This window comes from Gossypium arboreum, chromosome 1, assembly GCF_025698485.1.
Source record: "Gossypium arboreum isolate Shixiya-1 chromosome 1, ASM2569848v2, whole genome shotgun sequence".
Lineage (NCBI taxonomy): Eukaryota > Viridiplantae > Streptophyta > Magnoliopsida > Malvales > Malvaceae > Gossypium > Gossypium arboreum.
In genome coordinates, this window is record NC_069070.1 from 5242591 (window position 1) to 5314337 (window position 71747).

The 71747-nt window shown below is 31.4% G+C and overlaps 6 protein-coding genes and 1 pseudogene across 9 annotated transcripts; 3 read left to right on the forward strand and 4 right to left on the reverse strand.

Annotated features, from left to right (window-relative positions):
* Window positions 1–2796: 2796 nt before the first annotated feature.
* Window positions 2797–4822, reverse strand: LOC108480368 (xyloglucan endotransglucosylase/hydrolase protein 31-like). Its single transcript, XM_017783347.2, has 4 exons — window positions 4369–4822; window positions 3989–4089; window positions 3683–3900; window positions 2797–3390 (listed from the first exon to the last, which is right to left on the reverse strand). The coding sequence occupies exons 1-4, from the start codon at window positions 4607–4609 to the stop codon at window positions 3030–3032; spliced, it is 921 nt and encodes a 306-aa protein (XP_017638836.1). The 5' UTR covers window positions 4610–4822; the 3' UTR covers window positions 2797–3029.
* Window positions 4823–24739: 19917 nt separating this feature from the next.
* On the forward strand, window positions 24740–26634 carry LOC108480758 (uncharacterized). Its single transcript, XM_017783851.2, has 2 exons — window positions 24740–25056; window positions 26370–26634. Exons 1-2 carry the CDS (start codon window positions 24889–24891, stop codon window positions 26415–26417), a joined length of 216 nt encoding a protein of 71 aa, XP_017639340.1. The 5' UTR covers window positions 24740–24888; the 3' UTR covers window positions 26418–26634.
* Window positions 26635–29380: 2746 nt separating this feature from the next.
* On the forward strand, window positions 29381–31800 carry LOC108480890 (vacuolar protein sorting-associated protein 24 homolog 1). Of its 3 annotated transcripts, none has more exons than XM_053026525.1 (6): window positions 29381–29680; window positions 29769–29850; window positions 30404–30506; window positions 30714–30835; window positions 31136–31324; window positions 31428–31800. In XM_053026525.1, the coding sequence occupies exons 1-6, from the start codon at window positions 29652–29654 to the stop codon at window positions 31506–31508; spliced, it is 606 nt and encodes a 201-aa protein (XP_052882485.1). In that variant the 5' UTR covers window positions 29381–29651; the 3' UTR covers window positions 31509–31800. The 3 variants fall into 3 exon arrangements, with proteins under 3 accessions (XP_052882485.1, XP_017639507.1, XP_052882487.1); XM_017784018.2 differs by having other exon boundaries at window positions 29774–29850; XM_053026527.1 differs by lacking the exons at window positions 29381–29680; window positions 29769–29850 and adding an exon at window positions 30297–30314.
* Window positions 31801–33892: 2092 nt separating this feature from the next.
* Window positions 33893–36614, forward strand: LOC108480837 (serine carboxypeptidase-like). Its single transcript, XM_017783959.2, has 8 exons — window positions 33893–34469; window positions 34769–34937; window positions 35032–35295; window positions 35375–35525; window positions 35608–35696; window positions 35787–36045; window positions 36130–36263; window positions 36351–36614. The coding sequence occupies exons 1-8, from the start codon at window positions 34144–34146 to the stop codon at window positions 36471–36473; spliced, it is 1515 nt and encodes a 504-aa protein (XP_017639448.1). The 5' UTR covers window positions 33893–34143; the 3' UTR covers window positions 36474–36614.
* LOC108480838 (lactoylglutathione lyase-like) lies at window positions 36602–38286 on the reverse strand (annotated as a pseudogene).
* A 2623-nt stretch (window positions 38287–40909) lies between these two features.
* On the reverse strand, window positions 40910–43111 carry LOC108482110 (lactoylglutathione lyase-like). Of its 2 annotated transcripts, none has more exons than XM_017785217.2 (8): window positions 42852–43111; window positions 42708–42769; window positions 42412–42472; window positions 42181–42260; window positions 41699–41769; window positions 41408–41497; window positions 41184–41294; window positions 40910–41106 (listed from the first exon to the last, which is right to left on the reverse strand). In XM_017785217.2, the coding sequence occupies exons 1-7, from the start codon at window positions 42945–42947 to the stop codon at window positions 41206–41208; spliced, it is 549 nt and encodes a 182-aa protein (XP_017640706.1). In that variant the 5' UTR covers window positions 42948–43111; the 3' UTR covers window positions 40910–41106; window positions 41184–41205. The 2 variants fall into 2 exon arrangements, with proteins under 2 accessions (XP_017640706.1, XP_017640707.1); XM_017785218.2 differs by having other exon boundaries at window positions 41206–41294; window positions 42852–43056.
* A 1643-nt stretch (window positions 43112–44754) lies between these two features.
* LOC108480817 (lactoylglutathione lyase-like) lies at window positions 44755–46954 on the reverse strand. Its single transcript, XM_017783927.2, has 8 exons — window positions 46762–46954; window positions 46618–46679; window positions 46276–46336; window positions 46046–46125; window positions 45687–45757; window positions 45318–45407; window positions 45094–45204; window positions 44755–45022 (listed from the first exon to the last, which is right to left on the reverse strand). Exons 1-7 carry the CDS (start codon window positions 46855–46857, stop codon window positions 45116–45118), a joined length of 549 nt encoding a protein of 182 aa, XP_017639416.1. The 5' UTR covers window positions 46858–46954; the 3' UTR covers window positions 44755–45022; window positions 45094–45115.
* Window positions 46955–71747: the final 24793 nt, after the last annotated feature.

Genomic DNA, 71747 nt, shown 5'->3' on the forward strand with positions numbered 1-71747 from the left:
TTTATATATTATTTAAAAATTAAGAGAAATTATCATTATCAATGATAGGTAATACAACAATTAAAAATACGTTATTTGAAAATTAATTTAAATTTAAACACATAAAAGCTCATGCAACATACGTTATAGCTTATAGGCAATGTTGTGGGGTGTTCATTGAACAAAAAAAAAATTATGAGATGTTCGGGAGAGTTTGCGGTTGGCCAAGGACTTAAGGGTAGCACGACTGATTAACAAGTTGGATGCGTTATGGGTAGCTCAACTGCTGTCTTGGTCTTACGAAAATTTACGAAAATGAACATATGTTGAGTACGATATGTTGGAGATTGTTTAGCATTTATACAAAAGGGATGGATGGTGGAGGTTCGCCGCATTCTTCGGGAAGGCAACCGATGTGCTGACCACATCGCTAACTTGCCTCATGAAGGTATGGATGGCCTCGTCCGCTTGCATAGTTCGCCGAATAGCCTTCTACCTTTGCTGCATGTTGATGCCCACGAGCATGGGAGAGCTAGATTTTAATTTTCTGTGTTTGTCATCTTTTGTACAAAAAAGAAAAAAGAAAAAGAAAGAAAGTATAATTTATCAAAAATTAAAGTATAAAAGTTTAGATTTAAAATTTAATATAATAAAATAAAAATATGATGCAAATTCTAAATGTAGTAAAGTTTATAGCTTAATTAAAATTAATGTAGGTGCAATAGTAAGACACATCCTACTCCAAAAGAGAGAATATAGATTCAAATCTTAAAAATAATATAGTTGGAAGGGGTAGCCATGAATCCCCAATAGGGACTATAACTTGTTTGAGTTTTAAAAGTTTAGGATTATTTTAATTATGTTATATTATTTTAGGGTTTAAATTGTTATTTTTTTGGGTCATTTTGGGTTTTTTAACTCAAGTTTAGCACTCAATGTCTAGTCATTTTGAGTTATGTATTTGAATAATTTCAAATTGAGATTATTTCGATTTTCGGTTGAACATGTTTAAATTATTAATTTTTTATGATCAAATTAAATTGAACTGAATTTTAAATCAAATTAAATCAAATATCAAAATTGATAAATTTAAGATAAAGTAAATCATTCAAATCGATAAAATATTTTGAATTTAAATCGTTCGGGATAAGTTTGACATTTATAAACATAGTGGCGGCCATGCCTACCTGCCTGCCTGCCTAGGAACCAAAACATTACAAGATATAGCTTGCACAAATATACAGCCACGTGAAGTTAAGGCACCCAAAACCAAATCATTTTTGTGGTCCAAAATTCAATCCAAACATCACATGGTCTTCGCATGCCATAGTCAAGAGAGACCATCGAGGTTTCAGTTCATAAATGAAACCCCTTTGTTTAATGGTGGCAAAGTAAATACAATACAATCGTTAATTCAAAGCCCTTTTCTTTTTAAAAAAAATTAAATGTTTTAAGGAATATTTTAAATTGGGTTGGAACAAATTTAAGAAAGTTAAGTAATAATTAAGGGTTAAGGCTCTCTAGGCTACTCTCTTTTGTTTGATAGCATGGCGTCTATGGAAATATGAGAATTTATTTGTCTTCCAAGACTTATTATGGAGTTTAACAAAAACCATTAAAATATCAGTATGCTAGGCAAAGCAGTACAACGTTATTCATAAGTGAGATCCATCCAAAAAACCAAATGTGGAGTTTGAGCAATTAGTAGGATAAGTTGATAGTTATTGTATTTTTATGATTATTTAGTTTTGCTAGGTTTTTTTCACCAAAAAAGATTTTAGGTGAGAGAAGGTCATTTGTGTTGATATTATGAGTGATATCGGCTCAGTTTGGTTAGATTTTTGAATCATTCATTATAATTTGGTTCATTTCTCGGTTTTTCATATTAATTTTTTGTTTTGAATGTTTAGACTTATTTTGACTAACTAATTTATGTTTTATGACTTTTGAATATTATTTGACAAAATTTTAAAGTCTTTTTATTAATATTTATAAAAAAATGAATTATTTCCACTATTTTAAATATTATAAATTATTAAAATTAATTATATATTAAATAAAAATAAAAATCAATTTAGTTTCGGGTAATTGCAGTTTTTAAACACGCACTCCATAAACGGTCCAAACATCTCAATTTGGATTGATTTTTTATTTTCTTGCTAAACCCTGATTAGAACATATCATCAAAATTATAGAAAGCTGAACTTGAAATATATAGATCAATAATCAAATGAGATTATTAGGGTGGGTTTGGATGGGCAATTGGGAGTGGTGCAATTCGTTTAGCTTACTTTTTATCTCACGTTACACTGTCTATCCAAACCCACCCTTAATAATACTCAGATCTTGATGATTGTTAGGGTGCTAACAAATTTTCATCAGGGTTAAATTGAATTAATTTGTGTGGTGGTTTGTCTTCTTGATATCCAAAAGTCAAAGTAACTCTTATGAACTTATCTTCGTTTATAATGTTAATTTATCAGATATCTTTAAAATAATAAATTAAATTTTAAATTGATCTCTAAACTTTAAAATATTTTTAATTGTATCCTTAGATTAAAGTATCATTTCAGTCATGTTTTTTCATTGATCTAGCTATCAACTTTGATGTTAAAAGCCAGCTTGAAATTGACATATTTAAAAATATTTATTAATCCATACATGGTTTTTTTTAGACCCAAGATAGCATTTAATGTCAAAATTAATAACCAGATTGATGAAAGAACTCAATTAGAATGTTACTTTAGTTTGAGGATTCAATTGGAATGCGTTGAAATTTAGAGGCTAATTTAACTTTTGACCCATAGTTTAGAGATATTTGATATAATTAACCCTTTTTTATTAAAAAAATAACTCTTGTAATAAATTATTCCAAAGAAAACATCAAAGCAAAACACTCAAAAGCAACAAAACAATAGAAATAAAAGATGCAAATCTTAGAGGGTTTTGGACGCTTAACCACTCTTCAAGGGCCCATCTCAAAAAACCGCCTTTTGATCAACAATTATTACATTTTCTTTTTTGTAAAGTTTTAAATGACTCAAATTTAATTAGCACTCGGGTATCTGAGTATGATCCCTCTTAGGGTCATGGCAATAGTCATACACCAAATAGTTCTTTTGGACCCAATTCATGGCCAAAGCTTGCTGTCGGCTAAGGCTGCTGGACCCAGACGGAGAGGCGGAAGGCGGGCGGCAAGAGGCGGGATTGTTGGCGGTGCAGCCGCTTACTTTGAAATTCGTGTACTGGCCTACAAAGGGTTGGTAGTTATAATCAGCCTTGTACCTACCATTCTCGGTAGCCCAAGATGATGCATCCCATATTGATCCGTACACCCACATTGGTCTAATGGGGAATGTGGCGTCGCTCTTCCTTGGATACCTTCTGATCGGCACATCATCTACGAAAAATCTGTTGAATTTAAAATCATAAAAACATGAAAAAAAGGGGAGTTTAGTTACATTTTTGGTCCCTTTGATATACTCAAATTTAGAATTTAGTCCTTAATTTGACATAATTTAATCACTCTACTTTTATAATATCGTTAGTTAGTTAACGGTTAAATGTTGTAGTTAATGTGACATTAGAAAATCCACGTCAATCATATTACCTGTTTGGATTAACTAACAATTTTATAAAAGTAGAGGGACCAAAATCAAATTTTGATAAAAAAAATTGAAGGAAATGGTGATAGGATACTTGCATGATTTCACTAGGGTTCCACAGTATAGCATAGTTATGGTAATCTTTTGTAGGGTCAAACCATAGATGAAACTTCATTTCCCTTCCAATTATGTTCCCATCCCCGCTTCCTCTAATGTACACATTGGTCTGCAATGTGTAGGGTTTATCCGGCGTTGTTCCAAGGAACTCGATGTCGATTTCGTCATGGTTTCCGGGGTGTTCTTCATTGTTTGAAAGCTGTTAAAGTGCAGAACATAAAAAATCAGACGTTTTTTTTTCATTACCTCAATGGTTTGTGTGTGTGTGTGTGTTTTAAGGTTCTTACATAGAAAGATGTAATCACTCCTGCTGTATAACCAGGTTGGAGTTTCATTGCAGCACCAAAGTAACCTGACTGGTACGAACGAAGTGACTTGAAACCACTCCCTGTGTTTCACCATGAATATACAAAAATTAAGCACATTAAAAAAATCCTAATTATGGAAAAATTTTAATCTCTCTATCTTGATTTGGCATAATTTGGCTCCTCTACTTTTTATAATGTTATTAGTAGTTCTAAACCGATAACATTGTAAACTTTTGCTGTTAACATAGTTTAGTCCCGGCAGCATTTAACGGGACTAAATTTAAAAAAGGTAGAGGTAAAGGGACTAAAACCCTAATTAGAGCAAAAAACAATGGGATGAGGTGGTGCAGGAATTGAACCTGAGCTTTTATCGAGCCAGACTGTTAATGAGCCCTGGTCTAGTTTTTGGTGCTGAGGACCCCAGAGGTTTCGAAACCCTTTATCAAAAGCCACAGTGCTCACTCTGGAGCTTGGGGAGAATCCAGGGGAAGGTGGACCTTGAGCATTGCTTAATGGAAAAATGAGAGTTAAAGCAAGAAACGAAGAGAAAATTGGAGCCATAAAGGGAAGACAGAAAAGGGAAGGCATAGATAGTACCATATACTAAAGGGTTTAATTGCAGATTGGGACCTAAAAAGTTTGAAGGGTTTTGAGAGTAGATTTGTGTGTGTTGAAGAGTGTGGCAATACCATTGGTATAAATAAGGAGATTCATGGCCCCACTATGATGGTAAGTTGATAAGTTGGTTGATGGGGGAAGTTATGTTTGGAATAATTTTTAATAAAAAAAGAAAATTTAAATGATAATCTTAGTAACTATTATATCTATTAACATCATTTTATAGCATCTTTTCAACGATTTCGTTTTTAATGTTCAAATCTTTTGGGAGTGTAATATGTTTTATTATTATACTCAACACTTATTTTTTAAAACTACTAATTAATTTGATGAAAACGTGTCAATTTTTTTAAAATTTTCTTCTTTTTCTTTTAACTTATGCATGTTAACAAATAGTACAACCAACGATTCAACTTGTTGTATATTGGGGATCGCGTGCAATGCAATCTTTCTTTGCACAAGTATTTATCATAAAAAGACGAGTATTGTCTCAAAAAAATGATATGGGTTGCCTAGTAACAAAATGTGTCATTAAGTGTTTTGGGTTTATTTAAAATTTTAAAAAGTTTTAAGAGTCTAATTAATTTTTTTTTAAAAAATAGGAGCTTAAAAAGATTTTACAAAAAAATTTGGGTTTAATTAATTTAAGAAAATTGGAGTTTTAATTGAATTTTTTAAAAATTTTGAGAAGAGTAATGAAAAATTTCAAAAAATTTGAAGGGTTTAATTAAAAATTTTGAAAACTGAATTTCTTTAGATTTTGGGAAAGGTAAGGCTCCCTCTGACTTTAAAAATGTTCCGTCAATCTTTTTACCTAAACTTTAAATCCCAAACACACCTATTCCAGCAATCAAAATTACAATAATTTAACTACATATATTCTCTAATGTTATTTATTTCACCATTTTCAACCTCAAATTTATAAGAATTACAATACCATTAATGTATAAATTAGGTTGCTTGTACCGTATTGTGTGATCAGTTTGTTCAAATATTTATTATATCCACACAATTTGTAGTTTTTAAACCAACAAAAGTATAATAAAATAAAAGGAGGCAGATAAGCTAGGGTCAAATAAAGCCAGAAAGATTAATATATTAAAAATCTAAAAGAGTGATACCATAAACAAATAATGCATAATAAGTAGCTACTACTTAATTAATTATATATTCATGCTGGTATGAAGTTGACATCATCAACTTTATATGGTCCACTAGAGAACACCAAATCTTTTCTGTACCTAACATGGGGACTTTGAAATATGCAGCAACCTTTCTATTTTGGTTTAAGATTAAACTAAATACTGCAAATTTAATTGATTTCACATTAATGGAAATAGCGAATAAGAAAATAGAAAAGATCAAATATATAAATATTTATATGGAGAATAAAAATCACGGATAAAAAGATTTTAATTTTCACTAAAAAACAAACAAACAAAAATATATTATAAAAAATAAACTTAAATTTACTAAACGTACAAATTCAAACCCTAAAAACAAAGCTTTAACTCTCGTAGAGTTCTCTCAAATTAAATTAGTTAAAAGAAATGATAGGAAATTGTATAATATGATTGGTAGTCCAAAATGTTATTCCTCTTTTAAATTTTAATTTCAAAGTTAATTATATTTTAAAATAGTATTTTCAAGACCGAATTGTGACAATCCACATGGGAATACCAAAACTTTGCTTTGTGTTCTGATAAATAGTCAACATTTTATTGCAAAGTTTGCATGTGTTTAGATGCAATTCAAATCAGCTATAGCCATAATCTAACAGGTTGGCTAATTCTTTTATCTTTTAGAAGGTTTCTATATTTAAAATTGTATGAGTCACGGGTCCACGTAATCCTCTATTCCTCTTTAATTATTTAATGATATTTTAGTAATTTTTTATATGTTATTGATCTTGGTAACTTTTAACTTAAACTTTAGCTTTTTGGTTTAGAATTTCAGATTTAGGATTTAAAGTTTAAAGTTTAAGTTTAAAAATTATCAAAATTATGCATTAATAACATAAAATTTATTAAAATATTATTAAATAATTAAAAATAATATATGACAATGTAACGCCCTTATTTTATACAATCTTTTCTCGTATAATCAAATTGATGAGTTTACTTATTGAGTTGAAGTCATAGACTCATAGGGGGGACAATGGGGGGCAAAGCAGTTATCAAAAATTGGATTCAAATTACGAGAATTCAAACTTGTTGAACTACTCGTGAGTGAATAGGCAGTGTTGATTGTTTGAGTAAATATTTTTATATAACTTTATTCATACTTGCTCTCGTCGTCGGTAGGCCTACCCAACAATTAAATCCTAATTTTCGTTCCTTATTTCTCTTATTAATATATATATGTAAAGTCTTAATTTCATCAAATATCTTTAAATTATTGTTTATGTTTTAAATTAGTTTCTAAAGATTAAAATATTTTACTTGAGTTCTCAAAGTATTAATATTGCATCAATAAATCATTTTATTTATCTAGTCATTAGCGTAGGTGATAAATGCATGTTCAACTATGACATGAAGAATATGTAAAACACATAGAATACATTTGTTGAAGGATTTTTACCTGCTCGTTCCATGTTCTGTTAGAACAAGACAACTTTTCTACTTGGGCTATGTGAGAGGTTTCAGCCTCAAGGACGATTTTTGCTTTCGGCCTTTGTAGTGACATGTTTAACAAGACAATAGTTGAAATTCAACTAGAACTCTTTAAGTTCTTTAACTAATCATAATGAGAAGTTTAAAGTAAATAAAATATTTATCCTTATCTATTGAGAGAGTTTTGGAGATTGGTTTATGAAGGTTGTAATGTGATAAATACTTAAGATAATTAATTAGATAATTTCAGGTTTTAAATAAGAGTTTAAAGCTTATCAAAATTTTGTTAGAGGAACTCTTGTATCAGTCTATAAATAGGTTGTTTGTGGCGTGTAGTTTTTGAGTGTTTTTGTCGACAGTTTTATTATATTTTTGTGGTTATTTTGTCACACTGTAGGTATTATTTAGAAATGTTTAGTGGTTATATTGTGAGTAATTTAGGTGAGTAATTTGATACAATTGGGATCGGTATTAAAGTTAAATTACTTTTTATATAAGGATAGCTTGAATTTTAAGTCAATAAATAAACCAATGACTGTTAAATAAAATTATTCACTAAAATAAACACATTAAGTGATTAATAAAATAATGATGGAAATTGATGTAACCCCAAAAAGTAAAACACAATGGTTGCTTGGAAGCATCAACATAAGATATAATCAGAGGTCATCTATTTATATAATTATCACTACTTTAACAGTTAAATGACAGTCTAATCATGTATATATATATATATATGCAATTTCTTCAAGGAGTAAATAATTGTCTAGGATTTCCTTTTACATCATTTCAAAATAAATGAAAGTTACATGCAGTGATAAGCAAATTTCAATAACCTGACATATAATAAGTTCTGATATCTTCAAATATTAGGTCAAGGGAAAAGGTTCATTATATATAAAACTTTGGTCTAATTCTGTAAGTGGTACTTGTATTTTACGAGTTTTTGAAATTAAATCCTTGTAATTTCTACTAATTTTGGCTGCTTCTTTGACCCTCCTATGTCAGCCTCTCAAACATAAAATTAGCACTTCCAATAATATTTTTAAATTAGTATAAGGATTCAGTGTTTATAAATTGTAGCACAGTAATTAAATTTCAAAATAAATTAAGGACAGGGACCACTAGCAAAATTAGACATTTTAAGTTCTATATAAGGAAAGTTTAGACAGGGTTTGAAGGAAGACACCTACCTTCTTTAGGACGTAGTAAAAAAATAAAATACATGATAATATTTAAACTCTGCAATGATTAATACTTTAGTGTTTGATTTATATTTGTTTTTCAATAATTTTCCAGGGACATATTCTAAACACGTATATGACTGCATGAGAATGCCTCTTAGACTATAATAGCATGAAAATTTTGACAAGAAAAATAGCTATGTGATGTCAATGCATGTTATGGGACCTCTTTAATCACCGACGAACAAAAAAAGAAAAAGAAAAAACTTAAAAGTCAACGGAAAATCACCTCTGCTAACAGAGATTTGTCCGACAACCAATCAAAGTCGTATTAAATGTATCAATATTTTTACCGTGCATATCATGATTCTTTTTATAATACAACACCGAAGTTCCTAATACGATCCGATCTCGTCACGTAAGATAGAACATCATTCCCTAAAAAACTCATGTCAAGCCTTCATCCCCTAATAAAAAGTACCATCAAAATATAAAGATGGGCATTTCAAGAAAATTCAGAGCTGTCCAAAGTTCCATAAATCTATCCTTTCTTGAAAGATAATCTCTTTTGTAGCTCTAGGCACTTAGGCTTAGTTTAGATGTTTGGACGGGTGGTGTGCTTACCTCTAGTGAGGTTAAAAATAGCGGTAGCGGTGAGATTAGTTATTGTAGCGGTGAGATTGAATATTGTAGCGGTGAGATTAGAAACAATAGTGGAGTGTGTGTTTAGATTCAAACGCAGCTGTAGCGGTGAGGTGAAAATAAAAAATGACTATTAAGGACATCAAATTAGAATTGATATATAATAAAAGTTTTTAAATTATTTTACTTATATAAAATTATTAAAATATGTGAGTTTATAAATTCATTTAATAAAATATTAAAATTTATCTTCCAATATTTTATTATAAATATTTTAATGAATTATATAATCAATTTAAATTATTTATTAGATAAAATGATAATTATTTTTAATTTTTATAGTTAAATATTCTTTTATAACAATGATAAATATTATTTTCGCAAATAGTAACATTATACTTGGATCAAATTTTGAAGTATCTAAACAAATGATTTTTAATAAAAAATATAGTAACATAAGACATAACAAGTTTCATTATTACTAGAAATTAGGTTATGATACAAAATTGTTTTTACAAATATTGATTCATTAAACTATTTGCAATGGTTTCCTTTAACGTTGCAATTTCAAGGTCACTTTCACTGTTAGAAGAACTCGATTCACCTCTATCAAAATGGCCTGAAGAGATTGGCATATCGGGTATATTCTCAAATTGTCAAAAATCCTCATCATTTGACCAAGCATGTCTTCAAATGTAATTACGCAAAACCATTGTTGCAATAACTATTAAAACTTGCTTGTCGAATGAATAGCTTGGAATATTTCTTAATATTGGCCTTTTTTTTTTCCACACTCCAAATGTTCGTTCAATCACAGAGCGTAACAAAGAATGGGCATGATTAAAGATTTCTTTTTTTTCATATGCTCGATGATTACCTCGACGAAAGTCAGGTAAATGATATCGTTTCCCCCTATATGGACCTAGAAAACCTGCCATTTGTGGATATCCTAAATCCACAAGATAACATTTTCCTACAAAAAAGTAAAACATAATATCAAGTTTAAAAATAAATTAAAAATTTTAATATTGTTTTTATGTAAAGATAATTAAAAAATTAAAGTTCAACCTGGTAGAGGGTGTGGAAACTTTAACTCTTGTTTTCTAAGTGCTTGCAAAAAAATTCTACTGTCATGTATTGTTCCTTCCCAACCAGGAAATGCAAAAATAAAGCATATGTTGAAGTCACAAACTGCCATAATATTTTGAGTTGGTTCACCTTTCTGTCTAATATAAGGTATTTGACAAGAAGGCGAAATGCATGCTTTTATGTGTGTTCCATCTATGGCCCCAATACAATCCTTTAAAATAAATACAAGTAATGAGATAAAAGTTAGAAGTAATTTATATTTTAAAAATATAAAGATTGTGTAAATTTTACCTTAAAGTGAGGCCAATATCTTGTATCATGTCGAATATGGTTCGGTACTTCCTCGAATTGACCTTCAGTGGGTTTAATCGTGTCTATTCCCATTCGAGCAAATATATGCAACATATCAGTAAAAATTCGACTAACAATTTCCCCAGATCGTTGAAATCTCTCTGCTGCATTTGAGTTTGATTCTCTATTTCCATGAATATACAATGATAATGCTAACTTCTCCATCGCAGATACCTTCCCATGCTTTAAGCCATAATTTGTTTGCAAATCATGCAACAAGTTGTAAAATATATTTTTTGGCATCCTAAAACTATTCATGCAACAATCACCATGCCCATTTAATACTTCGTCCACCCACATTTGACCTGTATAGTTTGAATCCATACACGGTTGCATAGTGAAATAAGTTTCATGGTGTACCAATACACTGCTTAACACTTGTTCTTCCTCTTCGTGATAATTATTATGCTCAACTTGTATAACAATTGTGGCTATTCTTCGTTGAGCTTCTTCACTTAATTCAGGGGTATCATAATTAATATAAAAACTATTATACATATTGTTAAATTCATTCATAACCTAAAAAAGTAATCAAATGAAAATAAATTAATAACTTGTGACATTCTATACAACACAAAAAATTGAATAAAAGCATAGCATAAAAATACCAAACATAAAAAATATCATACATTAGTTTTATATATAAAAAAGTAGTATAGTTATATTACAATAATAATTCTAAGGAGCTTATGGTGGAGGTGGTGGATGGTACGGTTAGAAGGGAAATGAGGATGTTGCTACCAAGGATGAAAATGATGCAATTGGATTTTGTTCAGCATACTCACGTCGAAGCAACCAAACCCTAACATCTTGATCTAAGTTCAAAAACACTTCTCGTTTCACCAGTATTTGAAACATTTTGATGGCAAAATAGTACAGTTTATCTTTTTTTGGAATTTCATCTCCCAAATCACGCAAAGCATCCATTTCATTATATTGAGAGTGAGGAAAAATAATTTCATTCACTGACTTCCTTGGACTAGCCATACTCTCACACAATTTCTCAATATGAGTAGCTAATGAATTTCTTGATGATTTTCTACTTGAACTTGATTTTTTTCCTTTACCGTGTACAACCCCAAGTGTTTCCGTTCTTCGATTAGGAGTTTCATGAGAAGGGTTTGATGGTACCTCATTAGGAGGCATATCTTCATTCTTGTTGTAGGCTAATTTTGGCCTGTTTACAATCAAACCCGAATGGCCCAATAACCAAATGACCCATTTAAATTGCCCGGGCCCTAATACAAATACCCAAAACCCAGTTACAACCAGACCCACTACCCAAACCTTAACCCATCAAACCCATTTAAACCTATTTATATCAAAACCCAAACTAATCTAAACACTTAAAACCCAACACTAGCCCAAACCCACTTGAAACCTCAAACCCAAAACATAAAATACCTAACCCTAGCCACTTGCACTGACTGTGGCGCTGAACCTACCCCCACTTGTCCCTGACACCAGCCACCAGCACCATTCCCTGCACCACCAGTCACCTCCACCGCCCGTGCCTATCCCCTGCAATCAGTAAGGAAGACAAGACAGAAACAATAGAAAAATAGATGAAAAAGGGGTACAAAAACCCGAATCAAAATTGTAAAAGGGTTGGATTTTCATCAATACAAGGATTAGATTTCAATATAACATAAACAGATCGAAAATATATAGAAAGAAATACAAGAATAATACCAATTCAGCAGCCAAAATACCGACATCAAAGCCTTAAGGTGAATTTTTCTATTTTATTTTCCGTTTTATTTTCTATTTCTCCTGTTTAAAAAATGGGCCGGGCCTCGTGTAAGGTATTTTTAGCCCAGGCCCGGCCCGAATCACTAAAGGACAAAAAAAATCTGCATATTTTTTTTATTTTTGAATGTTATTTTCTTATTGTTTTCTCCTATTTTGCTACCATTTTACTATTATGTTGCTATTATTTTGTTGTTATTGTTTGGATATTGTATAAAATTTATTTTATTGTTAATTTTCTTATTATTTTAAAGGCATTTGTTAATTTTTTATTATTTTAGAAGCATTTGCTTGTTAAGTTGCATTTATCTTAGTGTTATTTAAGTCTACATATTTTTAAAATTTATTTTTAATTTGTTGGGAAATATTTATTTTGATATTTTTATATTTTTGATGTATTATATATATTTAAAATAATATAAAATTAATCTGGTGGGGCGGGCGGGCGTCTTAGTTTTAGTATTTTTATTCGGGTCGGGTTGGACAAAATTTTAGGCCCATCTTTTGGGCCCGGCCCGAACCCGACCCAGCCCGGCCCATGAACACCTTTAGACAGAGGCATCGATATTGAATTACATGTAAGACCACGTCCGGGACGTCGGCATTATACTTGTTTATGAGCATCTGTATCGTTTCTGACTCGACTGATGATAGTGTATGAAATCTGAGATTGAGTATATGAAATAAATAATCTATGCAGTACGTTTGTATCGTACTAAATTTTTGAATATGAAAACTCGTCTCTATGAAATATATATATATATATATATATATATATATATATATATATATATATATATATGGAATTGGAAATGAAGCATGACATTTATGCAAATAAAGGTGCATGGTTAAGTATGAATTATCCAATGAAATGGTTATGAATCTTTATGATTGAATTGTACTTATATGCTTTAGTAATTAAACAAATTGTATTTGGCTTACTAAGTTCTTTGTAGCTTACTCTGTGTGTTTACTGTCTGTTTTACAGTTGTCGTAGCTACCTAAGGATCGGGGATAGTCGAGGATCGTCACCACACTATTGATCTCATTTTGGTACTTTTGAAAGTGTAAATATTTTTTAAGTATGGCATGTATAGGCTAGAAGGACAATGTTTATAAATTTTGATGTGTATATGTTATGCCATGGGAGTTGGCTAGCAGATAAAATGTTGTATATAGTTTTGGTATTTGGTTAATGGTACCAAATGATGCATGGTTGTAGTGTTTTATGAGCTAATATGTTTGAGCATGAAATTGGTTAGAAAGTATGGTATAAATGTTGTATATCATTGCTTGTAGATTTGGCCCAAAGAGAAGTGGCAAATTGGCTTAAACCAAACCTGCATTGTGCCACACGGTCATAGGACACGGGCGTGTCTTGTGGCCATGTAAGAAAAGTAGTATTCTCCCAAAAATCACACGGCCTTGACATGGGCGTGTCATATGGCCGTGGGCTAAAGTCAGTAGCTAGCTAAGTACCACACAGCCATAGTACATGGGCGTGCCTAATGGCCGTGTGAAAAAGTCAATATAGGACCTATTTTTGGCAAGGTTGGTTCACATGGGCGTGTCTAGTGCCCGTGCGTACCACACGCCCTAGTCACACGGGCGTGTGACTTTATCAGTTTAAAAGAATTGGTTAAGTTCTAAAAATTCTGAATAAGTTCGATTTAGTTCCGACCTTTCCTTAAATGTATGTTTTAGGTCTCGTAGACCACATTGATGAATGCATTGACGAAGAATGCTTCTATATTAATGATGAATAATATCTGTGATTCTGAATTGGTCCAAAATGTTCTGTCTGTCTGATAATGCCTCGTAACCTTAATCCGATGTCGGTTACGGGTTAGGGGTGTTACATTTACTTAAAGGCATAAGCCATAGGGGGAAAGCAGATTAGGAGACAAGGGGGGTTTGGTACCTATACAAGTAGAAATCTCAATGTTAAATACAGACCCATACAAGTAGAAATCTCAGCTTGCAACCCATACAAGTAGAAATCTCAATGTTAGGTATAGACCCCCAACATTCCAGTAGGAATAAAAACATGAAAAAGGGTAAAGAAATGAAAGGATGAAAAGAAATGACGCACAGAAAGCATCAAGAAGAAACCAAAGGGATAAATTTCAGCTTAACACTTATAAATTTCAGCTTAACACTTACAATCACAGGTTTATCGGTCGTCGATTGAGGAGGAGTTGACACAACTTGCAGCAGAGGTATTTCTTCCCCGTTATCAGCAGAATTTGGCTGCCAAATCTGAAAAAAATAAGATTGATAAAGAAACTTTCAAGGATAAAATGGTAAATTAATAAATAAAACTAATACCTTTGCTGCACCAGTGAACTTACTATTGCTTTCAGCTCCAGTTGGTTTTTGGGATATCAGTGTGGTGAAAATTGATTTTGGTTGCACTGAAATGCTCAACCAAACAGGTTGCCAGTGAGGTTGGTAGCCCAACTGCACCTCACTGGTGTTAAACAGTGAACCAAAGGCAGCCTTAATTTATTATTTGAACCATCTTCAAAATACCTTGAAACTACTATAAACAAATCGATTGAAATCTACCTCGAACAATTAAATTTGTATGTTATAATAAATACAAGTTTTAGGTTTAGGTTGATTAATTAAGTTAACCCTTTTTTCACATTTAAACTCATCCTTGTTAAAAGTCAAAACTCAATTTTATTAAAAAGTATGGAAAAATTCACGTTGAAGGTTAAATTCCAGTTTTGGTTCCTCTATTATATTTAAATTTGAGATTTAATCTTTGTACTTCATTTTGGCATGAGTCGATCTCTTGATAACTAATGTCGATATTATGAGTTAAAAGGGTGGTTAATAATGTTATCTATTTGACTAAACTAATGACATTATAAAAGTAAAAGGAACGGGTTTAAGAAAAAGTAAAAGAAATAAATTATGATCAAATTAAAATATAAAGACTAAATCACAAATTTAAGCATAATACTAGGACCCAAAACCAGAATTTGACGAAATTTATATACAGTGTGTGTATAAATAAATTATGCCATTTCATTTATGATGTATTCAAACATTTTCTACGTGAAAGGAATAAATTTCAAAAATTTGAAGGCTAGCATGTGGAATGTCTAAATCCCATATGTATAATTTTTATATATAAAAAAATCAAACAAAAAGTCTTCAATAAATAGGATAGAAAATTGCTTATTATTTTTAAAGGAATTTTTTTAGATAAAGTACAGCTTAAAGGGAAAATTAAATAATACACTAGTTTCTAAAAGAATATAATCCGTCACAATTAAGTTTCTAACGAATTGTGGAGTTAAACCAATGAATATTTATGCAATTTGTCGTCATACACTTGATACAGTTTCGACTCAACAAACGATGAACAAAATTTTTATTAGTAAATTATTTCCTTATTTGAATATTTAGATTGGTTTTCAATGGTTTCTTTAAAATAGGTATACTGATTATTAGATATATATCATTTTATCAAAAATATAAGACGTATCACGTGTTCCATCTTCATTTATTAATATTGTTTTCGTGATAAAATATAATAAAATTAATTATTTAAATACCACTTTTAATTAAAAAATTTTGAAAACTAACTTTAAAAATAATTTAAAATTTTGAAATATAGTTGAGTCTATTTGGTAAAAATATTACGCTTTGTCTTTAAAATATTTAAAGAAAATGAAGGGGTCATGTGCCCTACCCACTTTTGGACAATAACAAAAAAGTAAGCTTTGAAATCTCAAAAATATGATTTAAATTTTAAATATTTAATTAAGTTTTCGAACTATCGGACGTATACTTAAAATATATAAAACAAATTTTAAAAACATATAAGCTTATCACACGAACAACTCATATCTAACATATTTAGAAAAATAATCTCGATAAATTTTAATGGCACTATTCAATTTCTTAGCATACGTTGAATTCAAGCTATCTATATAGTAAGTATACATGTTTTGAATATGTTTTATGTCAGAATCATATTGACATTTAATGCTCAAGTTAATAGTTAGGCTAATAGAAAGACGGAATTGATTTGATATTGACATTTTAAAGTTTTAATTAGAACATTTTAAAATTGAATACTAATTTAAATCTTGATTATAATTTTGAGACGTCTAATGCAATATAATTTATTTATGAAAGTCTTTTAAACGAACGATTAATTAATAAAGCCAAAATATATGGAGTTTAAAGGACAAGATAAGGAAGTTTAGGTAGATGACATACACACTTAATTATTGGGTATATACGTGTTGGTTTGTTTTTATTCATTTAGATTTTTTTTTAATTTCAAAATTTGTATTAAAAACACACAACATGATGATCATGGATGAAGTAATGGGTTTGCTTGCCTATCTTTTGGAAATGCAAATTTAGTTGGGAAATGTTAAACCAATTCCTAGCAATGTTTAAATTAATGAATGATATATATATATATATATATATATATATATATATATATATATTTTATATCGAGTTGTGGCACACCCATAATGTAGGTGAAGAACAAAATTATATAATAAATATATTTATAAAATTGATATAAATGATAAATGAAGTTTGGTGGTAAAAATATAAATGTTGAAAATTATATGGGTTAGAGTTCAAATTTTGTTATGCGTATATTTTTCTATATAAAAATATAAAATGAAAAAAACACACACACCCTTCAAAATAATACAACTTACCTTATAAAATTAGTCAAGTGCTTAATATATAGTATAGATATATAAGTATATATATATAAGAGTAATGGGTAGAGGTTGTCCAGATATCAAACTTAGAATTTGTGTCAATTGAACACTTAAACACAAATATTTTGCCGCTCCACCAGTGATTCAGTCGACATATACATATGCAATGAAAGACGTTAACGGTTCGAGTTGATGGGACTGTAGTTTGATTTTAAAAGACCTGACCTATCCAAATAATTGATTTTAGTATTTATATATTGTAAATTTCACAAATATTTAATTTCGTTAGACTTTTGTTATTAAGTTAATGATAAGAATGGCTAAAATATTAGGCCTATTTTATTGTAAATTTCACAAATATTTTGTTATTGACAAGAATTTTAGGCCTGTTTTTAGTTCAGGCCAAGCTTGAACCTAAAATACGGGTCTAAATTTTTGTACCGACTCGAAATCGGTCCAACTTGACCGATGATCAGGTCTAGTATATACTCATTCAATGATAGGGATTATAAACACAAAATTTCTAGGTATTTATGGAATTAGCTTTTAGATACATGTCTAGTACTTTGCTTTGCATCATTATTTTTTATAATTATTGTGAGTATTTTATATACTTTTATAAATTCCAATATAATTTTTTTAAAAATTTCATGTATTTTTAATTTTTAATTTTAGAATCATGATTAAATTGGTATAATATGTAAATATTAAGGATTAAATTTATTGTTATTTTTTAAAAATAAAGATTAAATTAATAAAATGGGTAAACATTAAGCACAATTTTGTTATTATACCGACCATGTCATCGTTCCATCTAGTGATCAAACCCATTTTAACGGTAGAATAATTAAAATTGATAATTTATTTAACAAGTGTGATTAAAATAACAAATTTTTGAAATGGATTACCAAAATAAGAACATGAATAAATCGGATGACTGAATAGGTAGCTTACCCAAGGAAAACGAACTGGCCATGAACAAGTCACTGATAAACAAGTCAACAGTCCATGAACTTGGGTTTATTCTGGGCCGAAAAATAGAAGCCTATTAATCTTTGGATTAAAAAGCTTGTTGGGTCTACGATATACTGTATTCTCACACTTTTTGGGGGGTCGATTTGTTTTATGTGACTGAGTTAGAAACCTAAATAAATTGTTTGGAAGTCACTCAAGAATTAGATTTTGACTTTCAGAAAAAAAAAAAAAAAAGAGTTTGGGGGTGATTATTAGATTTATTTATGTGTCGGGTCATTCGGTCTATTTAAAAAGTTAGAGAATTTAAGATAAAAATATAGGTCAAAAAATGGTATTGGATAAAAAAATAAGACCCGTTTAAATAAATTTTTTTTACTTGGGTCAGCCTAAACTGAATTAAAAAAAATTTGATGTTGGTTTTTACTGTTTTGTCACTTTTTTTCATTATTTTGCTATAATTTCACTATTATATTGTTATTATTTTATTATTATTTGAATATTGTATAACTATTGTTTGATTATTAAATTTTTTCTATTTATTGAGAACATTTATTTTAATGTTTTTAGTATATTTGATGTATTATATTTTTTAAATTTATTTTATATAAAAATAATATAAAAATTTTAATGTAAGCGGGTTAGGCTGAACTCGTGTTTTTTTATTTTTTCTCCAAACAAATTTAGACAAAATATTAGGCCCATTTTTAAGCTGAGCTGAACTTAGACCTAAAAAATGAGTCTAAATTTTTTACTCGGCTTAATCCAGTCTATTGACACTCTAGTAATTATTGAAATTTATTGTATTAAGTATAATTTGAAGCACTTCAATTCATATAAGAAACGAGAATGAGGGAATTATACGGCTAATTAGTCATAATGATTTTAAAACTTCACGGTGAATTACATGTATAGTCATTAAACTACTGTTAAATTTATATTTTGGTTACTAAACTTTAAAAAATTATAAAACAATCACTTAATTATTTGAAAATTACAAAATAGTGATCGGGATGTTATCTATTTAAAACCTAATTTTCTTTTTCAGTTTCTTTTCCCTGTAGTAGGGCTTATTCAGAAAAGCTCACTGTAATAGGGAGATTTCATGATGAACAAATCAAACCAAATTCAATAACAAATAAAAACTTAACAGTGAGTTGATGCCCAAAATTAATCCATTAATAAAAATAACATTGTTACTTTCTTTACTGTTTTTAAAGGTTGGCTGCTCTCTTCTTTGAAGCCCATCTTTCTTCATACACAACACTTCACACTGATTGATTGCTGCCTACATGAAGGAATTTTCCACAATCTCACTAAATCCACACAAAAATTCTTCCCCAAATCCTAAAGAAAATTTTCTTTTCCCTGGAAATTTTAAACTTCCGTTCATAGAGCAAACTTAAAGAAAATTTCAACTTTAAGTCCTTTAATCAATAAACACACACACAACAGTTTTTTTAAACCACGTGGAAATTACGTGGCCAAAATATATTATTTTATATATGAATTAGCGATACTTTAACAACCATATAAGCCTGTCGTTAAATTTTAACACTTCAATAATTATTTTATAATTTTTAGTTTTCAATTAGTTAAGTAATTATTTTATAGTCTTTTAAAATTGAACGATGGAAGTATAAACAATTGGGTTAGAAAAAATAAACATTTTAATTTTTAATTTTCTAACCATCCAAACTAACTTTCAAATTTGGTCCAAGTAAAAGGGATTTGTAACATATTTCATCAAGCAAAGGTGTTTATGAGACTCAAATTTCATCTAAGTCTATCCTAAGTAATTAATCCAAGCCCGTTTTAGGCTTATACATATTTAGTAAAAATAATTTATGCAAATTTTAATTTAATAATTAATAATGTTATATGTTTTTTTATTATTAAACTTTTAAATATAGACAACATATACTAATATACCTATCACATGCGTATATGTGTGGAAACTACGTATACAGAGGTATGTTTAAAAATAACACATAAACTCAATTGGCATAGGCATTGTTGTCAATGCAGGAGGATGTAGGTTCAAGTAATGCGCATTATTCTCCTGTTTATGGGTTGAGGAAGGGCTATGTATAGTTTTAGACGTTGGGTCAAAAAAGAACAGATATGTTTAGAACTTATAATAAGATTGTTAAAAAAAAAAAGCAAAACACAATAAATAATGAAATATATTGTTTAATTCCGGAAGGACATTTTCATAAATTTCCTAATAGAGTTGGTGCCCGATTGATCATAACACCAACTTCGTCAAGAACTTAATTAATGTGGGTTGAGTGGTAAAATGAAGATTTTATGAGTTCAATTAACATGGGTTTACATTCAACCACATGCAATTTTTTTATTATTTTTTAAATAAATAGAGTAAAATGCCTTTGAAAAATATAACTTATTTTAATAATGTCCTTAACTGAGTTGGTGCCAGTTAACTCGCGGCACAACTCACTCAACCCACATTAGTTGGATTAGTAAAACCTTAAGTTTACCATTCAACTAAAGCTTCCTTTTGATATATTTTATGCATTTTTATTTTAATATGCACACAGAGGCGAAGCCAGAAAATTTTTTTAGGGGGGCCGAATGAAATTTTAATTTTTTATAGTTTATATTTTTATAAATTGTAAAGGATTAAATTTAATTTTTATAATTTTAGGGGGGGCCAAAGTGCAATTTTACCTTTACTAATTTAAAATTTTTAAAAAATTTAAGGGCCTAAAATAAAATTTTCCATTTTAGGGGGAGCCGGGGCCCATGCCAGCCCCTTGGCTACGCCCCTGTATGCATAATTTATTATCTCCATCAGTTGTATATCTATATTATTATTTAAGCTCCTGACTCACAATCGATGACAAAATCGTGATAAAAATAATTGTAGTGCATTTAGTATTGTTTATCTAATGTATTTGTAACTCCCCCTAACCCTATACCGTCATCGGAACAGGGTTACGAGACATTACCAGTCAGTACAGTCCAATTTCGGTCATTAATTAAAATAAATATTTACACACATCCTAGTTTTAAGATATCGTCCCTTTAATGGGCCCTCGCGGTCCAATATGAACAGTAAATTCAATTCGGGACTAATTTACAATCACTACGAATTTTTAGTAAATTTCAAAATTCATACTACATACCGTTGCCAACCATAATTTACTCATTTCATGAGTACATCTACAACCTAAATGACTCTCATAAAACATCCTAGGTACATGCCATTACCAATAATTAACACACTTTACCTTAATGAATTCGGGATCGAATCGGGATCTTGATTCAACGTTCTATCTTTACTAAACTGCATGACGAAACAAACCGTCGCTGAGTATGGTATACTCAGTGGTATTTCCATAATCCGAACACTTAATAATATAACAATTAAACTTAAAATCACAATAACAATTTTAAGTATTCATTTATTTGTTTTATAGATAAAATTTCAATTACTTACCATATAAATTCTATATAAGTCATATAACAAACACAATAACATATTTGTTCAATTCTTTTCATTTACTTACCGTATAAATTCTATACAATATATTCACAATTCACTTGTTTTCACACTTTACTTCTTAACAATATACCATTTTAATTCATTCTAACATCAATCATCATCCATTTGAACTTCACTCATTTCATGAACCTTTTGGTTCATGTTTTCAATCTCATATCTCAATTTCAATTCTCAATTCAATTTCTCATTTCATTCCAATAGCTCAATCAATCAAATTCACTCGACTTATCTTTTCACTTATTTACCCTATTAACAAGACTCGGACCTTGGCGGATACGGATCCAACCAAACACACCAATATGGCACCCAGTGCCTCATCGGATAGTTCGAAGCAATATTTGACACCCAGTGTCTCATCGGCCTAGCCGAAGTAAAGTTGGTACCCAGTACCTCATCGAATCTATCCGAAGAAATACAAGGACACCCAGTGTCTCATCGACTCGAGGTCGAAGAATCCTGAACACTTCCAATCCTATGGCACGCCAACTATATCCGACTCAGCCCGATACTGTTAATAGGGTATTCAATTCACTTTCAATTTTTTTCAATCAATACACATTTTAATTAATCACATAAATTCATAATTCAATACAATTCAATTCACTTTTCAATAACAAATATCCAAATATCACAAATCTCATATTTAAAATTTTCAAACAATTTATATTTCAATTCAATTCAAATAATCAATATATATTCAATATTCAATATATATATCTATATATATATCGCCAATTCAATCAATATAAATTCAATAAATTCATCACATACTATATCAATCCATTTCATTTGCAAAACACAATAATTCTTACTTCAAAACACTTAATATACATATTAAGAAATAAATTCAACAATTAAGTATTAGGTTCGGATTATAGAAATACAAACCGTAATTTTCGAGCTAACTCCGTTGACTTTGTCTTGTCCTTTCTTAGCCGAGATTTACGGTACCACATTGACTACGAAATTAATACAATTCATAATCATTAATACATTACTAATTCATATCTTGAGTTATAGAATTCTAAATTAAGATCCGCTAATTTTTCCTGAAACTAGACTCACAAATCTTCTTACAATAAAATTTTCAGAATTTTGGTTTAGCCATTAAGTACAGTTTATTCTTTAAATTTACCCCTATTCTGCTGTCTGACAGTTTCGTCCCTTCTTCACTAAAAATTAATTATCTCACAGTACAGAACTCGGATAACATTCTCGTTGATTTCTAATGAAAATAGACTCATTAGGGATTCTAAACATATAACTTTAAGCCTCTAATTATTTTTATTCAATTTTGGTGATTTTCCAAAGTCAGAACAGGGAACCCGAATTCATTCTGACCTTGTCTCACAAAATTCATTATATCTTATAATTTACAATTCAATTGCTTATATCGTTTCTTCTATAAGAAACTAGACTCAATAATATTTAATTTCATATTTTATTCATCCTCTAATTAAATTTATACAATTTTTGGTGATTTTACAAACTTAGACTACTGCTGCTGTCCAAAATAGTCTTAGTACAAAATGTTGATTTACTTTAATTTCAATTTAATTCTAACTAAATTCACTTACTTTTCTATCTTAATTCATACTTTATTTCTATTCAAATTTCATCCATACTCTCATTTAAATATTAAATTTCCAGCATACTTTCCTAATTTCAAAATTTCATCAATTTAGTCCCTACAACATAAAACTTATAACTTACTTTACAATTTGATCCTATTATCAATTCTAGCTTGAAATTTACTCAATTAAACCCTTAATTCACTATTTTATTCAACATGAACTATACTTGAAAATCTATAAACTCTCAAAATATCAACTTAATTTCATCAAAGTCTTGTTCCAAAGCTTCTAAAACATCAAAATTTAAGAAGAAATGACTTAATTGACTTACCAAATTAAACTTTGAGCCTTGAAACCCAAATTTTTCTTTTTCTTTTTCTTTCTTTCTTTCTCCCCTGTTTCTTCTCTGTTTCGTTTGCTTTCATTCTGTTTCTTATGTTTCTTTACTTATTTATATAATATAATATATAATATAATATACTATAATATAATAATAATTTAATATATATTTTAACACATAGCAGATTTTTATGTTTATGCCGCCTCACTTAGGACAAATGGCATAATTGCCATTTTGGTCCTCTTCATTTTCTTTTAATCTACAATTCAACTTTCATCCTTTATTCAATTTAGTCATTTTTCCTAATTACTCTTAATTAAACTAAATTTACTTAATTAAACTCTAATTAACCACTCAATTGACTTCGTAAATATTTTTAATAAATATTTACGAATCCATTCAAAACGGAGACCGAAAATACACTTTTTGATAGCGGTAAAATTCGGTTAAATACGAAGATTTGTGTTTAAATTTCATTTAACTCATAATTTAATCTAATCTTTCTATTTTAATATAGTATACATTTCATGTGTTATAATTAATTTATTTTAATATAGTATACATTTCATGTGTTATAATTAATTAGCTTCAAACTATTGTTTCATTATTTATTGTACGTTATTCTAAAACACACATCTATTTTCTAAATTCGTGGTTTCCACATGCATACGCGTGTGATAGAATTTATATCGCAAGTAAACTCTACACTAACACACAATTGATGACAACACCATTTCATTATATATTTTGATATCGTATATATTTTATGTGCTATTATGATTAATTAGTTTCGAATCATACATTTCATTAATTATTATATGTTACTTTTAAACACATATTTGTGTTCTAAATTTGGGGTTTTGCTAATGTATACACATGTGATAGGATTTCTAGTTTATATTATGATATTTATATTACATTTGATTGTATCGGATATCCCCAAATTATGACCCTCAATCTAAGTTGGGCCCAAACTTCAAAATGTTCTAATTACACCCTCAAATTATCGATATTAAAACAATCAGGAGCTTCCATTATTGAAGTAATTAATTTAACCATTAAATGCATATAAAATCTTATGTGATATAATTTAAAAATAAAAATTTAAAAGAAAAGTAAAATGTTATTGCATAAGTTTTAAAATTAAAAATAAAAATAAAATAAAATTGAAAAAATGGTGAATGTTAATTTCAGTAAAATTTTGAAAATCTTAAAATTAATATTTTATAACATCTATTTTCACAGTAATTATTTTTTTAAAATTTTTATTTTAAATTATATGATTTAACAGTTAAATTAATAGTTACAAAAGAATCTTGATTTTGTTCCACTCTCTCGAATATCCGATCAAATCGTCGGTTTGGAGGGATAACTTTTTGTCGAATAGGATAAAGAATGCAGCCAAACAGGCTATTGTAAACACTGAGTCCACAACATAAATAACATCTAAGGTCCAGTAGAAAAGAGAAAGCTTAAGGATACTACAGCGGAAAGGAAGGGAAAGGAATCAAAGATGGGGGGAGGAATGGAGGCAAACAAGAACAGGTTCATTGAAGATTGGAGCAGTGCGAGAGAGAATCTGGAGCATAACTTTCGCTGGACTCGCCGCAACTTAGCTCTCGTCGGCATATTCGGCATCGCTATCCCCGTCCTTGTCTACAAGGGCATTGTTCGAGAATTTGTATTCTCCCTTTTTCCCCATCTCTCTTTAATTTTATACCTTAGTCTTGATTTTATCGATTTTTAGACTTCGGTTTCTTTTTTGCGATCATAATTTGTTTATTTTAATTGCATTTTTAAATTGGTTGAATGGGAGATTTTGGGGTGTTGTTTGATTAATCGATTTGGGTCTGCACGATTCTTTGTCGAGATTGACTGCCTGATTTCGACTATTGTTGTTTTAGTTGATTTCTGTTTATTGAGTTCTTATTGATTTCCTTAGGGTTTCCTAGTTTGAAAAAGGGTTTTGAAAATAAATTGTTGGTCTCACTTCTGAAACATTTTGTGGTGTAAATCCTTAGGTTGGCTTGATTTTAGCTAACATTCTTATACCGTGATGTATATTGCTGTGGTATCAAAATTGGTGGTGCACAATAATGCAAAAAAAAGTTTCCTTTTTGTTACCTGCACCATGTTTCTTCATACCTGTGGTAGATCATATATTATAAATTTGATTTGGAGCTATAAGATTCTTGTTGAGATTGACTGCCTGACCATGATAATTGATGTTTTAGTCGAGTTCTATTTTTTGGGTTCTGATTAGTTTCCTTAGTGTTTTGTAGTTTTAAAAAGGGATTTGAAAATCAGATTTTTTTCTGAATGAAATTTTTTGTGGAATAAATCTTCGGGTTGGTTTGATATTAACAACTACTATGCTAAATTTTTTATGCCGAGATGTATTGCTTTGGCAACAAAATTGGTAATGCACTACACTTACCTTTTTTCAAGTCCTTGTAACATAGGTCTAACCAGCCCTAGAAAAATCAACATTCATATAACGAACGAATGTTGCGAGGCAAGAATATAACAAAAATGCACATATTAGTGGTAATTAAGAGCAAAGTTCTTTCAATAGGACATATTTCATACATCTATATTCATGTTCTTTTGTTTAACACATGCGAAGGACAAAATGTAAGAACTTTTATTCTATTATTGCCTATAGTAGTCTTCCCATGAAAGTTATCAATATGAAACTAAAGCGAGCTATTCTCTGGCATTCACTAGTCAGCAATAAAACAGGTTAAAAGTTGACAAAGCAAGGAATAGAAAAAACCCTCCTTTGAAACTCTTAATTTCTTTTTAATTTGGAGGATTTGATTTAACAATTTCAGCTGTTGATTCCCATTTTTTTGTTGCAAGTTCTTGTTTGATTTCTGTCCTGTGTTGTTTGCAAGAACATTGTGCAATAGAGATAGTACTCTTTCCAATTTTATTTCCCTTTGTACATTTCTCAAATTGAATTGCTGAGTGATTTGGTAATTTTTCCAACAGCATATGCAGGATGAAGATAATGGTAGGCCATACAGGAAGTTCTTGTGAGTTTTTCTCCGCAAAGCTGGATAATAAATGTTGACGAGTACAACTGGGTTTTATCTTGGACAACAATTTCTGTAATTTACTTGGTTTTGGAACTTGTCATGTTATTATTTGCTCGGTTTAGAAACAAATTCTGTGCTCTGCTTCTTTTAAGTTTCTGGTGTAGCTTTTGAATATTTGGTTCATATTACATGTTCAAATAATCTGGGTTTCTGCTGCATATTTCACTCCACTATTTACCACTTCAAATTGTATTAAGGTTGAATTCCTCCCTGCCCCCCTTTTTTTAGGTTGTCTTATTTTTACGGTGGGGTTGGGGGTTAAATCCCAATTGATAGAACTAACCTTTGACTAAAACAGCAGTGTTATAAACTTGAGGATCAATTATACGTGAATTGAGCGGATCCTACTGGTTTTAAATTAGATCAAATTGACTTTGGATTTTAAAATTCTTGAGTCATTTGTGTTGAAGTCAATTTCGGCTTTGGGAAACTTTTTGGGTTTGGGTTGATTTTAGGTTCGGGTTCAAGTTGTGTTTTTGGCTCAAGGCATTTTGGATTTTGTATCATCTAGGTTTAAGGTTTGGGTTTTCGAGTTGGGTCATTAAGAGTTTAAATCATGGATACTTTATGTTTGAGTCATTTTTGGTTATCTATTTGAGTTATTTTGGGTTTTTGGTTGATTCGAGTTTAGGTAATTTCAAGTTCATGTTAACGAGGGTTCATGGCAACTTGGGTTTATGTTAGAGGTTTGGATAATTGAGTTAGGTTGGGTCTTGATTCATGTCAATTTCAAATTTATGTTAGTTTGGGTTCGTGTTAATTTTGTTTAGGTTGGGTCAAGATTTAGTTTAGTTTATTGGTCAGATTTTCGACTTTGGATGACAATCCCTAGTTCAGTAAGTTTTGATTGATTATGTGCACTATCAATATGAATAAAATACAAACACATTATTATAAATTTAAGGGTGTGTTGGTACACCGTAATTATTTGTAATTATATTGACTTGGATTAAAATTCATAACATGCAACTATTTATAGTTATTAGAATAATTACTTTCAATTTCCTAAAAGATTAGAGTATATTTATTTATATTCAATCTCGTGGGATTTACTAATTATAGTAGTCAATTAAACATGCAATGAAACTAATCATAAAACATGCAATGATACGTTCCAGTTCTGGTTCAAATGGTAAGATATTGTTACCAGTTCGAGTCATATAACACTTATTACACGCACAACAGATTGAAGAAAATTAATCAATATTTGAACAAAATAGAAACAAATAGAAAATAAAGTCATATTTATAAATCTTACTTTGGCTGCTTATCTCTATCCAAAAATATACACTAAAAATTATTCAATCTTATATCGTTTTCCTCGACAATGGCGCTAACAACTTGACCAACTGCGTGTGTGCGCATTAAAACAACGATTTAGATAACAATTTTAAAAGCTCGGTTTTAGTGCTAGCTTACAGTGTCGGTTGTAATATTTATAGTTCCGATGAAACACAAAGTATTCCAAGTGGTCGAACCCAAAAAAAGAGGCGATTGGGCAATAACTAGTCTACACAATTCATAACAACATCAGGTTGCAAGAAATTAGATATTCTATTCTAGGGACTAAATTGCAAAGAATGTAAAAATAAAAGGGCCTATCTAATAATTAACTAATGGGAGTTGGTTGACTTCGATATGGTTCACCGAACCTCAGACTAGGGACATACATCGTGTATATTTTTACTTATTTAACCAAAAATAACGAAAAACTACACTAAATACACTATTTTCTTCAAGAAAAAGCTCCTTACGTATGTTGGAAAAGCATAATTTTCCAAGTGAATATATTGCAGTAGCAACAACTGTTAATCAAGCCATTTGGCTAAAGAAATTATTGATGGATTTGAATCTGATTTAAGGAGAAGCAATAGAGATATTTTGTGACAATTAATCTACAGTTGCAATTGCAAAGAACCCTGTCTTCTATGTCAACACAAAGCACTTTAAGATCAAATATCATTTTATGAGAGAAGTGGAACAAATAAATGAAGTAAAGCTGATTTATTGCAGTTTTGAGGAACAACTTGCTGATATGCTGACAAAGCCCCTTTTAGCTATCAAATTAGAGAGCTTAAGGGACACTGTTGGTGTTTGCAGCAGAGGCCAAGGAGTGTTGTATGATGGCCAACTGTGCAGTTGGATGTATTTTGGTGCATGCTAGTTCAGTTTAGTACAAATGTAATTCATTTTGTAAAGATTGAACTTTGGTCAGTTTATGCACTGATGTGTTAGGTGCTTATTGATATGTTTAGTTTATGTAGAAGTTATGTCTTGTAATTTTCAAGATAGTTAGTGGTAATAGTTAGCATTTGGTTTGTATTTGGTAGTTGATTGACTTTAAAAGATGTAATAATTGATGAAATGAAGTGTGAGATCAATTTGCATTAATTTCTTCTAGTTATTTTGTTCTAGTTTTATGTTTCCTTTTCTCACTTTGAATACTAACGTTTTCTAAAGAGTTCCTTACGATTGTTCATAATCAGTTTAATTTTCATTTTATTGGTAAAATAATTCTGAACTTTAAAGTTCATCAGAGTCAATTAGAGTCCAGATTGATTTTAGTCCAAAAAAAAAAAATAATTCGTAATGATCTTAACTTGAGATTGATATAAATATGATATAAAACTAAATAAAATTACTAATATTATTAATTATTTCGATTAAAATACTAACAACTTTTTATAAAAGAATTTCCAATTTTATTTCATCATGTCAACATGGAAATTATCTGTTTATCATATAGAAAGGAGTGCTTTCAAGAAAAGTCATGTATCACTTTTAACTAATTATAAAAATAGGATTTAATTATGTGAAATTAAAGAATAGGGACTAAATTGAAATTTAAGTCCAGTAAAAGAACCAAAACTAGAATTTGACCAATATAAGGAAAAAAGGAATCTAGGAATTACAAAACAAAAGAAATTGACCGGTTAACGATCTTTTCCGGTCATGAAATAATAATCTTTCCGATCTGAAAAGAACGAAAAAGATAATTCTTTTGGATAAATTTTCCCCCTAAAAAATTCCCAAAGTCCCAGATTTTTTTTTCTGAGAAGTTTGATATCACGATCTGATTGGAAGGGGAGAAAATGGAGAAGGTGATGAATATGATAAAGCCAAAACCGAATCCACAACAGCTATTAAGAGATTGGCAGCGTCGCCTTCGCCAGGAATGCCGAAACATCGAGCGCCAAATCAGAGGCAAGTTTCTTCTTTTTTTATGGATCGTGGATTTCACGATTTTGGATTGACGGTTAGGGTTAATATTAGGTAAATTCTTTTATTATAGTTCAGATATTCAAAGAGAAGAGAAAAATGTACAAAAAGCTATTAAAGATGCTGCCAAGAGAAATGACATGGTTTCTGCTAAGGTACTTCATTTAGTTTTTCTTTTTTCTAATTTTCTTTTGATAAATTGTAATCCTGTTTTCGAATTAAATTTGGTTGCTAAAATTCAAGATTGAAGTTCTTTGCTAGTATTCTTTTACTGCATTAATTGTGTATGTCTGTGTATACATGTATGCATAAATCATAATTTCCATCAAAATTTACCTGCCCTTATATGAGGACAACCTAAACATTTCAAGTAGGCAAATTTTGACGGAATATGCTGATAATATTAATGATTAGACTAGTATTTTTAAATCGAAAAAGTGAAAGAATTAATTTCTAACTCTTTTAAGTGCAGGGACTAATTATCGAACTGTGTCAAAGTACATGGACTAGGAGCATATTTTGACCTAAATTTATCAGAAGTATTATCCGTACTCAACTATAATTGTTTTCATCCTTGAATGTTTGCAAACTGTAAACAATTATGCTCATTAGTAGCAAAGTTGGTTCTCGGATTTAGTTCTTAGTATTGATTCAAAAGTTCAACAATCATTTTTGTCTTATAGTTTTCATTTCTTTTGTTTATTTCAGTCACTCGCCATGGAAATTGTGAGATCCAGAAGAACAGTCAATCGTCTATATGAAAATAAGGCACAATTGAATTCAATATCAATGCACCTTGGGGAAAGTGTAGGTATGATGTTTTACATATTTGAGCTTACCTTTCTGTTCTGCTTATATGCACTTTTAATCATGGTGAAGAATGGTATTATCATCATGTGTCACTTGTTTTGCTTTTTATATTCTTGAATCTTGACAGTAGTGTTCTAATTTTTGGATGAACTACTTGTTTCTTAGATTGATTCTCATTATTTTTTTTGTATTTTCGAAAATGTTGCAGCAATTGCCCGTACAGTTGGGCATTTGTCCAAGAGTGCTGAGGTTATGAAGCTTGTCAATAACCTTATGAAGGCTCCAGAAGTGGCTGTCACAATGCAAGAGTTCAGCAAAGAGATGACCAAGGTTTCTTTACTACTTTTAAGTACCAAGGAAAATATCGATAAATGATTACCTTTTTCCGTATATTTTTAATGCGAATGGTATCCAACCTTTTATATTATATTGCCCTTGACTACAACTTGTGTTAGTCTGAGCTTTTGTTCTCCATTCTGGCCTTGTTGGTTACATGGGGTTTCCGTTGCTTATTATAACATAAAAGTTAGGGGATTCTCTAATAGCTTAAACCTTCTCTTTTATACGGTGATTTAATATGCTGGCTATATGGAACAAGACAACAGATAGTTACTTTTTATTAATATGTAGGCAGGTGTTATCGAGGAGTCTGTCAATGATGCTCTTGACAATGCGCTGGATTCCGAGGATATAGAGGAGGAGACGGAAGAAGAAGTTGACAAGGTCTTGACAGCAATTGCTGGTGAGACAGCTGCACAGCTTCCGGAGGCAGTCCGGAAGGAGAAGATGAAGCAGCCAGCTCAAGCTGCAGCGCAGGAGGTACGTGTGGCACAGGTGCTTTGTAACATAGCTCTAGCTAATCTTTTCTCATTAAACCTAAAGAGTTTGATTTGTTTCCCCCCTTTTCTTTAATGCTTTACAGGAAGAAGCTATAGCCGAAGGAGTTGATGACGAGGAAGAACTAGAAGAAATAAGGGCTCGTCTTGCAAAAGTTAGGTCATAACTTTTAATTCAAGCCTTCTGCCTTTGCCTTGAAATGGTGATCAGACTGATTAATGAGCTGCCTCTGGGTTCGGACTGAAATTTAACACTTTGATAAAGTAACCTTTGTAGCGTATTACAAACAGGATATCTATTGATCAGCACATTGAAGCTATCATTGTGTAACGCTTGTTATTTAGTACTTATTCCTATGTGCAAGGTCTGTATTATACAAGGAGCATTTATGTGTTGAAACTCCTTATACATGCATACATACCATATACATTGATCAATAATAAACCATTTCGGGTAAACCCTTGTAGTAATATGTTGTATTTATCTTGAAAAATCGAGTTACAGAAAGCATTTTATGGTTTGTTCCCTCAGAAAAAAATATATGTAATTGTGTTGAAAGCTTTTTTCTGCACTTGTTAAACGTGGGCTGGCAAAGACTCTTCATTTTGCAATTCTTGAAGAACTTTTAGTATCATGAGGCTTTGGTCTTTCTTACATGAGGCGTGCAGGACATGGTGTGCAAAGAAACAAGAAATTAATGATTCAAAAATGGCTTGAAAATGTCTGGTGAAACAGCTGAGTGAAGTAAGCTTATAAGTACAGGTGGTCCGGTTTGTTGAGTACTTATTACCGTTTTGATGATAGCCAAGATTCGGATTTCGCCAGTAATCTCATTTGTCAAAATTGGAAAGGACACATGGTTCTAAAGGGTTGTTGCAAGTTGCATGTTGGGAAAGAGAAAAAACAGAACATTTCTCAGCAGAAATTAATATCAGGTTCCTTCATTGTTTTTGCTGTGAAACATTTTCATATAAATCTTCCGCAAAGTACCTTTCCAATTCTTTCCTGATTTAGGTGTCCTTCCATATATTACAGTCATTACCTGCATCACCTTTTTTGGCCTCTTATTGACCAAAACAGCAAAGTTGATTATCTTTCTAGACATATTGCCTGTAATACACATACATGTAAAGTTGGTTTGAGGTTTCTTAGTATCCAGTAGTCACAATGAGCTTCAGTTAAATTCAAACTCGAGCGGAGTTGAACCTGACCCTTAAATAGAGAACAAACTCTTTTACTGTGGTCTTTTTTATCCATTGGACTCAAACTTGAGACTTTATTTAAGGGATATTTAGCTCTTTACTATTTAATTTAACAAGTATTTGTACTAGAAACAAATGTATATGTTAGACGTTAGGTTTAGTTAAAATTTTGCTAATAAAACTTAGATTGAATTATTAGTTTTCGGAGACAAAAATACAATTAACCATAGGATTCAAGACTGTGCTAATGTTCTATCATGGCATTCTTGAGTACAAAAGCTTAGTGTGAATGTTAATGATATAACTTCTCTTATCAAGACAGGTCAAGTTTGATGCTTAAGATTTTGATTTTGAATTGATGGGAGAGATTTTTTTTTGTTTAATAATTTAATCACTTCTTTCTTCTTTTCTCATGCAAACCCAAAATTAGTGAAGCTAAACCCATTTTGTCAAAAGTAAAGTATGGGTTATTATTGACAAGGTGAGGTAGGGCAGATATAAGCTGGGACCCAGTAAATGCCTTTAGGAAAGATCACCCATGTTCCTTTCCTTTCATTGTTGGATTCAAACATTGAGTGGAGTCAAATGTTGTCATGTTTTGGGTAGCTCTTCTTATTTATTATGTTTTTGATGTCTTGTAAGCAACATTGTTGTTCTAGCCTTGTCTTCAAAGCCCAAGTTTCATTATTGAATGCCAAAAAGAAAAAAAAGTAAATTAAAGAAAGGTAAAACTTTTTAGTTAGGTTAGGTTCATGAAAAGAAAAAAAGGGGAAAGCTTTATAGTTAGTTAGATTCATGAAAAAATGAATCTTGTGGACAATACTTGACAATTACAAGGCAAAGAACATAAACTTATTTACACACCCTATTGTTATTTTGGGTGAAAATATTGTATTTTGGTCCTTCTACTTTTAAAATGACTATAAAAATTCTTATACCTTAGAAAAAGAATAAAAGGATCATTTTGTAATAGTTGCTAAAATGCTAATTTTGTGAGGTAAACTAATTAAATCATATGATATGTAGCAAATAGAACCCAAATTCTTGATGGACCAGTTTTTCATTTCATTAATATAGTTTATTTGCTATTTAAAAAAATAAAATTCATGATTGTAAGGATTAAAGTAGAAATCTTTGAATCCTATTATTGTAGTCAATGGAGAAAAAGTGGGGTTAGTGGAGGGTGTAAGGTGGTTATGTATAGGAGTTATTATAGTTACCTTTGCTTGTTAATGAGAAAATATCAATACAAATTATTAAGTCACTGTTTATGTAAAATATTAATTTCATACTATTCATAATCATAGCCTTATATTAAATATATGATAAATTCTTCAAGACTAAAAATAGATCCAAAGATTTGAGATATTCTTCAATTTCCTCACAACATTTAATGCTATATAGACTTCTAAAGTAAACAAAAAAAAAAAAAAAAACCAATAATGTAAATCACATGGAGATTATTCAAGACTTAAGCATGCAAAATCAATGGACTTTGTCCCCTAGTGGAGGTGGTTCCATCAAACTCTATATAAACTAAACAAGATTTTGCAGCTATCTCCAAAAAGGATTCAGACCCCACAAAAAAAGAGAAAAAAAATGGCCTCAACTTTCTTTGAAAAACTCATTTTGCTTTCACTTTTTTTGCTGGTTTCACCATTGTTGGCCAAGGCTGTTTCACCATGGAAAACCCAACTTCACTCATCTCCCACTGCAAAAATACAAGCAGAAAAGCTCATACGAGGGCTTAATTTGTTCCCAAGACATGCTGCTAATGAAGGAGTCAATGAAGACCTTACAAATGAGCCTTCAAAGATTGTTGAAAAGCAATTCAAATTCCCAGTTATTGATGCTCCTGGTCCTTCTATTCAAAATTTTGCTCATCATGCTGGATACTATAAGCTTCCACATTCTAAATCTGCAAGGTAAGCCAACAGCTCTTAGTGTTATATATATGTATGCTTTAGTAAGCATTTATATCTTTCAGTTGATAGTAAATTGTGGCACAAACATGCCCTGCAATGATCTCATTTCACAATTCAACTTATATATGCAATGAACATTGAATATGTATGTCATGGTTCTTATATGTTGCTTCCAAAGTGGTACCTTGGCATATACAAGTTTTGAAAATGATGGACATATCAGTGTATGGTAAACAGGTCTTAGTTCTTTGCATAAAACTGGTTTCGGATTATTGATCTTGTTCTTCAAAAACTTGCAGGATGTTTTACTTTTTCTTCGAATCTCGGAACAGCGAGAAGGACCCTGTGGTGATTTGGCTGACCGGAGGTCCAGGATGCAGCAGTGAATTGGCATTGTTTTATGAAAATGGTCCTTTCCATCTAGCTAAAAACTTGTCACTTTTATGGAATGACTATGGCTGGGACAAGGTATCTGATAGAATTCCATGAGTTTCTTTGATACTCTTTATGATATTTATCCTTTCCCTTCTTATGGATCCACATATTTGTCGTCCCTTGGCAGGCATCGAACATTCTGTTTGTAGATCAGCCGATTGGAACCGGTTTCAGTTACACTTCAGATGATACCGACATTCGTCATGATGAAAACGGTGTCAGCAACGATTTGTACGACTTTTTGCAGGCCTTTTTCAAGCAGCATCCTCAGTATGTTAAGAATGACTTTTACATAACCGGAGAATCGTATGCCGGGCATTATATTCCGGCTTTTGCCGTTCGAGTTCACCAAGGAAACAAAGCAAAGCAGGGAATTCATATCAACCTTAAGGTACACATCACTTGAAACTTCATCTATGCAATTTGAATATGGACTTCTCATTACAGTTAACTTTAAATGGTTGAAACAGGGTTTCGCCATCGGTAATGGCCTAACGAACCCCGAAATTCAGTATCAAGCATACCCAGATTTTGCTTTGAACTCAAGTCTGATTTCACAATCTGATTATGTCAATATCAAGAAGTTGGTTCCATCATGTGTGCAGGCAATCAAAAGCTGTGGTACTTTCTCTTAGCTTTAATATTGATATCCATACCTTTTCCTTTTGCGAATCGATATTCATGTTCTCAACTACCATTCCAGGCTCCGATGGTGGAGATGCTTGTGTGGATTCATACGAAATCTGCAACAATGTCTTCAATCAGATATTGAGGATAGCTGGTACTGTAAATGTAAGATAGCACAAACTTTTATCCTTTGTTATTATATATTGCATAAGCTGTTCAAGATTTTACAATTCTCACTTACTTCGATGTTTTCAGTACTATGACATTAGAAAGCAGTGTGAAGGAGACATGTGTTACGATTTCTCGGACGTCGAGACATTCCTGAACCTGAAATCAGTTAGAGAAGCACTCGGGGTCGGAGACATCGATTTTGTCTCATGCAGCAGCGTGGTCTACGAAGCTATGCTTATGGACTGGATGAGAAACTTCGAAGTTGGTATCCCTTCTCTCCTTGAAGATGGCATAAAGGTCCTCATATATGCTGGAGAGTATGACCTTATATGTAACTGGCTTGGTGAGACACTCTTCCCTTTAGAAATGTTTAGTTGATGCAAATCGTACTCTTTCTAAACTCATGGTTTTTTCGGACTCGGGTTAGGGAATTCAAAGTGGGTTCATGCAATGACATGGTCCGGGCAGAAAGGTTTCGGTTCATCCCCTATTGTTCCGTTTGTTGTTGATGGTGTAGAAGCCGGGAAACTTAAAACCCATGGTCCTCTCACTTTCCTCAAGGTCTGCAACTCTGAAACAACCCTTTCTCCATGTGCTTTTCTAATGTTTCTTAATTGCTCCCCATGAAAATGATGATGGCCATTGCAGGTCCATGATGCTGGTCACATGGTTCCAATGGATCAACCAAAGGCTTCATTACAGATGTTGCAGAAATGGATGCATGGGGAAATAGCCTCCTCTGAAACAGCTGAGAGGATTGCTCCTAAATAGTGAACCCCACAAGTTATTCACACAGTTCCTTCATCATTGTGGATTAAATGCACTGTTACAGCTTGTGTCATTGTTCTTCACAGTCCACTCCACTGTGGCATACATAACATTAACAAAGAAAGTTTGCATTGACTGATCAAACTTGCCTCTTCTCATTTAATTATTCATAAACATAATTGAACCCATTTACAACATTATAAAAGTAGAGAAATCAAATTACACCAAATTTCGAACATGATTAAATTGTAGAAATCAAAAAAGTATTATATCCATGATTCAATGGTTGAAAGTTTCTACCATCACATAGATGATACATATCAGACATACAGAAAACGTAGACACACTGGAATGAAATGTGGTTCAATTAAGATTTCATGGAGGTGGGGCTGAGTTCTTCCCTCAATGAGTTCCGGAAACAGAAGAAATGATGTATAGGAATACATACCGCCACACTGAAACCGAAATGGCAAATGAAATCTGCAACATATGCCATTGTTGTTTCCTGCATCAACGGTATGGATCAGATAGATTTGCAATGATCTACAGACAATTTCCTAAGTGCTTCACAAAGCTGAGATAGATTTGCAAATAAATACTAAAAAAGCTACCTGAGGCTTGTGAAGCAGTTAGACTAATTACCTAACTACTTATCCAATAGTAGTCATATCACAGATTTCGGTCCGGTAACCATTGGGATCCTTGATGAATGCATACCGTACAATGAGATTGATAAACTAGGCATGAACAAAAGCACTTTTAGAAAATATTTGCATGCTCTAGTCTTAAATAATCTCCATGTGATTTACATAATTGTTTTTTGCTGAACTCTACTCCAAGGCGTTGGAATCTCTCACATGCCTTGATTGTATCATCCAGGGTGATGCCAATATGTCCTGAAAAAGGCAAAAGGACATTTTTAGTACCTAAGAAATCCCAAAAACCCCTTCAATACAAAATCCACATATTACAAGAGGCAAAAGCTATTCATACCAGAGCCTAAGGTTCTGAATTCCCGGTTTGGTATCCTTTGAACTCCTGGTCACTTTCAGTATCCCAATTACTGTATAGGAAACATTCAAGTGTTAAACACACTGCAAGGCAGAGGAATGATGATTAACTGTTCTATCAACTGGATCACTTGAATCTAATGAAACATCCTACATCCAAGGAAAACATGCATTTTGAACCAAACATCATTGTTATTACCAAAATGGGGACACCTAAACCAACAACTGAAAGATGCGACTAGCTAGCACAATGAGCCACTAAGAAATGAGACTAATCAAGTATTTGACCTCATAGCTCATAAAATACAAGGTGAACTTCAATTCAGGAACATCCACTCTCTTAAGCAACCTGAAAACGAGCTTTCATAGAATCCATTAACCATCAAATCAAAAAAGGTTGAAAGTAGTACTTGCATTTGTATAAACACTTCAGATATTTAGACACAACCTCTAAACAGCCAACAAAGAAGTCAAATTAGATAAAAACGAGCCGACTACCACTAGACTTTGCTAAATTAGGGAAAAAAACCCATAAAAAAGAGAAAAATGAAGTACTACAACTTATGACATGCCCAATATACGAGGGTAAAAATCAAGACTGATTTTTGGATCCTTAATTTGAAACATCTGCAACCCAACAGAAAATGAAAACAAAAGGCATTACACAAATTCCTTAAAAAACATAACCAAAAAAAGAGAGAGAAACTTACAGTTTGCAGCACCAAGTAGCCTTTGTTGGTTTCGTAAGGGGAAGTATGAAGGCCAGGGTTATTGGCAGCTAATTCTTTCGAGGCTATGGATGCCATTGAGTAGAACCCAAACTGGGTTTGATCCTACAAAGATCCAAACTTTAGTTTTGAGAGTTGTGACTGAAATGACTGAAAATGAAAGAATTTGCTTTAAAAACGGAGGTACTTTTGTTGATAAGGGGGCTTTGAGATGTAAGAAAATGAGAGTGAAGAAGGTGATGTGCAGGGTTTCTTAATTATTGAGTTACTGTTTATGCAACTCTGTCCCCAACTAGGGTGGGGTGGAGCTCCATCAAACTGTGTATAAACCAAACAGGATTTGCTGCAATCTCCCAAAAGATCATGAACACTCCCACAAAAAGAAATGTCCTCAACTTTCCTTCAAAAGTTCATTTTGAAAAATGATCTCGTTTCAGAATTCAGCTTACATATATATATGCAGTGAACATTGAGTATAATATGTCATGGTTCTTCTATGTTGCTTCCAAAGTAGTACTTTTTTCCAAGGAAATTGATGAACATATCAATGTATGCTAAAAAGGTTCTTAAATTCTTTTGGTGAACTGATTTAAATTTGCAGTATGTTTTTACTTCTTCAAATCTGGGAACAGCAAAAGGGAGCATGTAATGATTTGGCTGACTGGACATCCCAAATGCAGCATTGTTTTATGAAATTGGTCCTTTCCATCTAGCTAAAAACTTGTCACTTCTGGAATGACTATGGTTGGGACAAGGTATCTAATAGAATTCCATGATTTTCTTTGATACATTTGAATGTCCCTTCACAGGAATCCAACATTCAGTTAGTAGAGCAGCCGATCGGAACCAGTTTCGATTATACTTCAGATGATAAATATTTGAATGCTTTAGAAATGAAGAGTTTATATAATATGATAATATTTGATGCTTGAGTTAAAATTTTACAAGATAAGCCAATCTTAGTTATTTTGGCAACAAATGTAGTGTGTTATATTTGGACCTGACTATAGTCAGGCATGAGGTGCTACATATTGTAATTGAAGTCAATTTGATATAATTTAATTATCTATTATTATAATGTTATTAGTAGGTTCAAATTGATAACACTTTTAATTGTTACTTTTGAAGTGTTAATAGTATCAACTGTTAATTTATGATAGTATTAATATTGTTACCAGACTCATAAAAAAGTGCTCAAGTTTCGCCGCCTTGCTAATTAAGGTTTAAGTCATAATTTGACTCTTGAACCATACCATTTTTTCATTTTGGTGTCTAAATTTTTTTTTCTCATTTTGATATTTGAAGTATCAGTTTTGTCTTATTGAGAATGTGTAACTTCACATGTTCTTAATGAGAATTTTTTTGTTTTATGGTAAATTAAGATTAAAATTATGATTTAGCTATCAAAGTGAAAAAGGATTAAATACCAAAGCGAAAAATGAATATAATTCAAGGGCTATGTTATGACTTAAGCAATTAGATTTGTTCATGAGTTGAGTTATTTGTTCAATCTTGAAGGGCCACCAAAAATTTGGGAGGGTTTGAGGAAAAAAATTAAATTTGTTTAAAATATGAGCTGTACTTCATCTTGAGTATTTAACGCCCGAGCCCAACTATGCTTGACCCATTTTTTAAGTTTGTAAATATTTTATATTCTGTTATTTTCATGTATTATGTAATTTATAACACATAAAATTTAAAGCTAAGATAATTATATATATAATTTTAATAAAAAATGTAAAATTATTACATATTAAATTTAAAGTAATATAAATATATATTTTAATTTTTTTAAAAACAATATGGATGAGCCTGAAATGTAATTGGGTTAACCATTTAAAAATATAAAGAGCTTAAGTATAATTTTAGACCCATATTTGTGTAAGATTAATCTTTCAATACTTTCACGCTGGTCTCTCTCATTCGGTAACTATTATTCTTTTCTTTTCAAGTTTTATTGAATCTAAAAAACTAGAATTGTGACTTTTTTATGATAGATTAAGATTTTTGTGTAAGATTTTTTTTATTTATTGAATAATTTCGGGATATTAATTTATATGAGATTACTAACACCTTGATTGAGTAAAAATTTAGAGGTTGATTAATACAAATCCTTTAAGAAATTAGGATTGATTTGTATTTATATAATCTTGAATTTCTTGAATATTGGTTAGCAATTTAGTATTATTATTTAGAAATTATTAATGCTAGTTTGATTATTTTGAATCTTGTGTTATAAAATTGACATATTACATTCTCGTGACACCAAAACATACATAATTAATTTCTATTTTATGAAAAAATTACTAGTTATAAATTTGCTTCATGAAGACTTTTATGCATTTAAGTTTTAAATTTATTTATTCTGAATATTTAATACGAATGAATAAATATTTAAAATAAAAATTTACTAGTGAAGTAGAAGATGGACGACAAGAAAAAATAGTCAATAAGTCAAAATAAGATACAATTCGAGAAAATTAACGAAGTTAAGTTTAGCCCACATACATTGACTTATAATATTATGCATTTTTATATTACTTTTATAAATATTTTAATTTTAAAAATATTTGCCCCAATGATTCAACCATATGAAGTTTTACTTTTTACTTCATTCTTGACTTCGTAAAGCAAATACATGATATATTGGCATACAAATTTTATGTAATTTATATATAATTTAATAAATTTTAATATTCAATTTTCTCTTACAAAATACTTTATTTTCACTTTGTTTATTATACATATTACACATGGAGAAAACATAGACACAACTGAAATGAAATGTGCTTCAATTAAGATTTCACTTGAATTTGTCCCTCGATAAGTTTTAAAAAACATGATTTAGTGTACGGAAGTAGACTCTGGAATCTGCGACATATGCCATATCATTGTTTCCTGCATCGACATTGACATTGATATGTATTAGATTGATTTGCAATGATGTACAAAGATGATAAGCAATAAAAAGCTACCTGAACTTGGTGAAGTACTAACTCAAGCTAAAGTATTAACTATTTGTCTAATTCCGTTCAAATCAAAGATTTCGATCCAATAACCATCAGGATCCTTGATGAATGCAAAACCTACAAATCGGATTGACAAATAAGACATGAATTGATGCATTTTTTAAAACAAAAATCCGAAAGTAAATATTTCAAACATAACATTAGTCGCTAATATAGGTGAGATAACTTACCATCACTTGGTTTTTTGACAAATTCCACTCCAAGACTTTCAAATCTCTCGCATGCCTTGTACATGTCATCCACGGTAATGCCAATGTGCCCTAAAAAGGAATATATTTGAAGATGAATATCAGATACAGCTATTAATACATATGATTATTTTCCCCTATCACAATCACTATTGGAGTTCAATAAGGCAAAACAAAAGAATGGTATATGCCATTAAAATGTCTCAACTTCTAATTTATAAACGTAAACACTTGGAAGAATAACATCATAAAAGAGGCAAAAACTATGCATACCAAATCCAATAGGTTCCGAATTCCCATCGTGATATCCTTTGAACTCGGGATCGTTTTCGGTACCCCAAAAGCTGTAGGAAACATTAAACTATTAATTCAATATTGTAAAAATCGAAAATATAATTAAATCAGTTAAATCATTGGTTATTGATTTAATTAGTTCAACGATTACAAGATAAAAAAACTAAAAAACCAAAAAAAAAAATTGGTAGAAAAAGAGAAAGATCAATTACAAAATAGCATCAAAACCGTAAAGCAAAAAGTTAGACATTTAAACCAGATTAAATTCAATTTAAAACAATCTTTTAATAATTTTAATAATTTTTTTACTCGATTCGATCAATATGTTATCGGTATAATCGACCGATTTGATTCGATTTTGATAACCATGTATTAAGGAAGCCATAAGATAGAAGAATGATAACTTTATCGAACCAAAAGGTGGGTTAATTTTTCATTTTGAAAAAACAATGTAATCGTACTGTGTTAGTTCCATAGTAGCTGGTCTTCCAAATGTCCAAATAGTTTTCTCAACTGGGTCGCTTGGTGCTGATGAAACATCCTACATCCAAGGAAACATATGCATTTAGAATCAAACATAATTAAATTTACCCAAATGGTGGCACCCAAAATCAATAAGTGAAAGATGGTAGCACAATGAAATGAGACCAATAAGAAGACAATTTCTTGCAATATAATTATATCAGTTTTACCTCATATCCCATCATATACAATGTCATTTTCATATATGGAACATCCACTTTGTTAAGCAGCCTGAAAAAGGATGTGTTCATATATTCCATTAACAATCAAATCAAATACAAGTGTTTGATTTTAGAAATAATCAATTTTGAAAATAGATTTTATAATAAAAGTGTTTATAAACAAGCTTAGAAGAGATAAATACGAAAAGAAAAAAATAGATAAGGTAACTTTTGACTTCAAAAGATATTTATTTAACTTCATGATGCAAAAAGGCTTAAATTAAGAGAAAAAAAATATAACTTACGTCATGCCCAAAACACGACTATAAAATTCAAGAGTTCGTTTTGGATCCTTAATACGAAACATCTGCAAAAAGAAAAACATTACATAAATTCCCTTGAAAGGCATAGCAATGTACATATTGTAAACACCCAAAACAGGAACTTACGGTTTGCTGCATGATGTAGCCCTTGGTGGCTTCGTCAGGGGGAAACTGAAGGCCTGGGTTATTGGCAGGTGATTCTTTTGAATCCAATGACGCCATTGTTTGCAATATGGAATCTGGAGAGTTGGGGTTTAGAGTTTAAGAGTGAAATGAGGGAAAGTTAGTGAAGTTGTGTTAAAAGTGAAGGACAGCTTATGCTTATATAGAGGCTTTGAAGATGTGAAAAAAAAGTGTGATTAAGCTGATGGTGGGAGAGAGAGAGAGGACTAAAACAAAAGATTTGATCACATTTTCGTAAATTTTATAACGCTTGTGTTTGAATATTTGAATATAGTTTTATTAAACAGGTATTAAAATTTTAAATTAATAAAGGAGAAGATTAAATTTATTAATGTAACGTGGGAAACAATTAGTTTATTAATGTTTATAAAATACAATTTATTTAATGAAATTGTTGTTTTCTGTCAGCCTCCAACTTTGAACTATAATAAAAAGAATTCAGTCAATTATGGCTTGCTCTCATTTTGTCATATTTTATATATTTTACAAACTTACTTGTTTGGGAGCTTTTCTTGTTAGTATTCTGAATTTTAGAATAGGAAAGTTTAAGCTTTAGAAATTATATTTTATTTAGTTATTTTTATTTTTTTAAAATATCGTTGTCTTACTTCAATAAAATGTCCGACTTTTGTTTTTTTTTTAAAAAAAAAAAAACTTGTTTCGTTGTTTTTGTTCTTTGAATGTTTCAATGGTGATATTTTAGGGATTTTTATTTTATTTCATTAAATTACTGCTTCTCCCACTCTCTATAAATGCATTAAACAAATTGATTATTCATAGTAGTCACATCATACTCTACTATATGAATTTTAATCTCTCTATATTAATTGTTGTAATCATGCTGTATAAAATAACAAACACATTTCTCGGATTGAGTCTTAACTTAATTGGTATCGACATTAATAATGTAAGAGGATATAAGTTTGAATACGTTGAAACGTATTATCCTCCTATTAATGACTTGGGAAGGAATTAAGGATAGTTCTATATTATTCATAAAAATAACAATAATAATATTATACATTAAAATTTTTAATTAATTTAATTTTTAAATAATATAAACTATCAATTTGTATATTGCATGGATATACAAACTAATTAAAATATCAAATTAAACATCAAATTCGAGACTGAAATCATAATCTAACCTGAGTTTTCAATTTGATGAGTGATTATCTAACAAAAATAGATTTTGAAGAGTTGTTTTTTATAATTCCACTTTGCCAAAGGCTGAAAATCAGGAGTCATTCTCTTATTAGAAAGAGATAGGGATAATAGTTTTATACAATCCTTCCTCATGGGGTGTAGGCGAGGGCAAAGAGTAGACCAATTTCTATGGTGAAGTTTTCATATGTTTTCGTTTTATGATCTAATTCCAGTTTTAGTCCACTTAACTATTTAAAATTTGAAATTTAATCCTTTACTTTAATTTAATTTAATATAATTATTTACTTTTTATAATGTTATTAGTAGGTCTAAATTGATGACGTTTTTAATGGTAACTTTTAAAGTATTAATAGTATTGACCATTGATAGATGATAGCACTAAGATTCGATGATAGTACTAATATTGTTAACAAATTCATAAAAAGCGCTCAAGTTTCTCCACCTTACTAATTAAGGTTTAAGTCATAATATAATTCTTGAATTATATTATTTTCTCACTTTGGTATTTGAACATTTTTTTTTCTCGTTTTGATACATGAAGTGTCATTTTTATCTTATTTTACACCAAAAATTGCCGACATCCAATAAGAAGGTGTAAGGTCTTGTATTTCTATTCAAGAGTATAATTTCAAAGAAAATACTTTTGCTTTGCCCCATTCAATGATTCAACTATCGGAAGTTTTTGCATTTTCATCACTTATTTTTCTACTTCATTCATGACTTTGTAAAGCACGTACATGATACATTGGCATACAAATTTATATGTAATTTAAATAGAATTTAGTAAATTTCAAGGTTGAATTTTCTCTTACAAAACTCTTTATTTTCACCTTACTTGTTATACACATCAAACATAAAGAAAACATAAACATAACTAGAATGAAATGTGCTTCAATTAAGATTTCACTTGAGTTTATCAGATCAATTTCCTGCCATATCATTATTTCCTGCATCAATATCGAAATGTGTCAGATCAATTTACAATGATGTACAAAGATGATAAGCAATAAAAAGTTACCTGAACTTGGTGAAGCATTAACTTAAGCTAAACTGTTAACTATTTGTCTAATTCCTTTCAAATCAAAGATTTCGATCCAATAACCATCAGGATCCTTGATGAATGCAAAACCTACAAATCATATTGACAAATAAGGCATGAATTGATGCATTTTAAAAAACAAAAATCCAAAAGGAAATATCTCAGACATAACTTTGGTTGCTAATATAGATGAGATGATTTACCATCGCTTGGTTTTTTGACAAATTCTACTCCAAGACTTTCAAATCTCTCGCATGCCTTGTACATGTCATCCACAGTGATGCCAATGTGCCCTGGAAAGGAATACAGTAATTCGAAGGTGAATATCAGATACAACCATGTATGTGGCATGATTATACTTGTTTTTTTTTTTTCCTAAAGTTTTCTCATATATTTTAAGGACGGCTATTAATACATATATTATAAATATTTTCTCCTATTGCAATCACTTTTGGAGTTCAATAAGGCAAAACAAAAGAATGGTATATGCCATCAAAATGTCTCAACTTCTAATTTATAAACGTAAACACTTGGAAGAATAACATTGCAAAAGAGGCAAAAACTATGCATACCAAAGCCAATAGGTTCTGAATTCCCATCGTGGTATCCTTTGAATTCAGGATCGTTTTCGGTACCCCAAAAGCTGTAGCAAACATTAAACTATTAAATTAATGTTGTAAAAATGGGTTCCTGATTTAACTAGTTCAACCATTACAAGATAATAAAAAAAACCAAAAAATTAAATATTTAAACCAACTTAAATTCTATTTAAAATGATCTTTCAATAACTCTTTTACTCGGTCAATCGATATTTTATCAATAGAATCGATTGAACCGATTCGATTTTAACAATCATGTACAGAAAAATGATAACTTTGCCAAATCAAAAGGTGGCTTAATTTTTCATTTTCTAAAAATAATGTATTCTTACTGTGTTAGTTCCATAGTAGCTGGTCTTCCAAATGTCCAAATAGTTTTCTCAACTGGGTCATTTGGTGCTGATGAAACATCCTACATCCAAGGAAACACATGCATTTAGAATCAAACATAATTAAATTTACCCAAATGGTGGCACCCAAAACCAATAAGTAAAGATGATAGCACAATGAAATGAGACCAATAAGAAGACAATTTCTTACAATATAATTAAATCAGTTTTACCTCATATCCCATCATATACAATGTCATTTTCATATATGGAACATCCACTTTGTTAAGCAACCTGAAAAAGGATGTATTCATGGATTCCATTAACAATCAAATCAAATACAAGCGTTTTATTTTAGAAATAATCAATTTTGAAAATAAATTCTATAATAAAAGTGTTTATAAATAAGCTTAGAAGAGATAAATAAGGAAAAAATAGATAATTTAACTCAGAATACTTTTCATTTTGACTTTAAAAGATATTTGTTTAATTTTATGATGCAAAACGTCTTAAATTTTTGGCTTAAATTAAGAAAAAGAAGAGTAAAAAAGAAGAAGGAGAGACATATAACTTACGTCATGCCCAAAACACGACTATAAAATTCAAGAGTACGTTTTGGATCCTTAATACGAAACATCTGCAAAAAGAAAAACAGTACATTAATTCCCTTGAAAGGCATAGCGATGTACATATTGTAAACACCCAAAACAGGAACTTACGGTTTGCTGCATGATGTAGCCTTTGGTGGCTTCGTCAGGGGGAAAATGAAGGCCTGGGTTATTGGCAGGTGATTCTTTTGAATCCAATGACGCCATCGTTTGCAATATGAAATCTGGAGAGTTGGGGTTTAGAGTTTAAGAGTGAAATGAGGGAAAGTCAGTGAAGTTGTGTTAAAAGTGAAGGATTGCTTATGCTTATATAGAGGCTTTGAAGATGTGAAAAAAAGGCTGATGCTGAGAGAGAGTGAGAGAGAGAGAGAGAGAGAGGAAACTAGCCGCCGTTGACTAAACCAAAAAGTTTGATGACATTGTTGTAAATTTTATAATGCTATAAAAATAGAAAAGTTTGAATGTTTGAATGATAATGGACTATAAAAACGCCAAATTGTTGATAATGTTATAAAAAAAAATATGGTTGAATGGTAATAATGTTTTATGGTTGATTACAAGAGTGAAGACAGAACAATATTTTAGGGACAGAATAAAATTTTAATTTTTATAGTCTATACTTTTATAATTTTAAAATATTAAATTAAATTTTTATAATTTTAAGGAGTCAAAATACAATTTTACTTTTATTAATTTAATTTTTTTAAAATTAAAAGACCTAAATGACAATTTTTCATTTTAGGGGGCCGGACCCATGCCAGCCCCCTTAGAATCGCCTCTGGTTGATTAGTTAAATTTTTATATATATATTTGAAATTTAAATTTTATAAATAATTTAATCTCTTTACTTTCTACATTTAAAAATTAAGTTTAATTTCATTTTGTTCAGTGACGGTGTCAGCTTTCAGGTTGGCTATTGCCCGCCTTTTTCCACTCCCATCGACCATTTTTTTTCTTTTTTCTTCTCATTCACTATACTCACCTTCTTTCTTTTCAGTTTGCAGATCTATTTTGTAGCTATCTTTATTGTTTTTACAAGTTGTAATGAACAGATGATGGTGCATGTCATTCGCTAATACTCTACTGGCCACCAGTAGTTTTTTCTTGGAAAGTGGATAACTTGTCATCAACTTCTCCGTTTTGAAAATATTTCAAAATAATAAATGATTTCATGTGTCGATTTGGACCCGTGTTGTCTTAAGTTTTATTTTTTTTTGTTTGTTCTTTCATTGTTTAATAAGTCTTTATTTTTAGAAGTTTTTATCTATTCTTGTAGCATATTTTTTTAGTCTTACTTATGCATGTAATCTTAATTTTACAAGTGATTTTAGGGATGATTTTGTTTTCGTCCTCTTTAGTTTGGTAAATGCTCGATTCTTTTGTCTATTTTTTGCTCTCCACTTTGGACCATCCAGGCTAATTTTCTTATCGTATTAAGTACTTGTAATCACTCCAGATATGTCATGCTTGAGTTGTGACAAAGCCAATTGTCAGCGAGTCATAATATTTTATTGATGCTGAGGCTAAAGCCTTTGTTATATTGATGGAGCTTATCTTTCACCATTCACAACAAGTTTTGCTATTTTTTTTTCTCTTTAAATGGTACGGTTCCATTCATTGAATAAATTAATAAATTTATGAGTTTACCTTTTAAAAAATATAAGTATTTTTAATATTTAAAAAAATTCTATTATAATGTTATTTTTTAATTACATGAGTATTAAATGAATATATTTTTTATGTTAAAATGTCTCTTTAATGAATTTAACATAATAATTATAGCTATTTTAATAATTAAGATTTGAATTTTTAATTCAAAAAGTAAAAAAATCTTAAAAAATTAAATTCTAAATATGAAAAAGAGTATAGCAACTTAGATTTTATTTAAACTTATTTCATGTAGGAGATGTGAATGAGAAAAACAATTAGTGTACTGTTGTTTTAGAAAATAATATTTATTTAATCCAGTCTCCAAATTTGAATTAAAATAAATTAAGTAAAAATAATACATTCAATTTGAGAAATATTTCTTGGCTGTCTAATTTTAAAATAAAAAATTTGCGGTCTTTTTGACTGATCCTTCTTTAATTTATTTTCTCTCTCATAAACAAAAATATCTTAACCCAAAATTTTATTCACCTTAATTGTTTTTTTCCATTAAAAAATCTGTTTAAAATAATGAGACAAAATTCAAGCATCTACCTTAATAATTAAATCCCTTAATTCATTGTGTTTCAACTTTCCTTTTAATGTTATTCTCATTCTATTACGATACTAACTATTATTAACCCATTGACTTGTTAGACTGTTGGATCTTGATCCGCATTTTGTATGAGATCACACATGCATAACATACAGATTCACTTCAAGTATACACATATTAACCTTAAGATAGAGTACGTATCATCATACATGAAGACCTGCCTATATCATATAAATATATAAAATTAATCCATCTGAATGGACACACAAGAAAACACTCATCACATCTCAATAAATTTAATTATTAAAAACTTGATTAAAATAATTTTTGATAACCTTTAACATTAAATATTTAATATATATTAAATATAAAATATAATAAATAAAAGTCAAACCTTTAACATCAAATATTTTCATTTTGGAATAATTATTTTTAAAATCTTTTTGTTTTAAAAGTTTATGATTAAGCCCTTTTTACATTGTATATTTATATTATGATACTTAATTGGTTTTAAACTTTTTATTTTATTTTATTTTTGTCTTTACTTTATTATTGAATTTCATTTATATATATACAAGTATTATGATAGGGCGAGTATTTGGTACACTGGTATCTATTTTTTGTATTCGATAAGCAACCTTAAAAATTGATATGTGTCTCTTTTTAAATATATATTTTTAATATTTTACTATACCACTATAGAATCTTGGTCAATCATCGATCCTATTTGTGGAGTCCAAAATTTATATATTTAAAATTTAGTCTCTTATTTTTATTTTCAATAATTTAATTTCTCCACTTTTCAAACCTAAAAATGTAAATTTAATTGTTAACATTTCAATATTGTTTCATTGATTACATGACTATCAAATGAGATTTGTTTAGGGTAAACTATCAAAATAATCACTTTTGTTTTTCCCAGGTTACATTTTAGTTACTTACATTAACGTGTTGTAATATTTTAGCTACTGAGCCGTTAATGGTGTAATGGTAAGCTGACATGGCACGTTAAATCATCATTTCAAACAAAAATTTTAGGTTAAATTATACAATTGGTACTCATATTTTTTTTGTTTTGAGCAATTTATTATTATTATTATTTTATGTTCTTTTAACTTTTCTTTTTTTTTCCTTTAGTTTTCATTCTCTTCTGCTTCTCTCTCTAGTTTCCTCCATTCTCCATCTCTTTTAATGTAAAAGAAAGAAATTAGATTACTCAAACCGAAAAAATATAGGGACCAATTATATAATTTAACCTAAAATTTTTGTTTGAAATGATGATTTAATGTGGCACGTTAACTTACTGATACACCATTAACGGTAATTAATGATTTAGTGACTAAAATGTTACAACATATAACGTAAGTGACTAAAACATAACATTTCAAATATAAATGATTAAAATATAACCTGAGAGAAATAAAATGACTATTTTAATAATTGACTTTTTTAATGATAAAATGTGATATTAACAAATTTAATATAATAAATTTAACTATATTAATAATGAGTCAGAGTATAACAATTTAATTATATTTCATGTGGGAAATGTAAAAGAGGAAAATAATTAGTGTTTAGAAAATAATATTTATTTGATCAAATAGCTGTTCTCTGCCAGTCTCCAACTTTGAATTAAAAAAAGAACAGAGAAAGTCAATTATGGCTTGCTCTCATTTTGTCTTATTTTATTTCATTAAATTACTGCTTGATGCCACTCTCCCACTCATCTATTTTTTTTACTTACCATAATATGGTAAAATCCAAATAACTAATTATAATCACATCTGTGATAATAAATATTTTTGACCATTAGGCCATCACACATGGTTCTTTTATTTATCCATCTTTGATCTTTGATAGTCACAAGTTATTTATTAATTTATTAATTATATTTTATTTGAAATTAAAATAATGAATATTTGTTCCTAAATTCATAAAAATATAAAAATATTACACTTAAAATAATATTTATTTTTATATATAAAAAACTCTTGATAATTTATAAGTTCTTAATCAACCCTCATTATATAGTGTATACGCACATATAAATTATCCCTACAACGACTTTTATTTTATTTTATTTTATTTACTGTAGTGGTTTTTTACTTATCCTTCTTTAATTACTGTTCTCCTCGCTTGTACATGATTGACTAAAATCATACGAGGTATCAACATCATTAAAAATGTAAATCTTGTACTCATAAATTTGGTTAGGTTGAGTTAGATTTGAGTTGAGTTAATGTAATGTATTTAGATCAACTTTTAAGTTTGAGTCTAGTTCAGCCTGAAAAATGTGTTTATGTTAGATTAATTTTATTTCAAAATATTTTTAAAAAGAATAGAATTCACTAAATGCTCTAAAAATACTAAAATGAAAATTTTCTAACACATTAAAAATATATTAAAAACACTATAAATATAATAAATATTTTATTGTATTAATAAAATTTTATATTTAGGGTTGGGGTTATTTAGTTGGATAATTTTTAAATTTTTAGGTGATTTAATTGTTATTAGGTTAGTAATTTAATACAAATATAAATATATATAATTAATATAATATTGTTTTATAACATAATATTCGGACTAGGCCAGGCTTATGCAAAAAAAAAATCTTACTCAACGCCTGGCTCATATAAAAAGGTCTTAAATTTTGTACAAATATATTTTCCGAGCGGACCTTCGAACCTGGACAAATAACTCGACCCATGAACAGGTTTGCTTGTCATAATTTAAAATTTAACCCACCTTAATTGTTTTTTTTAATCTTAATCTTTAAAATAATGATACAAAATTCAAGTAACTACAATATATATATATATATATATATATATATATATATATATATATATTTCCTTTTCTTACATCGAATCAATTCTTTTTATATAATCTCCCACTTTCTTATGTCTTACTAATCAAACAAAATTTAATAATTATGTAGCGACGTAAAAAAAAAATTTTAGTTTCGCTTGGTCGCTAATTGTGGCGATTTATTAAACATTTGAAAACCAACTTTCGATTTTATTAACAAAGGGAGTCGCCACCGATCCTTTTTTATAGGTGTGATCGGACACCTAATAAAATTATTTTAAAACAAAAAGAAGGCCAAATTTAGGTCTACGTGAAAGTCCAGAGAAAAATTGGGGTTCGGGAGTCAGTTACGCTCGAGGAAGGTATTAGCACCCTCGCGACGCCCAAAATTGGTATCTCATAAACATTTGTTGACTTGATTTTCAAAAATACGAGTTCAATATAATATTTAATCGTGATCCGATTGAAAAATGAGAATTTTTAGTTTTCGATTTTTTTTTAGAAAGGGTGTCCCGTTTTTTAACACAAGCCGACGAATTTCACCCAACATAGCGATGAAATCGATGGCTTAATATTAAATCGGTACATTGCCTTATTTTTGAAATTAATTAAAACATGAGAAAAATATTCCTAAAGTGAGAAATTAAAATAGATAAAGGACGAAAAAAAATGATATCATTAATGAAAAATATTAACATGGAATACTAGAATATTAGAATAACAATAATAATGATATTTACAAAATAAAAACAAATCATGTACTAATAATAAAATAGGAAAAATGATATATTTGGTAATAATAATATAAAATAATAATATGTACATAAAATACATATATATATGCATATAATAAAAGTATGTAATAATAATAATAATAATATCTACAATAAAAGAAAATATTAGGAAACGTACCTAAAAAATATATACATAAAAATTTACAACAATAATATAAAATAATGATATGTGCAAAAATATATATATATATACATATGTACATAAAATATACACTAATATAATAATAGTTATAATAATACTAGCAATAGTAATAATTTGTAATAATAATATATACACAATATGGTATTTAAAATATATATATATATGTATATAATAGTATTTAAGAATATATACATAAGAAATATATAACTAATGGCATTAAAATATATACATAATATATATAAAATACCTAAAAAATAAGGGAAAGAAGAGAGAAGGAGGGGAAAAGGAAATCCGGCCAAGGGGGGCTCATCACCGGTTGATCGTCGTCGTCATCATTATCGGCCACCGCCGCACGGTGGCGGAAAAGTTAAATTTTTTAACAATATATGTATATATAAAGAAAGAAAAAAACAATACAAAAAAAAAAAAAATTGAAAGAAGAGGAAAAAGAAAAAGATGCAACCTTTTTATTGATGTTTCTTTTGTGTTCAAAATTTGAAGGATTTTATGTTTTTTTTCAATCTTTGTAAAATCCCCCCTCCTTTTTTTTTTTACATGATTTTTGAATGGCTTTTATAGCCATCTTTTACATGATTTTCTTTTTTTTTTCTATTTTGTAGGTGGTGGTGGTAGACAATGGGAGGAAAAATGGGGCAAGTGGGAAAGTGGTTAGGTGGCTAGGTTTTTTTATCTTTTTTTGTTAGGTTTTTCTTTTTTCTTCTTTTTTTTTTTTTTGGGTTAGGTTTTTTTTGGGTAGGTTTTTCTTTTTTTTTTTTTTTCTTTGTTTTTTTTTTGGGTTAGGTTTTTTTTTGGGGGGCTTAATGGGCTTTTGAATTGGGTTTGGGTAGATGTAAATGGGTCATGGGTTAAGGGTTTTAGTGGGTTTAGAGGTTTGGTTGGGTTTTCATATAATTGGGCCCGGGCAATTTGGGCTTCTACAGCTGCCCCTCTTTGCTCATTGTCGTGCAACGAAAATAGAGCAAAGACTTTCAAGGAAGACCAAACTTGCCCGGTCTTGCTAGGTCTTGACTTGATTTGGAACTCTTCTTGTTTAGTTAGTCTCTTTTCATCCACCGCATCTTGTAGCTTTGGTTCAATCCATCGCAAATTCGAGATATGCCTTGTAGCTTCAATCTGCTCCAATGTAACTTCAAGGATATGAGATTTGTGGCTTCGATCCGCTTCACTGTAACTCGTAAAGATAAGATCTACAATTTCAATATGCTCTTCTATCGCTTCAGGTGAGATAAGGTTTTGGTCTTCTCTTCTGCGACTCGAAAAGGCAAGATCGATGCCTCGATCAACTCCACTGCAACTTTAAGGAGGCGAATCGGCGTCTTCAATCAGCTTCAATCTTTATTCTCTCTCGGCATGTGATCCCGAGCTCAACTCATTTTTGCAATATGAATTGACTCTCTAAAAGCAGACATTAAAAAGAAATTGAAAATAGCTCAATAGCGTGAGCCAAGGCTCAACTCACCTCTCGCAATATGAGTTGATTTTTGAAACTTAACTTGAAAAGCGATTTTGAAAATACCTCGATATGTGATGGAGGTTCAACTCACCTCTCGCAATATGAGTTGATTTTTGAAAAATGAAATTAAAAGACTCAACTCAACTCTCGCAGAATTAAAAAGCTCAACTCACCTCTCGCAATATGAGTTGAATTTTTTGAAAAAAAAAGAATTGAAAATAGCTCAAGACGTGAGCCAAGGCTCAACTCACTTCTCGCAATATGAGTTGATTTTTGAAAACAATTTGAAAAATAGATTTTGAAAATACCTCGACATGTAACTCGAGGCTCAACTCACATCTCGCAATGTGAGTTGATTTTTTGAAAAATATAAATTGAAAAAATACCTCAGCAGTGTGATCTCAAGCTCAACTCACCTCTCGCAATATGAGTTGATTTTTTGAAAGATAGAAATTGAAAATAGCTCAACAGATGAGCCAAGGGTCAACTCACCTCTCGCAATATAAGTTGATTTTTGAAAAGAAATTGAAAATACCTCAACGTGTCTTGAGGTTCAACTCATTTCTCGCAATATGAGTTGAATTTTGAAAACAAATTGAAATTACCTCAACAGTGTCCCGAGGCTCAACTCACCTCTCGCAATATGAGTTGATTTTTTTTTTGAAAGGCAGAAATTGAAAAATGGAAATTGAAAATACCTCGACGTGTGATCTGAGGCTCAACTCACCTCTCGCAATACGAGTTGACTTTTTTGACAACAGAAATTGAAATTACCTCGGCAGTGTCACGAGGCTCAACTCACCTCTCGCAATATGAGTTGATTTTTTTGAAAGGCGAAATTGAAAACGGAAATTGAAAATACCTCGGCGTGTGACCCGAGGCTCAACTCGCCACTCGCAATCTGAGTTGATTTTTTGACAACAGAATTGAAATTACCTCAACAGTGTCTCGAGGCTCAACTCACCTCTCGCAATATGAGTTGATTTTGAAAAGTAGAAATTAAAAGGTTCAACCTACCTCTCGCAATATGAGTTGATTCTTGAACAACGTAAATTGAAAACAGAATTGAAAATACCTCAACGTGACTCGAGGCTCAACTCACCTCTCAATATGAGTTGAAATTTAAACACAAAATTGAAAATACCTCAAGCGTGCCCGAGGCTCAACTCACCTCTAGCAATATGAGTTGATTTTGAAAAACAAAATTAAAAGGCTTAACTCACCTCTCGCAATATGAGTCAATTTAAAACATAAACTAAAAATACCTCAGGCGTGCCCGAGGCTCAACTCACTTCTCGCAATATGAGTTGATTTTGAAAACAAAATTAAAAATACCTCAACGTGTCTTGAGGCTCAACTCATCTCTCGCAATATGAGTTGATTAAAACACAAAATTGAAAATACCTCAACGTGCCCGAGGCTCAACTCACCTCTAGCAATATGAGTTGATTTTGAAAAACAAAATTAAAAGGCTTAACTCACCTCTCGCAATATGAGTCAATTTAAAACTAAAAATACCTCAACAGTGTCCCGAGGCTCAACTCACTTCTCAAATATGAGTTGATTTTGAAAACAACAATTAAAAATACCTCAACGTGTCTTGAGGCTCAACTCATCTCTCGCAATATGAGTTGATTTTCCTTGAAAAGCATGAATTAAAAACATCAAAATACCAAAACCTGTCCTTTGGTAGAATTCGGGTGTCTTTTCCTTTGATTCAGTTCGACTTTCATTCAAGATTTCTTGCTCTGTTGGAGTACCTGTATATGCCATGTATGATGTTATCATGATATGCACATGTTTGTCTTAAATGCTTTTATGCCTACATGATTATGCAGTGCTCTTTAAGCATGTTTGTCGTATGTCCATTTAGCCACGATTGTTGAGGATCTGTGTTCATTGCTTTGATTCTCGACTTTCTCTTCAGGCCTTATACCTGTCTTCAAGCTTCACGAGTAATCGACGTTTCTCAGATATCACTCTTTTGCCCCCGATTGAACTTTGTTCTTACTTTGAGACTCTTGTGCTTATCAAATTTTCATCCAGGTAATGCTTAACATTTCTTTTGCTTAGAGTGTGTCATTTCACCATTTATCATGTAAATAAACACATAATGAGATGCATGAAAAGGTCGATAGGGACAAAATGATATTTCATATTCATCTATTTCAAATGTGGCAAACAAAGCAAGTTAACCAATGAGAGTAAAAAATGTCAAAAGAAAGAAAGGATCGATTCAACAGATACAAATGCTCTAGATATTCAACACATGAACTCTTCCTCGTTCCTCAATCAAAATCTTTTCGAGCGGCTTCTTGTGTAGAAGATTTGAGCTTTCAGAAATGCTTCAAATACTGTAGTCTCACTGTTTGACCCGCTGTTAAAACGCCACGCTCTTTAAGCCAGGTTTACCTCATTAGGACGCCCTCTCGGGTTTTCATCCTAATCTTTTGTGCTAATCAAGACGCCTTTGCGGGTTTTCGCCTTGATCCCTTTTTTTTTTTGATGCCATTTTCGGTTTTCATCTCAAGCATAATATTTCTTCACAAAGATCTCGAGTTCACTGGATTCAGTAGCTCCTTGCCATCCATCTCGGTAAGGATCAAAGGTCCTCCTGAAAATGCCTTCTTTACGACGTATGGTCCTTCCCAATTTGGTGCCCATTTTCCTCGCAGGTCCTTTTGTATTGGGAGAATCTTCCTCAGTACGAGTTCTCCTTCGTGGAATTCTCTTGGCCATACTTTCTTGTCATAGGCCGCGATCATTCTCTTCTGGTACATCTGCTCGTGACAAATTGCTCTTAGACGTTTTTCTTCGATGAGGTTCAAATAATCATATCGAGCTCGAACCCATTCTACTTCTTCTAACTTTAATTCCATTAAGACTCGCAGGGAGGGGATCTCAACCTCAATAGGTAGCACAGCTTCCATTCCGTAAGCCAGAGAGAAAGGAGTTGCTCCCGTAGATGTTCGCACAGATGTGCGATATGCAAACAAAGCAAATGGAAGCTTCTCGTGCCAATCTTTATATGTCTCAGTTATTTTCCCAATGATCCTCTTAATATTTTTATTGGCTGCTTCAACAGCCCCGTTCATCTTTGGGCGATAGGGCGAGGAGTTATGATGCTTTATTTGGAACTGCTCACACTTCTTTCATCATCTTATTGTTCAGATTCGTGGCATTATCTGAAATGATTCTTTCAGGCAAACCATACCGGCAAATGATTTCCTTTTTCAAAAACCTGCAAACTGCAGTCCTCGTCACATTGGCAAACGAAGCGGCATCTATCCATTTTGTGAAGTAATCAATGACCACAAAAACGAATCGATGTCCATTTGATGCTTTTGGAGAAATTGGCCCTATGACATCCATGCCCCACATAGAAAAAGGCCACGGAGAAGTCATGACATGAAGGGGTGAAGGGGCTACATGAATTTTATCGCCATAGATTTGACATTTGTGGCATTTTCTGGCAAAATTGATTCAGTCATTTTCCATTGTCAGCCAATAATAACCGAGTCTCATGATCTTTCTGGCCATATTGAAACCATTGGCATGCGTTTAAATTCCCTCATGGACCTCTTCAAGTATTTTTTGGCTTCAACATCATCCACACATCTCAAAAGCATCGATCCTTTCCTCTTTATACAGATATCCCCATCAAGAACAAATCCTCACGCCATTCTTCTAATTGTTCTTTTATCGTTCTCATTCGCTTGTTCGGGATACCTTTGATTCTTGATATATTCTAAGATATCATGGAACCAAGGCCGTCTGTCTACTTCTTTCTCAATGCTACAACAAAGTGTGCGGGGACCTCGATATGCTCATTTTGAGGGTATTATTTCGCTTCTCTACTTACTTTGAACATTGAAGCCAAAGTGGCGTGGCATCACCAGTTGGTTCTCTTCTCGTGGAAGTAATGAAAAGCTATTTCTTTGAATTCCTTGATCAATCCAACCACTAAATCGCAGTACTTAATCAATTTTGAGTCCTCACTTCCCACTCTCCACGGATTTGGTAAATCACTAGGGTGAGTCCCCAGACACCTCTAAGATCTTGATGTTTCGTTCGATAGCTGCACGAAGCCCCATGATACAGGCCTCATATTCTGCGATATTATTGGTACAGAAGAAGTTCAGTCTTGCGGTGAACGGATAATGATTCCCGTCTGGTGATACCAGGATTGCTCCAATTCCATGCCCTAAAGCATTTGACGCACCATCAAAGCACATATTCCATGACTTCTCTTTTGATGACTCGGATTCCATTTCTGTGATGCACATTAAGTCTTCGTCTGGGAAATCAAATTTCAAGGGCTCATATCCCTCCGTCGTTCGAGTCGCTAAGAAATCAGCTATTGCGCTCCCTTTTATTGACTTTTGACTTACATAGGCAATGTCATATTCTGATAGGAGGATCTGCCATCGTGCCATTCTTCCTGAGAGTGCCGGTGATTCCATCATGTATTTTATTAGGTCTAGCTTTGAAATTAGCCATGTCATATGATACAACATATATTGTCTGAGTCTCCGAGCTACCCAAACCAGAGCGTAATAAGATTTTTCAATGGATGAATACTTTACCTCATATTCAATGAACTTTTACCGAGGTAGTAGATCGCATTTTCTTTCTTTCTCGACTCGTCGTGTTACCCCAAAGACGCAACCCATTGAATTTTCGAACACGGTCAAATACAATATCAATGGTCTCCCCGGAGTTACCAGTACTAGCACTGGAGGACTAGACAAATATTGCTTTATCTTATCAAAGGCCACCTGACATTCCTCATTCCAATCTCCCGGGTTATGTTTTTGAAGAAGCCGAAAGATTGGGTCGCATTGGTTGGTAAGTTGAGCAATGAATCGGGAGATGTAGTTTAATCTCCCTAAAAATCCTCTAACTTCCTTTTGCGTGCGCGGAGATGGTAACTCTTGAATGGCTTTTATTTTATCTGGATCAACTTCGATACCTCTTTCACTGACAATGAAGCTTAGCAACTTCCCCGAGGTAGCCCCAAACGTACATTTGGCTGGATTGAGCTTTAACTGGAACTTTCTCAGCCTGTCGAACAACTTCTTGAGATTCACTACATGCTCTTCTTCTCCTCGGGATTCAGCAATCATATCGTCGACGTAGACCTCTATTTTTTTATGCATCATGTCATGGAATAACGTCACCATAGCCTTCTGATATGTTGCCCCAGCATTCTTTAACCCAAATGGCATCACCTTGTAGCGAATGTTCCCCACATTGCTACGAAGGTAGTTTTCTCCATATCCTCGGGGCCATCTTGATCCGATTATACCCGAGAATCCGTCCATGAAAGAAAACAATGAATGTTTTGTCGTGTTATCCACCAACGATCAATGTGTGGTAAGGAAAATTATCTTTAGGACTTGCTCGATTCAGTCACGATAATCCACGCACATTCGTATTTTGCCGTCTTTCTTTGGCACCGGACTATGTTAGCCACCCATTCGGATATTCGGAGGCTTGTAGGAAACCAAGATCAAATTGCTTCTTGACTTCCTCTTTATCTTCAACAACATCTCAGGCCTCATTCGTCTTAGCTTTTGTTGAATGGGCTTGCATTCTGGCTTTAATGGGAGCTTATAGACCGCTACATCTTCATCCAATCCTGGCATGTCCTGATATGACTATGCGAATACATCTTTGTACTCGAGGAGCAAAGCAATCAAATTATGCCTGGTGCCCCCTGAAATAGAAGTGCCAATCTTCACTTCTTGTTTCCTTTCTTCGCCCTCAGATTTATTGTTTCAACGGATTCTTGATGAGGCAAAATCTGTTTATCCTCTTGTTCCATCATTCTTAGCAAGTCAGGAGACAAGACATAGTCTTCAGCATTTTCTTCGGCTTCAAATTCTCCTAAACAAACAGCCTTCTCAAAATCGATTTCAGGACTCGTAACGGGTTTGTTCATGCTGTTGACATCTGAGCACCTGAAAGTTGAATGAAAAAAAGAGACTATAGAGGGGCATCCAAGTATTGGAACCAACAAACGAAATGTTATGGCATGGCATGAGGCAAATGTAAGGACAGGCTACGAAATGAGAAAATGATTATGAAATTAGTGATAATGCGAAAGATCATAACAAAATGCATCTTCATTGATATTCATTTGAATGATAAAGAGCGAATGCAAGTTTACAAAGGAATTCTATTATATCTAAGGACACAATAGAATGTTAATGTTTGAGCATTACTCTGAAGACTTATAAACTACAAGAAGGTTCTCGGCAGTCCAATTATTCAACATGAAACCAGGGGGACAAAGGCGTATCCTTGAGACATCTTTACTTGTGTCAGCTCCTTTGTCAATGAAATTTATACTGATGTTCTGAAAACCCTTTTCGATCATTAACATTGTGCCTTGTGCATTGTCCCTCGCCGGTATATCATTCCGCAGACGTAAATGTTCTTGACAAAGGAGGGAATTCCATAGGCTCCCATTCTGGTTTTCGGCCTTTTTCAATCTTTCAGTTTTCTCATTGAATTCAGCCTCCATTACTCTAGCTTGTCGGCGAGTTTTATACGAATGACGTGGTTCCAGTCTTGTGGTATTACAACTGCGAATTATATATTTTATCTTCAATGACCGAGTATGGGATATGCAATGTATGAATGAATGCATGAATGTCAAATGAATGTCATCATGAATGAATATGCAAAATTTGGTGTTAATTTCAAGATAGCCCTGTTTAGGCATTTCCTTAATCAAAAGAGTATTACACAACGTTTGGTCACTCGATAATTGACTCCTCCATTAGAAACCCGCTTTTGGCAACCAATCTTTAATCAACACCTTCCTAATATGATGCCTATAATGCATGATGAAAAACAATAAAGCAAAGACAAACAAACTTGATTAGTAATTTAATACAGGTAGAAAAACATAGAGAACTTCAACAAATCGAAATACCCGACCTAGTTTATTAAACAGACCCGATCCTCTTATATAGAAAGTGAAAATGCAAAAGGCAAGAGGCATTCCTCCCGTGCACTTATTTTGGGGACTACTAAACGGACAGAGGTTCGGCATGGCTCTAGTTAGGTGGCTCGTATGGTTCATTATATGCGGTTTTGGTTCTAGATAGGTACTCGAATTGCCCGTACTATCATCTGCTAAGATTAGCACGGAGCCTCGGTCATAGTCTATCACAGGCTCACGAGTTCAATTCGAGGGATTACATTTACTTATGCCTATGCGGAGGGACAAGTTAACTCACGAAAGCATAAGTCATATGTAACCCGAAAGTATTCACTAGCTTTGCGGAGGGACGAGTTAACTCACGAAGGCGTAGCGTTTACTTTCACTTAAACGGACGGAGCCCGGGTAGAGAGCTCATGTTATGCAACAAAAATGCACGTGCACGGTGTGTGGGGAGAAACTTGCAAACCTTTACGTTTATTTAAAAACTAAACCAAACTAAAATCACAAAAATTTAAAGCTGAAAAACAACCAGATAAAACAAGTTAGAATATATACAACACGATGCAAATGCATGATTTTTTTTGAAAACAAAAAATTTGAAGATCACGACTAAATGTTAATTTGAACAAGGAACTTTGAAAATTTTGACAACGCGAGTTTAATTCGACTCGACTCTCAAAAAGGGTCCCCAGTGGAGTCGCCAGCTGTAGCGACGTAAAAAAAATTTTAGTTTCGCTTGGTCGCTAATTGTGGCGATTTATTAAACATTTGAAAACCAACTTTCGATTTTATTAACAAAGGGAGTCGCCACCGATCCTTTTTTATAGGTGTGATCGGACACCTAATAAAATTATTTTAAAATAAAAAGAAGGCCAAATTTAGGTCTACGTGAAAGTCCGAGAAAAATTGGGGTTCGAGTCGATTCTGTGAGGAAGGTATTAGCACCCTCGCGACGCCCAAAATTGGTATCTCATAAACATTTGTTGACTTGATTTTCAAAATACGAGTTCAATATAATATTTAATCGTGATCCGATTGAAAATGAGAATTTTAGTTTTCGATTTCTTTTAGAAAGGGTGTCCTGTTTTTAACACAAGCCGATGAATTTCACCCAACATAGCGATGAAATCGATGGCTTAATATTAAATCGGTACATTGCCTTATTTTTGAAATTAATTAAAACATGAGAAAAATATTCCTAAAGTGAGAAATTAAAATAGATAAAGGACGAAAAAAATGATATCATTAATGAAAAATATTAACATGGAATACTAGAATATTAGAATAACAATAATAATGATATTTACAAAATAAAAACAAATCATGTACTAATAATAAAATAGGAAAAATGATATATTTGGTAATAATAATATAAAATAATAATATGTACATAAAAATACATATATATATATGCATATAATAAAAGTATGTAATAATAATAATAATAATATCTACAATAAAAGAAAATATTAGGAAACGTACCTAAAAAATATATACATAAAAATTTACAACAATAATATAAAATAATGATATGTGCAAAAAATATATATATATACATATGTACATAAAATATACACTAATATAATAATAGTTAGAATAATACTAGCAATAGTAATAATTTGTAATAATAATATATACACAATATGGTATTTAAAATATATATATATATGTATATAATAGTATTTAAGAATATATACATAAGAAATATATAACTAATGGCATTAAAAATATATACATAATATATATAAAATACCTAAAAAAGAAGGGGAAAGAAGAGAGGGAGGGGAAAGGAAATCCGGCCAAGGGGGCCATCACGGTTGATCGTCGGTCATCACCATTATCATCGACCACCGCCGCACGGTGGCGGAAAAGTTAAATTTTTTAACAATATATGTATATATAAAGAAAGAAAAAAACAATACAAAAAAAGAAAAAATTGAAGAAGAGGAAAAAGAAAAGATGCAACCTTTTATTGATGTTTCTTTTGTGTTCAAAATTTGAAGGATTTTATGTTTTTTTTCAATCTTTGTAAAATCCCCTCCTCTTTTTTTTTTTTTTACATGTTTTTGAATGGCTTTTTATAGCCATCTTTTACATGATTTTTTTTTTTTTTTCTATTTTGTAGGTGGTGGTGGTAGACAATGGGAGGAAAAATGGGGCAAGTGGGAAAGTGGTTAGGTGGCTAGGTTTTTTTATCTTTTTTTGTTAGGTTTTTCTTTTTTCTTCTTTTTTTTTTTGGGTTAGGTTTTTTTTGGGGTAGGTTTTTCTTTTTTTTTTTTTTTCTTTGTTTTTTTTTTTGGGTTAGGTTTTTTTTTGGGGGGCTTAATGGGCTTTTGAATTGGGTTTGGGTAGATGTAAATGGGTCATGGGTTAAGGGTTTTAGTGGGTTTAGAGGTTTGGTTGGGTTTTCATATAATTGGGCCCGGGCAATTTGGGCTTCTACAAATTAAATCCTTAATCCATGGTGTTTCTACTCTTTAAGTTTACAATAAGTTTACCATATAAACATTATTTCATTGTCAGGAAAAGAACATGTAACCTATAAACTTCACATTTTGTATGATTAGAGGTGTTCAAGGATCAGACCAGGTCGGGCTTAGGCATAATATTAATATACTTTATATTTGTCTAAGCTTAGTTCGACCTGAAATACGGGCTTAAAATTTTTTTCAAACCCGCAAAAGACTAACCCAAGCCTATTTTTGACATGCCCATATTATTTTTAATTTTTTAAAATATTTATATTATTTTAATTTAATATTTAATAATTTTATATATTTTATTTATTAAATTTTTATATAGTCATCTTAACATTATTTTAATATTTATATTATATATTTAGTATAGGTTTATTTTTTAATGTGTTAAAATTATAAAATATATAAAGATAAGATAAGATAAGATAAAGTATTATAAACTTAAAAATAGTTGGGTTGGGTCGAGCTCAAACCTTAAATCCTGAACTCCGTTAATGAAAAGAGAAAAAAATATTGAATTATACGTTTTGTATGAATTTTTTTCTCACTATTTGAAGGATTAAGATTTAAAAGAATATTTAAGGTGAATTATTTTAAATTTAGGAAGAAAAAAATTATTTGATAATGTTGATTTTTTTTTTAAAAAAAAAAGGGCAGCAAACAAAGGAAAGTTTCGAACCTGGAAAAAAAAAACAAAGAAAGATGAGAATTTGATAGCAAAAATCGAATGGAAGAAAGAATAAGAGGATAGAATTAAGCTCGAATGATTAGTGACTTATTTTTAAGAAAACTGACTTGAACAAGAGTTCTTGAAATTTAAGAACAAAAAATTGCAAGCAATCTGAATCAAACGAATTTAACCAGTAAAGATAACGAAAACTTAAATAAGATAAAAAAGGTGAAAGATGGAATAGCTAAATTGATGAAGATAAAGATAAGGATAAATGTTTGATTGAACTTTTTGAAAAAGATTTCTCGACAAATTCAATCAATGACTCTAATTGACCTTTCAAAAATAAGTTATTGGCAATCTGGAATTTGAACAACTTCCCCCAAATCTTAAACAATAATATGTAAAAAGAATCTTTTGAATAAAAATAAGAATTGAATCTTGTATAATAAAATACTCCAAAAAGTGGTTTTATTAATTAAATAATCAAAATACGGGAAAGGATAAGCACAGGGATTGCAAGAAAGAAGAATTTGTAGCAGGTATGCTACGCCAAAACACAGACCTCTCCTTTTGGGTCATTCAAACAGGCACTGCATTTTAGCTACAAACCCTTAATTCAAGAGTCATATGTTATCCTCAGCAATATTGCTATCATTGATCAGAATTTCAATATTTCTGTTGTGCAGGATCCATCATATGACAAGCACAGAGCATACTCTATTGTAATTCATTGTTAACTCATCTAAAGTTTTCTGAGAAGAAGAAGTCTTAGAGAAACATAGAGAATTTAGAAAGCCATGGATAATAAAACACTCTGATATTTAATTAGGGGAAAACTCGATGATACTTACAAACTAATATCATCTCCTTTTATAGTTGAAAGAGAGATAATACAACAAAATAGCAAATAGTACCAAAGCAGACAGTACTATACACATTATTACAAAAAGCAAGCAGTACTATAGACATAAAGCAAATAGTACTATAGACATCATTACATAAAGCAAACAGTATTATAGACATAAAGTAGCTGATTCTGAGTGACTGCTTTCAGCTGTTAGCGTTTGAGTGGGGATATTGGGCACTGTCCATGGAATCTTCACTATTTGCTGTCATGTCTTCATCCATTTCTTCATTATTTTCTTGTTCTTAATTCATCTTTGAAAGACTGATTTGACTACAATACCACGGGTACTCTTGAGACCATTCTGAAGGATTTGTGATGCTCTCATAGTAATCTTGAATGGCTTTTAAGATTCCTTTGTGATAAGGTTTATACTTTATTGGCCATGTGTCCCAAGGAGCATCAATATCTGGAGGAGGCGATATCTCAAATGGAATAATTATATTGAGTTAACAAAGGAACTTTTGTACATTCCTGTAATGGTAGTTAGATTTTCTAATATCATCATCAAGAACTTTGTGAATCCAGGCAGTAGGAAAGGATCCTAACTGAGTTGATCTTCCCCGTTGAACAAGATGTTAAGGTTTATAGAAGATAATGATCATGTAGTTTACCTTATTTTCTTGATAATATTGGTTAATTATGTTTAACCACTGTGTCAGAGGATGGAACCAACATAAAAAAGTGAAGAAGTTTTGATGTTGGGGTTCAATATTTCCTCTAATGGACTTTGTCAGAAAATAACGGAGATCAGGAGTGAGGAATTGTATGGCTATGTGATAAAGATGAGTGAGGTACCACAATAACCATTTTAATTCATCAGGTTGTTCCACAAATTCGAACTTGATGGGATGAATAAAGGGATAATCAGGATGCACACCCCATGGTTTAAGGATAAGTCCTCCAAAATTTTTAAAGACCTAAATTTGATATTGAAACATTATTTCTTTGGTCTTTGGATGAAAGTTTCCTTGTTCAACCAGGGTCATTATCTCTAGTGGGAATTTTGGATTAAGGTTTGGAGCAACAGGATAAGAAGTAGGAAATGAAGAAGATGAAGAGGATGGTCTATACATCATGATGGGTCTAGGCCAAAAAACTCTTCTGTAGGCAAAGACTTTAGTTTTAGGCCTAGAAATAAAATCAGCAAGGACATTTTCCTTACCTTTTATATGCTTGGTATCAAAGTTAAACTGGGAAAACCATTCAGCCCATCGAAAGAGTTGAGGATGATGGACTATTTTCTGTTTGAATTTGAGCATTTGGGGAAAAGATGACATATCCATTTCAACAAGAAAATGATATCCCGCAAGATGAAATTTGAATTTTGTGATACCTTTTTTGACTGCCAGAATTTTTTTGAAAGTGGAGTGATAATGAATTTCTGCATCTAAAAATCTTCCACTTTTATATCCACAGAGATGTCTCTTGCCATTTCTTTCTTCAAATAGAATTACACTCTAATATTTATCACTGGCATTTGTTTGTAAAATCTTTTTTCCGTCAGAAAGAATTTGAAGTGGAGGCAAATCCTGGGTCAGCTATTTCAATCTTTGAACAGTTCTTGTTTGAGAGGATGACTATAAAGGAGTTCTTTCTTCAGTATTTTTGTCAGGGGGTTAATATACTTAGAAACTTTAGGAATAAAATATCTAAGATAATTAACAATCCCTAAGAATTGTTGTACCTGTTTGAAGGACAAGTTTTCAGATGGAAAATTAAGAAGTTCTTGGGCAATATGAGGACCCAGAGAATATCTTCCATCTTTCAGCTCAATTCCTAGAAACTCAATTTCTGGTTTGTTTATCTGCACCTTTTTTTCTGAAAACATTATCCCATATTTAAAAATAAGGGATTTGAAATCTTCAAGGAGTTGAGCATGAGATTTTCATCTTGGCTGTAGAGCAAGATATCATCAATATAGACCAAAGCATTTTCCATCAAATGTTGAAAAATCTTTATCATTACTTTCTGGAAGAGTGAAAGAGCTGTTTTTAATCCGAACGACATTACTTTCCACTGAAAGTGTCTGTTGGGAATATAAAATGCTATTTTTGATCTGTCATCAGGATGTATTCCTAGTTGCCAAAATCCTGTTTTGAGATCAAACTTGAAGAAAATTTTTGCCTTAGCCAGACTTGAAAAAAGTAAATTTCTGTTTAGCAGAGGTAACTTGTCGTCTTGGAGGAAATGGTTAAGAGGTTGATAATTTATTACCAATCTTAACTTTCCTCTGATTTACTCAGATCTTTTATTCACATAAGAAGCTTCATATGCTCATTGGAAATTTGATGGCTCAATCAGATCTTGCTATTGTAGTTCTTTGCATTATTGTTCTGCTAGCAATAAATGATCTAGATTCATTCCTTGATGACTGGCCTTTGTTGGATTAATATCTTCATTTTTCTTGAATGGCAGGTTAATAAAGAATTCTGGATTTTTCCACAAGGGATTTGGGCATTTTTTCAGGAATTCTGAATGAGAATTTGCACATGATTGTGTTTTTAATTCCTGAATGGTTTGAAGGATTTTTTCTGATTAGATGGCAAAGAGTTTTAGTATTGTCACAAAGGGTTGGAAAATATTTTTAAATCTAACTCATTCTGGGAGTATTCTCAAATGTTGGGATTTTATGTAGAGGTCAAAACCTACTACAATATCTTTTCCTGGGAGTTTTGAACCCAGTACTGTAGTTCTGATACAACAGCCTAGGAAGAACTGAATAGTAATAGGCTTACTAATCAGAAGGGTAGCAAAGGGGTGACCAACAGCAGAGTTAAAGTACCTTACATGAGGTTTTCACCATTCTGAAGGTAAAACATCTGGATTCATAATGGTTTCCGCTGCTCCAGTATCTATAAAGGCAATTATAGTAATGGGTTTACTATATTTGTCTAAATAGATTTTGACTGGTACTTGAAGAACTGTGACTGTATCAGTCAAAATTTTTTAGACTTGAGCTTGCATCATCTGTATAACTGAATAATCTGATCCTGGCTCTGAGGATTCACTGAGATAAGTAGGAATAGCACAAATTGTTTTGTCTGAAGGTTCTTCTTCAATAAAGCAAATAGACTCTATACCATCTTCTTCTCGTAATTTGATTCCTGATTGTCTAACCATTTGTGCAACCTTCTTGGACTTATTTTTATTTTTTGGACAGTTTTTTGAGAAATGTCTTTTTTTATTATAGATGTAACATCAATCAGATTTTGTTGTTATTCTTCATTTTTTCTTGAGATATCTCCATTGAGGTTTTTTCTTTCCTTTCCATCTTGAAGTATTTTTTGAAAAAGAATGTTTTCTGAAATGTTTCTTTTTCTTGGTGCGACAGTCACATAACTGATCTTTTGCGCACTTGTACTTCAGATGAGAATCATCTCAGGCTTTATAAAGCTTCTTGTCACCATGGGGATAATCATTAAATATCATCCTTCTATTGCAGATATCTTCTAAAGTAATAAAGACTTCTTGTTGAAGTTCTCCAACTGTTAATTGGAAAATATCTTTATTTTGTCTTTGAAAGGCTTGGTTGACTGCAACTTGAAGTGGATCAGGAAGAGATGAAAGGATAACTGGCTTGAGATTTGGATTTAAGCCCAAAGTACAAAATAATCTGGTCATTACTTTGAAGTGCTTTGCTAAATCCTTTTTGCTGTATGAACAGCACTTTCTTTTGTAGAATTCTCTTCTTTTCAGTGTCAATAAATCTTCGGGGTTTCCTACAAAATGTTGGTATATAATTCTAATTGGCTGGGCCAGATCTTGGAGAACTAGAAACTGCATTTGATCATGCTGGGTAATAGCATTCCACCAATCTCGTAACATTCCAATGAATCTGGAAACAAATTCCATAAGAATGTTGTAATTGCTATCCTCGGTCAGCTTGCGAGTTTTTAACCAGAAATGGAATTCTTGGATTCTGTCTGGCTATTTTTAGGGTGGTAAGTCATTAAGAGTGAAAGTGGTTCTTCCAATGGAAGTTTTTGGTATTGTATAATGTATCTGTGGCGCAGAAGATGATTCTGGCATTTCTTCATCACTTGGCTCTTCCATTTTAGTTGTTTGGAAGGCTTTTAGGAGATTTTCATCATCTGTTTCTGTTTGTTTTTCTGATGAAGATTCGGATTCTTCTGGCGTACTTGAATTTTCCCATGAATCAGTTTCAGTATCTGATTCTTGTTGTTGATTTTGCAAAGCTGCGATTCTTGGGATTGTGGACTCTTTATAATTCTTCAAAAAGGTTGTTAAAGGATTTTGGTGTCCATCTTGAATCATCAGAGATTTTGAAACTTGTGGAGATTCTTTTGAGATTGGCCTCTTTCCAAGCTTCTTTTCTATTTGATAAGCTTCACTTTCACTGGCTATCTTAACATCTTCAGTGGCTTTTTTCTTTTTCTTTTCAGCTTCCTGCTTCTTTATTTCCAGAAAGATTTCATACGTACTTGGTTTAGTATGTTATGGAAATTCTAGGAAAGTAATTCGTACTCCTTCTATTGGAAGAAAACTTCTTTGTCTGATAGAAGGGAACAACTCAATTGTTTCTACTCTTTGAATTGGTTCAGGAAATTTTCCTGTTTCTTGAAGAGTTTTGATATGATCTTTCAAATTTTTTATTTTTTTCTCTCTTTGAGCAAGATTAGAAAATAAATCTTGTCCTAGTACTGCTAGTTCTCTTGCTACTGTATCTAGCCTTTTTTGTAAAAGATGAATAAGATATTTGACCATCTTAGTATTATCATCCACCTTTGCTTCAACAGCTGAGATCTTTGAATCAATCTTTTTTAAGGCATTATTTTCATCCAATTAAGAGTAGCTTCGGCGGCACTTATTTTTGTCGGTGTACTTGAAATATCTGTCTGAATCTTTGAAGGAATCTTTGGTGTATAGGTATAATTTTTTTTCTGAATACTCTTCAAGAGGAGGAAATCCTTTATCATATGATGCAGTAGGTTGCGTCATGCATACAGTAGAAACTAGTTCATTAAGAGCAAGAAAGTCTGGGTTTTTCTTAACCCACTTGTTTATTTTCTTGTAGCAGGGCTGAGGGAAAGGCTTTTGTTTTCATGAAAAGTTTGAATTTTGTGGAGGAGGTGGAAATGATGGTTTTGAAGAAGGAGGAGAAAGATTACAAAGTTCTAGAGAAACCTGTTTATCTGGTAAAGATTTATGAGATGAATAGTCAACAAGATAAATAAATTTACCATTATCTTCACCAAGTGGACCAATGTCTAGATCTCCTTCCATCCATCTTCTGTAAAACTCAGATTGAGTAAACTTTTTGTTTTTGTTTTTCTTTCCTAGCTTTGATGCAGTTCTATCCATGCTATCAATCCAGGCACTCATTCTGTCATCAGCACATAGCTCATATGAGCAGTTAAGAGCCCAAGGACAGTGTCCAGTTATATCATCTTTAAACATATACAAAGGTTTTCCATCTACAGAAAAACTTTGTATTAGACTTCTTTCTGGACCAGGTTCACATAAAGTACAGCAACAATCTGGATCTTCTTAATCATTCTTTTATAGGGCTTTCAATAGGTTGCATCATTAGTTGTGTAGGAAAAATATTAGCATTTTTCAGATTGTGAAGATGACTGTGGTCAAGCTTGATATCGGTTGTTATATCTCCCTTCGATGTGATTTTACTTGTAGTCGACTGGATTGGTTGGCTATGCTCAATGAGTTGTTCATAGTTGGTGATTTATTTTTCTGGGAGAAGTTTGATGAGTTCCTTCTTAGGAATCTTCCTTGGAACGTGAATACAATGAGGTTGATCATTTGTGTTTGTTGAGATAAGTAGAGAGTCATATGTTCCATGCCTTGACAGATTAAAAGCATGGTCTTGAATCCTGTAGACAATTTGATAGTGAAGAGTTATGGCAATAGCTGATGCTACTTGTGGTGCCCCCGCAATCTGGATCTGGACTTTTAAAGCTGTAGTTAAGTTGGGGTCTGCCAATGCCATGGTGAAGTTTGGGAAAAGTGTGACCGTAATAATGCCTGAGTTCAAAATTGCTTCAATAGTAGCAATACAAACATTTTGATATTCCAAATATCTGGAATCCAATAATACAATTCTTACCACTACAGGCTTTCCAGCTGTACCATGATAATTTAGAGCTAATCGGATAGCTCCAAAATAGATATGAGTATATCCCGCACGAGCCCATTCTGCTGGAAATTCTGCTAGAATTTCTAGGGGTAACAAATTGTTCTGGCAAAGCTGCAGTAATATGGTAACTATCAAACCTTGAGGCTTGAATATATTCCCTTACTTGTTTAGTAGATCATTTTATCAAGGTTCTAATAGACTTGATAGGAGAAAAGGCAGATTTTCTATATGCAGCATAAGGATTTACAGTAGGAAGATCAGTGGGTTGAACTTTATCTCGTTTATCTAGATATTCTACTTCATAAAGGGATGAAATCTTTTTTGCTGAATGAGATTTGAGAGGGAAGTCAGGCAGGGAAATAGGAGTGGAAGAAGTTGAAGGTCTTGCTAACATTTTATCAGTCATGAGTGAAAATGTCTTCTCTAAATCTATAGGTTGTTAGAAAAATCAGTTAAGAAAATAGTTTTTACAGTTATAGCGGATGTTTTAAAAAATTTCAAAATCGAGCAATTTTGTGATATTTATAGTAATAAACCCTAGACTAGAAT

Bases quoted from the DNA above. Each gene is read 5' to 3' on its own strand.
- LOC108480368 (XM_017783347.2), bottom strand. From the start codon at position 4,609: ATGGTACTATCTATGCCTTCCCTTTTCTGTCTTCCCTTTATGGCTCCA. The intron at 3,901-3,988 runs GTAAGAACCTTA...GCACTTTAACAG, and splicing joins GAGTGATTACATCTTTCTAT to CTTTCAAACAATGAAGAACA. The intron at 3,391-3,682 runs GCAAGTATCCTA...TAAATTCAACAG, and splicing joins TGGAACCCTAGTGAAATCAT to ATTTTTCGTAGATGATGTGC.
- LOC108480758 (XM_017783851.2), top strand. From the start codon at position 24,889: ATGGGGGGAGGAATGGAGGCAAACAAGAACAGGTTCATTGAAGATTGG. The intron at 25,057-26,369 runs GTATTCTCCCTT...TTTTTCCAACAG, and splicing joins AGGGCATTGTTCGAGAATTT to CATATGCAGGATGAAGATAA.
- LOC108480890 (XM_017784018.2), top strand. From the start codon at position 29,569: ATGGAGAAGGTGATGAATATGATAAAGCCAAAACCGAATCCACAACAG. The intron at 29,851-30,403 runs GTACTTCATTTA...TGTTTATTTCAG, and splicing joins ATGACATGGTTTCTGCTAAG to TCACTCGCCATGGAAATTGT. The intron at 31,325-31,427 runs GTACGTGTGGCA...AATGCTTTACAG, and splicing joins CTCAAGCTGCAGCGCAGGAG to GAAGAAGCTATAGCCGAAGG.
- LOC108480837 (XM_017783959.2), top strand. From the start codon at position 34,144: ATGGCCTCAACTTTCTTTGAAAAACTCATTTTGCTTTCACTTTTTTTG. The intron at 35,697-35,786 runs GTAAGATAGCAC...CGATGTTTTCAG, and splicing joins GGATAGCTGGTACTGTAAAT to TACTATGACATTAGAAAGCA. The intron at 36,264-36,350 runs GTCTGCAACTCT...TGGCCATTGCAG, and splicing joins GTCCTCTCACTTTCCTCAAG to GTCCATGATGCTGGTCACAT.
- LOC108482110 (XM_017785217.2), bottom strand. From the start codon at position 42,947: ATGGCGTCATTGGATTCAAAAGAATCACCTGCCAATAACCCAGGCCTT. The intron at 42,770-42,851 runs GTAAGTTCCTGT...TTCTTTTTGCAG, and splicing joins GCTACATCATGCAGCAAACC to ATGTTTCGTATTAAGGATCC. The intron at 41,498-41,698 runs GTATGCATAGTT...ATTCCTTTTTAG, and splicing joins TTCGGAACCTATTGGATTTG to GGCACATTGGCATTACCGTG.
- LOC108480817 (XM_017783927.2), bottom strand. From the start codon at position 46,857: ATGGCGTCATTGGATTCAAAAGAATCACCTGCCAATAACCCAGGCCTT. The intron at 46,337-46,617 runs GTAAGTTATATG...ATCCTTTTTCAG, and splicing joins AGTCGTGTTTTGGGCATGAC to GTTGCTTAACAAAGTGGATG. The intron at 45,205-45,317 runs GTAAATCATCTC...TATGATTTGTAG, and splicing joins TGTCAAAAAACCAAGCGATG to GTTTTGCATTCATCAAGGAT.